General features: G+C 42.7%; 1 protein-coding gene across 1 annotated transcript; it reads right to left on the bottom strand.

The window, feature by feature from the left end:
- Window positions 1-20,575: 20,575 nt before the first annotated feature.
- LOC124545419 lies at window positions 20,576-57,534 on the bottom strand. Its single transcript, XM_047124337.1, has 7 exons — window positions 57,403-57,534; window positions 54,085-54,175; window positions 40,760-40,821; window positions 40,633-40,668; window positions 29,562-29,679; window positions 22,584-22,639; window positions 20,576-20,751 (listed from the first exon to the last, which is right to left on the bottom strand). The coding sequence occupies exons 1-7, from the start codon at window positions 57,463-57,465 to the stop codon at window positions 20,722-20,724; spliced, it is 456 nt and encodes a 151-aa protein (XP_046980293.1). The 5' UTR covers window positions 57,466-57,534; the 3' UTR covers window positions 20,576-20,721.
- Between the last annotated feature and the right edge of the window lie 14,555 nt (window positions 57,535-72,089).

The raw sequence follows: 72,089 nt of genomic DNA, 5'->3' as shown, positions 1-72,089 counted from the left end.
TTTGCGCTGCGAGTTCGAAATCCGGTTTTTCCATTTTTCCCCGCCTCGCTCTCTGATTTATCTACGAATGTTTATTCCACTTTATGTTGAAACACTGTTGTCGTTATTCGTCAGTTAATTTACTGTGTAAAGAAATAAGTTAAAAAGGGAACACATAGTGCGTAGTGGGGCGATCACTCTGTTGTAGAAATAGCCGGCCGGGGTGGCCGAGAGGCTCTACGCTCTACAGTCTGGAACCGCGTGACCGCTACGGTCGCAGATTCGAATCCTGCCTCGGACACGGATGTGTGTTACGTCCTTAGGTTAGTTATGTTTAAGTAGTTTTAAGTTCTAGGGCACTGATGACCTCAGAAGTTAAGTGCTCAGAGCCATTTGAACCATTTCTACTTTTTTTTTTTTTTTTTTTTTTTGTAGAAATAATTCAGAAGCCAAGATCGCTTAAATACTGTTTATTGGATTACCGGTTTCAACACACCAAAGGTTCCATCGTCGGATCTAATTGTAGATTAACATTTAAAAACCATTTGGATATAACGATACATGAGGCAGATCAGATGATTTTAGATCAGCTTGTCTCATTCGTTTATTATTTTTTTAATTCATTAATTACACATGAAGTTAATTTGCGAATAATGACAACATTATTTCAACATATATTAGAAAAAAAACATTCATAGATAATTCTGATAGAGAGGCAGGAAAATATAATAATAAAAAAACCCAATATGGTCTCGAAGACAGGAATCAAAGTTAAGAAGGAACGACGGTAGCCACTGAGCCACGGCTTCAATGGCGTTCTCGGCTGCAGAAGGTATCTACACTATAGCAACAGCACATTCATAACTTTGACCGTCCTTTTCTCGGAAACGGTCGAGTGTCTGCAGATAAGTCGAAACACATGTTTATCAGGATAAGACATGACAAGTGTGGAACAGTCCCTTCTGACAAGGGAATGGTCAGACTTCTCATGTCGAAACCTGTGTTGCTTTTTTTACCACTGTTAGTTAACATTGCAAGAAGCCTGTATGCAGAATTTTAGCTGCTGACATGACCTGGAAGTCTGTAAACAATTTTATGAAGTAAGACATTATTATCACATGGTTTCCGCGCTTATAACTGCGTCTCGTACAACCCTGACCTCTCTCGCTACGTTATTCCAACGCCATCTAGGGACAAGGTGGCGTTAGCTACGCGCCGCTCTCTCGCCACAGCAGTGAGGGAGCTGATCCCCCCAGTGAAAGCGATCGTATGGTAATGAAACATTCGTTGACAAATATGGCTGATATGTTATCTACAACATTCTTTCCAAATAGCTATGAAATAGACACAAATAAATATACGGTTTAGAACACGTCCAAAGTTTATTTCTTGTAATTACCGCAAAAATGCGAAATATTGATACAATGTTCAAAACATAGGTTTTTTGTGCATCAAGAACATACAAGCAAAGACTAAATATGGCAGCCCTGCGAATCACAGACGTTGTTAGATGTCCGTAGACAAAACTGGGCTGGTATTAGGAATGAATCAGGCCTAGTATCAGTATATTTCGACGAGTGCCACATATACTTAATCAAATTCTGAAACCGTGTGGAGGAAAATTGATAATGTACTACTGACTGCAGCTTGAGAATATTGTCACGGTGATAGTTTTCTGCAAAATGCCTTCCACTGACGGAAAAATTCTCTGTCTAAAGGTTGAATTACGTTCGTCGTGCCGGGTGGAATCTGAAGTATCTCTACTTCTTTGTCAGGGTGGGCTCGAAATACAGCTTTTAATGAATCAGTCCTTTTATGACCTGACCACGAATCTAGAAGAAGAGATTTGTTCCCGCAGAACGGAAGAAAAGCATGACGCATAAAAAGTGTAACATTTTCATTTCCCATTTTTCCAGACTTCGATGCATCAACCACAAGATTGTTTGCGTAGAACATTGTTCTTTTGACACGTGGTCCAAAACGTCCAGTTGGTTCTTGAAGACACACATATAGTTTACTCATCAATGAACCATCCAGACTAATTATGGGCATTGTAGTATATGAATGGGTGAGTGCAGTCGTGGACTGCGCAATCGCCTCAATATGTTTTTCCCCTTTGAATGGCAGTGTTCTTTCCGCACGCATTTCTTTTTGAAAAGCTGACTGACCTGCATTGTACATGTACGATTCACTAAAACTAGCGATCTCATTTTTTGCATTCGTAAGGAAAGCTCGATACAAATTTTGTTATTTCTCTTGCCACAATTTTATGTGATCTTTTGAAGCGACTAATCAACTTCGAAAAGCTGTAAATTCTTTAGCACCTATCGCGTTGGCAATCTCTAACGCCCAATCACGCAAAGTTGTATCGCTGACACTAAATGACTGTTGTCTGGCATCGGTAAATAGCTCAAAAAGTCGCGCATTTATCTCCGTCGCAATTTCCAGTCGACTCTTACGTCGTTCAGCGACTTCCTTTTTCCATCTATACAATTCACGTTCAGAACGGACAAAGCGATACTTATTTTGAACAGTACTGACACGTAGGCGTTTCTAACCACTTTCGTTCAACCAATACGTCACCGCTTTTTCTTTGTCTGATAAGGTAATTGTAGTTGTTGGTGTTACTTTCGGAGATAACTGATGATGGTACGAGGCACTATCACTCGAAGAGTCTTAATGAGTGCAACTTTCGTCGGTGTCTTCGCCGTCTGTAGATTCACAGTCTGCAATATCGAGTGTTTCAATTGTTTATAGCCACATGTCTGCGCCATTTACATGCTCGTCTAGAAGTTTAACAACAATGTCGCACAACACATAGTCTTCACGCGTGTTTTCTGTTGATTGCTTAATTTGGCGTCTGTTGTATATCTCCATGGCAAGCAGCAAAACATTTACAGGGTTCGCCATCACCTGTGAGGGGAGATTGAATGTTCATCGTAAAGTGGCTTGCGGAGTATAGATGAACATGTACAGAACATCTTTCACATCTCTAACCAGTTTCAGGACGGTATGTTTCGAAATACGTACCAGAAATTAAAAGGACGTGCATGCCACAGAAACGAACATTCGTTTCCCCTTTCCACCAAAACCGTGCAGCGATATTCCTTTTTAATGAACGCCGCGATAAGACGGCCGCACGTCCCGACCATGCGCACAACGCTCGCGACTCGCCATTTCCAGGGGTGGCCAGCTGTCACTGCAAGCGCCAAGCAGAAAACACAGCCATGTTCGTGATTTTTTTTAGGTGACTTCCAGTTCATGTCAGCAGCTACAATTTTGCATACGGACCTTTTGCACAGTTAAATAACAGTGCTAAAAAAAGCAATACACGTTTTGGCATGACAAGTCTGACCATTCCTTGTGAGAAAAATTACAGATTCTAAGTTGCTCCACTCTGTAATGACACGGGTACGGGCTTGCGATCTCTGGTTTATGCCATCGATTTCCGTGTTACACATACTTGGCCACTGCGTTGTGGCTGCCATCGTGGAGGAGGCAGTCTGTTTCCTGATAGCGCTGTTTCCGCAGTCGATATTAACCGCGACGAATCATTCAGTCAACGCTAATTGGCCCATCTTGCTGAGGCAGACAAGGGCGCTATAATAGCACTCCATGCAGAGGGATCTTCAAATGGCTATATAGCAAGAACTATGGGTCTTCACAAGTCGACGGTAGCCAGGTGGATCAGACGAAAGGAAGACGGCTGGCTCTGAGCACTATGCGACTTAACTTTTGAGGTCATCAGTCGCCTACAACTTAGAACTAATTAAACCTAATTAACCTAAGGACATCACACACATCCATGCCCGAGGCAGGATTCGAACCTGCGACCGTAGCGGTCACGCGGTTCCAGACTGAAGCGCCTTTAACCGCACGGCCACACCGGCCGGCGAAAGGAAGAGAGTGGTAACCTGAATGGGAGGCCTCATGGCCGTCGCCGCAAAACAACAGCAGCTCAGGATCAGCAGATACGCCGTTTCAGCGAGAACCACCCATTTGTCAACGCACGACAAATTCAGAAAACTTTGGGTGTCAATGTTAGCAGTAAGACCGTCACTCGTCGTCTGTGGACTGACAGCAAGAAGCGCTGCTGTGAAAGAGACATTGACTGTTTCCCACAGAGAAGCTCGCCATGCTTTTGCTGCTGAAAATGTCGACAAACCTCTCCAGTTTTGGAGGCGAGTGATTTTCACGGACGAAAAAGTTTTCTCTACGGCATCAACCGGAAAAGTACCTGTTTACTGGCCTAAAGGTGCTAGGTATAACCGAAATTCTATTTACAGTTGCCGAAGGAGTGGCAGGGAGTCGGTAACGGTATGGGCATGGACATCGGCCGAAGGGTGTGGGCTCCTGTGGGAAGTGGAAGGAAGATTCGATGCGCGCTATTACATATCAATTCTGGAGAACGTGATGTTGCCTTCTGTGACAGCAAGACTTGGCGATGATCAGATCATGTTCCAACAAGATCGCTCGCCTATTCATATGGCACGTGTGGTTAAGAGGTGGTTCGATGACCATAGTAATATTACTGTAATGGAATGGCCACCTAAAGGAGCTGACATGAATCCCATTGAGGATATTTGGGCAGAAATGGTGAGAGTAATACGAGAAAAGGGGCAGTCACCGTCGACTCGCCGACAGCTTTCTGATGTGATTCATGACGCTTGGAATGAGTTACTTGAATCTCCTAGTTATGTGGCTCGAATTGTGGGCTCAATGCCCAACAGACTTCGAGCTGTTGTGGAAGCCGAAGGAGGCTATACGCAGTACCAAGCAGCATCAGCAGAGGTGTTTTTTTCCCAGCCCTTCACCAATCAGCTACACCAGCTGTTTCAAGTTTTTTTTTCGCAGACGTATTATATTTTATATAATTTCAAGAAAACGCAGTAAGTGGAATGTGGACAAACAAATTAATTCACAGCAAGATATGTAATATTTAATTTAATATGAGAAGAAATACTCACCTTATATATTCATGCAGTCTCTAAGAAATACATGACACACGTGTATATGCAAGAAAGGTACAAAACAATTCAGCACAAATGAAAAATATTGAGGAGAAGCTCGCCGATGAAGGCGTAATACGAGAACAAAGGTTGGGCTAGAAGGAGAGGTAAGGAGGCCCGAAAAAGCAGAGAAAAATCAAATACCCAATAGACTTTGAGTCGTTGTCGCAACACAGGGCGGTTGGTATATATTCGGGCCAACAGTGGAAGAATAGTGTTATTTACTGATTTTTGAGGCTTTATTTTGTGACGGCTAAACAGTGCTGCATCATGAGACCCACTATTTGTCCACATGTGGCTAAACATCAGAGGTGTAAAAAATTTTGAGAGGTGCCGAAGTTCTCTGAAAGAGTAACGTGTTTCAGACAAGAAGATGATTTTCAGTTCATTTCATTTTCACCATTCACATTATGCTTTGACATTCGAATCTTTGATTTCATTTTATTATTATGTATCTTTTCTTCAGTGAAAGTCAACGGTAGTAAGTTTCTAGATATGAAGAATAACGGGAAGTTTTTAATTTGTGGAATAGCATATTTAACAGTTAATATTTTCAACAAATCTGTTATTACAGGACATATTAAGAAGCAAGTCAAAAATGGCATTTTGGAAAGATAAGGTTGGTCTCTAAAGGGTAACGACGGTAAAATAGCAAATACGAAACTATGGGTAACAACTATTGTTGATGGTTAGGAGCCATAATCGATATGCCACTATCAGTAATTGTATTTCTGAAGTTCATCGTCAATCCTAGGACTGAAACCGATACTCTGTTTTACGTAAAGAATATAACCTTCAAAATTTATTTAGCAGCGCAGAATATTAAATCATAGTTTATAAATCAGGAACCTAATCCAACTGCCTTTAATTTTATTCTCACGGATGACATTGAGACAGTAAATAACAAGAGAAATAATAAAACTCTCAGAATCAATATACAGAATCCAAGTGTCCAGTAGATTCAAAAGTTTGCTATAATAGCGAATAGTTGCTTTTACTGACTCCTTCAATCCTACGTTTTCTGTCAGACAATGTTTGAAACTAGGATTATCACGGTAAACAGTTTTTTCACAAATTGTCAAATTGGAAGTCGGCGAGCCGGTTACATAAATTACGTTGACAACAAACGTTTCTCAAGTAAACTGATCACAGGAGGCATCGAACGCATTTATTGTGTGTAACATGCACAGTATGTAAAGTGGCAACGCCACCAACACACAATACCACTAACAAGGGAACATCCCCATCGCACCCCCCTCAGATTTAGTTATAAGTTGGCACAGTGGATAGGCCTTGAAAAACTGAACACTTATCAATCGAGAAAGCAGGAAGAAGTTGTGTGGAACTATGAAAAAATAAGCAAAATATACAAACTGAGTAGTCCATGCGCAAGATAGGCAACATCAAGGATACTGTGAGCTTAGGAGCGCCGTGATCCCGTGGTTAGCGTGAGCAGCTGCGCAACAAGAGGTCCTTAATTTTTTATTTTCAGACAATTATTATCTGTCCGTCCGTCCGTCCGATGCGAGGTAACTGCGCTGTAGTATGACGACGCTACACCTAAACAAACATCGAAACACATGGCGTCAGTCGACTACAGCGCACGGAAGAGAGAGTATCCCTGCTAACGAGGCTCCCTGGCTGGCAGTTGACGAGAGTGCATTAAATACGTGAGATGCATTCCGTGGGCAATACGAATCCAGCAAATATAGCTCGCTACTTCAATAACAATGTCAATGAATATTTTCCGAACTGTAAGGCAAAGGAAAGTTCCTTAAGGGATCGAATGATTGTCGAACATTTGTATGATTATTTCCTACATTTGTTGATAAACAGTACGTGTGGTGATGAATGTCTGAAATTAAAAAATTGAACTACTCACTCGAGGGAAGACTTGAACCAGGTGCCTCTCATTTCGCAGCTGCTCACGCTAACCAAGCGATCACGGCACTCCGCAGCTCACGCTATCCTTGATGTTGCTTATCTTGCGCATGGACTACTCTGTTTGTATATTTTGCTTATTTTTTTCATAGTTACACACGACTTCTTCATGTTTTATCGATTGATCTGTGTTCAGTTTTTCAAGGCCTATCCACTGTGCCAACTTATAACTAAATCTAAGGAGGGTGTGATGGGGAGGATCCCTTGCTAGCTGTGAAACAACTGTAGCCAAACCGAGCCCCCTCGTTATCCATGTGATGGATAAGACGACTAATTCGCAACACAAATGTCTATGTAAGCATGAAATTCTGTTGGAACGTGCTTCCTGGACAAAATAATATACATTTCCTACCTCTTCAATGCGAATCACGTAGCAAATGTAATTTAAAGGACATAAAAATATCGAGTGAACTTACTAACATAATTATGATCCACTCACGAACATGAATCGATGGTCACATAGTTGTCAAAAGTATTCTACAGTATTGCCATTGTCCATTAGACTAGCAGTAGGAAGAAAACGTTCGTTCAGCTGTGCTGAGATATCTTCCACCGACGAAGCTCGCACTCCGAAGACGCCACAGCATCGTCTGCCACCATTTCATGGGAAATGTAATATCTCAAGTGTACGGTCTTAGACATAAAAACTGACCGCCGGCCGGCCACCACAGAGACTAAGTCCGAGTCGTTCACTTAAGGTGGCCAATAAAACTGACCGCCCCTGACAACACCAAGTCCGGCCATCTGCACAATCTGGCAACACTGTTAGATGCGGAAGTGTTTGGAGGAATTGTTGTTTACTTCCGAGATGTTCTCGGATTGTGTGAGCCCGTGTTCTAGTGGTAATCTTCGTGCATTTTTCTTTTTTTTTTTTTACACATTTCGGTCTAAAGTTTGAGTCTCATTGAGCATCGAAGGTAATTCGCTTAACATTCTACCCACGAGCAATAACAAGTATTCCAGAAACAACTCCGCAGGACAGCTCGTGGCTGCGTCGCGATCATAACAGCTTACGCTCGAGCGTTTCCTCACGCTGCAGCGGCTACCGGCCACCGGCCAGACGCCACCCGCCGCCTGAAATCCGGCGCCGCCCATGTGAACGCGGCGAGACTCTGTCAGTGTATGTATTAACTGTCATTTTCGAATTTGAAGTTCTAGTTATCGGCTTGTGGTTAAGCATTGGATTTTGCATACTTGAAAATCATGAACTACAGTTAAGCATTGTAAAATTGAGTCGCAAGTGGAAAAAGGTGTAACATCTGCAACACAACGTTTACTTTTGGTATAACAAAGGGGTGAATACAGAGGAGGCAGCTAGAAAGATTTGAACTGGGTTTGGAGCGAGTGCTTTTGGGAAAAATGCGCCAGAAAAAGATATTCGTGTTTCAACAAAGATCGTTCTGGCATGAATGATTTTCCACATTAAGGAAGTCTCAACTACTGATATACGTGATAGATTACCATTTTACCATCATGCGACATTTGCATTCAACAGGCAAAGTTCAGAAGTCTGGTGCAGGAGTACTGCATGCTCTAATTCGAAACAACAAAAAGCAACGGAGTGACTATTATTGAACATCATTAGGTCACTCATCGAGCATTCCTATGCAGTACTGTTACTGGTGACTTGTTATGATGCCTTTATCGTCAACTTCCTAAGAAGGGACACTGTTGCTCCTAGGGTATCGGCGAGGACCATTCGCAACCGTCTCCATGAAGCTGGGCTACGGTCCTGCACACCGTTAGGCCGTCTTCCACTCACGCCCCAACATCGTGCAGCCCGCCTCCAGTGGTGTCGCGACAGGCGTGAATGGAGGGACGAATGGAGACGTGTCGTCTTCAGCGATGAGAGCCGCTTCTGCCTTGGTGCCAATGATGGTCGTATGCGTGTTTGACGCCGTGCAGGTGAGCGCCACAATCAGGACTGCATACGACCGAGGCACACAGGGCCAACACCCGGCATCATGGTGTGGGGAGCGATCTCCTACACTGGCCGTACACCACTGGTGATCGTCGAGGGGACACTGAATAGTGCACGGTACATCCAAACCGTCATCGAACCCATCGTTCTACCATTCCTAGACCGGCAAGGGAACTTGCTGTTCCAACAGGACAATGCACGTCCGCATGTATCCCGTGCTCTAGAAGGTGTAAGTCAACTACCCTGGCCAGCAAGATCTCCGGATCTGTCCCCCATTGAGCATGTTTGGGACTGGATGAAGCGTCGTCTCACGCGGTCTGCACGACCAGCACGAACGCTGGTCCAACTGAGGCGCCAGGTGGAAATGGCATGGCAAGCCGTTCTACAGGACTACATCCAGCATCTCTACGATCGTCTCCATGGGAGAATAGCAGCCTGCATTGCTGCGAAAGGTGGATATACACTGTACTAGTGCCGACATTGTGCATGCTCTGTTGCCTGTGTCTATGTGCCTGTGGTTCTGTCAGTGTGATCATGTGATGTATCTGACCCCAGGAATGTGTCAATAAAGTTTCCCCTTCCTGGGACAATGAATTCACGGTGTTCTTATTTCAATTTCCAGGAGTGTATTTTACATCTGATAAATCCAAAAGTGTGTTTTGGGCTACGAATTCTGCCCTGAGGGTGTGTGCCACACAGCTGGAATTGATTGCCAACAACTGGGACACCTTTCGGTCGCAGTGTAAGAAAATCGAGCAACAAAACTACATCACCTGTGCTACTGCATGATAACGCACTATGTTGATTTGAGAGACAAAACAATCCAGGAGATTGATAGGAAAGTCGTCTCTCAGGCACTTTTATTAATAGGGAAGTCCTCACTCAAGCACTTGTCCCTCTCGTCATATAATTGCAAAATTTTACCTTTCCCGCTCTTGATCGATCATCCGTCAAGGCAATCCATTTCTAGATGAAAATACTCTCGAAACTACTCTAGTTTAATGACATCGTTAGAACCAGTAGGTTTCTACAGGCGTAGAATTTGCAAAGAACTTTAGCATTGTCAGATCGTTTTAGATATCGTGAAAGAAAATTTTTCTGCTGCTTAATTTCTCTTTGATAATTACTGTTGCGTTTAGTAAACTAATGGAAAATGCAATTAAAATATTCATGCACTAATACAAATCAAAATCAGCTTACAACAGAAACATCACGACGGCAGTCTATCTTAGTAAAGCATTAAGTGTCTGCGACACGATTGAGCCTATTTTAACACGATTTAGTAGCATATTACCGATTTTTGACTTCTAAAAGATCTGTATTTATTTCATTTCCTGTGCCATTCGTACGTATTATGAAAATGTAACATTTCATTGATAAAATTATGTATTCACAACAACAAAAAGTATCCAGGATGAGATTTTCACTCTGCAGCGGAGTGTGCGCTGATATGAAACTTCCTGGCAGATTAAAACTGTGTGCACGACCGATACTCGAACTCGGGACCTTTGCCTTTCGCGGGCAAGTGCTCTACCATCTGAGCTAGCGAAGCCCGACCCACACGTGGTACTCACAGCTTTACTTCTGCCAGTATCTCGTCTCCTACCTTCCAAACTTTAGATGGTAGAGCACTTGACAGCGAAAGGCAAAGGTCCCAAGTTCGAGTCTCGGTAGGGCACAGAGTTTTAATCCGCCAGGAAGTTTCATATCAGCGCACACTCCGCTGCAGAGTGAAAATCTCATTCTGGAAACATCCCCCAGACTGTGGCTAAGACATGTCTCCGCAATGTCCTTTCTTTCATGAGTGCTAGTTCTGCAAGGTTCGCAGGAGAGCTTCTGTAAAGTTTGGAAGGTAGGAGACGAGATACTGGCAGAAGTAAATATGTGAGTACCGGGCCTGAGTCGTGCTTCGGTAGCTCAGATGGTAGAGCACTTGCCCGCGAAAGGCAAAGGTCTCGAGTTCGAGTGTCGATCGGGCACACAGTTTTAATCTGCCAGGAAATTTCAACAAAAAGTATATCGGCAGAAAACAAAAGTGGCATTATGAATTTGGCAGGTTTTCGCCCTGACACTAAGAGTTACTGAAAGTAGCAAGACGAATTTTGCTCGAGCGTTGTCTTAGATTCCCTTATTGAGTTTTTATCTGCCTGCTTGCAGTTGTGCTACAAAAGAATTGAAAATCTGGCTTTCAGCGAGTCTCGAAAGGCGAACGAAAGCAGCTTGCACCTGGTAGCTAAGCATATTACCTGGGAACTGGTTTTTCCTAATGTGGTAAGACATATTTTTGTGGTTGACTTGTTGGCAAATGTCAGTCAGACGTGTGCCGTTGGTCTAAGCGTTTCGGTGCGTTGAATTTGTACCAATGATTTTTCTACAGGTTTTTTTCTGTCCCAAATAGAGAGTTGAGGACTCCCATTAGTATTTTCACATCATCTTGGTGAATTTTGCTCATAGTATTTTCGAGTGTTTATCAACAAATGTAGGAAATAATCATACAAATGTTCGACAATCATTCGATCCCTTAAGGAACTTTCCTTTGCCTTACAGTTCGGAAAATATTCATTGACATTGTTATTGAAGTAGCGAGCTATATTTGCTGGATTCGTATTGCCCACGGAATGCATCTCACGTTTTTAATGCACCCTCGTCAACTGCCAGCCACGGATACTCTCTCTTCCGTGCGCTGTAGTCGACTGACGTCATGTGTTTCGATGTTTGTTTAGGTGTAGCGTCGCATCGGACGGACGGACGGACAGATAATAATTGTCTGAAAATAAAAAATTAAACTTTCCACTCGAGGGAAGGCTTGAACCAAGGACCTCTTGTTGCGCAGCTGCTCACGCTAACCACGGGATCACGGCGCTCCTGAGCTCACAGTATCCTTGATGTTGCCTATCTTGCGCATGGACTACTCAGTTTGTATATTTTGCTTATTTTTTTCATAGTTCCACACAACTTCTTCCTGCTTTCTCGATTGATCAGTGTTCAGTTTTTCAAGGCCTATCCACTGTGCCAACTTATAACTAAATCTGAGGGGGGTGCGATGGGGATGTTCCCTTGTTAGTGGTATTGTGTGTTGGTGGCGTTGCCACTTTACATACTGTGCATGTTACACACAATAAATGCGTTCGATGCCTCCTGTGATCAGTTTACTTGAGAAACGTTTGTTGTCAACGTAATTTATGTAACCGGCTCGCCGACTTCCAATTTGACAATTTGTGAAAAAACTGTTTACTGTGTTAATCCTAGTTTCAAACATTGTCTGACAGAAAACGTAGGATTGAAGGAGTCAGTAAAAGCAACTATTCGCTATTATAGCAAACTTTTGAATCTACTGGACACTTGGATTCTGTATATTGATTCTGAGAGTTTTATTATTTCTCTTGTTATTTACTGTCTCAATGTCATCCGTGAGAATAAAATTAAAGGCAGTTGGATTAGGTTCCTGATTTATAAACTATGATTTAATATTCTGCGCTGCTAAATAAATTTTGAAGGTTATATTCTTTACGTAAAACAGAGTATCGGTTTCAGTCCTAGGATTGACGATGAACTTCAGAAATACAATTACTGATAGTGGCATATCGATTATGGCTCCTAACCATCAACAATAGTTGTTACCCATAGTTTCGTATTTGCTATTTTACCGTCGTTACCCTTTAGAGACCAACCTTATCTTTCCAAAATGCCATTTTTGACTTGCTTCTTAATATGTCCTGTAATAACAGATTTGTTGAAAATATTAACTGTTAAATATGCTATTCCACAAATTAAAAACTTCCCGTTATTCTTCATATCTAGAAACTTACTACCGTTGACTTTCACTGAAGAAAAGATACATAATAATAAAATGAAATCAAAGATTCGAATGTCAAAGCATAATGTGAATGGTGAAAATGAAATGAACTGAAAATCATCTTCTTGTCTGAAACACGTTACTCTTTCAGAGAACTTCGGCACCTCTCAAAATTTTTTACACCTCTGATGTTTAGCCACATGTGGACAAATAGTGGGTCTCATGATGCAGCACTGTTTAGCCGTCACAAAATAAAGCCTCAAAAATCAGTAAATAACACTATTCTTCCACTGTTGGCCCGAATATATACCAACCGCCCTGTGTTGCGACAACGGCTCAAAGTCTATTGGGTATTTGATTTTTCTCTGCTTTTTCGGGCCTCCTTACCTCTCCTTCTAGCCCAACCTTTGTTCTCGTATTACGCCTTCATCGGCGAGCTTCTCCTCAATATTTTTCATTTGTGCTGAATTGTTTTGTACCTTTCTTGCATATACACGTGTGTCATGTATTTCTTAGAGACTGCATGAATATATAAGGTGAGTATTTCTTCTCATATTAAATTAAATATTACATATCTTGCTGTGAATTAATTTGTTTGTCCACATTCCACTTACTGCGTTTTCTTGAAATTATATAAAATATAATACGTCTGCGAAAAAAAAACTTGAAACAGCTGGTGTAGCTGATTGGTGAAGGGCTGGGAAAAAAACACCTCTGCTGATGCTGCTTAGTACTGCGTATAGCCTCCTTCGGCTTCCACAACAGCTCGAAGTCTGTTGGGCATTGAGCCCACAATTCGAGCCACATAACTAGGAGATTCAAGTAACTCATTCCAAGCGTCATGAATCACATCAGAAAGCTGTCGGCGAGTCGACGGTGACTGCCCCTTTTCTCGTATTACTCTGACCATTTCTGCCCAAATATCCTCAATGGGATTCATGTCAGCTCCTTTAGGTGGCCATTCCATTACAGTAATGTTACTATGGTCATCGAACCACCTCTTAACCACACGTGCCATATGAATAGGCGAGCGATCTTGTTGGAACATGATCTGATCATCGCCAAGTCTTGCTGTCACAGAAGGCAACATCACGTCTCCAGAATTGAGATGTAATTGCGCGCATCGAATCTTCCTTCCACTTCCCACAGGAGCCCACACCCTTCGGCCGATGTCCATGCCCATACCGTTACCGACTCCCTGCCACTCCTTCGGCAACTGTAAATAGAATTTCGATTATACCTAGCACCTTTAGGCCAGTAAACAGGTACTTTTCCTGTTGATGCCGTAGAGAAAACTTTTTCGTCCGTGAAAATCACTCGCCTCCAAAACTGGGGAGGTTTGTCGACATTTTCAGCAGCAAAAGCATGGCGAGCTTCTCTGTGGGAAACAGTCAATGTCTCTTTCACAGCAGCGCTTCTTGCTGTCAGTCCACAGACGACGAGTGACGGTCTTACTGCTAACATTGACACCCAAAGTTTTCTGAATTTGTCGTGCGTTGACAAATGGGTGGTTCTCACTGAAACGGCGTATCTGCTGATCCTGAGCTGCTGTTGTTTTGCGGCGACGGCCATGAGGCCTCCCATTCAGGTTACCACTCTCTTCCTTTCGCCGGCCGGTGTGGCCGTGCGGTTAAAGGCGCTTCAGTCTGGAACCGCGTGACCGCTACGGTCGCAGGTTCGAGTCCTGCCTCGGGCATGGACGTGTGTGATGTCCTTAGGTTAATTAGGTTTAATTAGTTCTAAGTTGTAGGCGACTGATGACCTCAAAAGTTAAGTCGCGTAGTGCTCAGAGCCAGCCGTCTTCCTTTCGTCTGATCCACCTGGCTACCGTCGACTTGTGAAGACCCATAGTTTTTGCTATATAGCCATTTGAAGATCCCTCTGCATGGAGTGATATTATAGCGCCCTTGTCTGCCTCAGCAAGATGGGCCAATTAGCGTTGACTGAATGATTCGTCGCGGTTAATATCGACTGCGGAAACAGCGCTAGCAGGAAACAGACTGCCTCCTCCACGATGGCAGCCACAACGCAGTGGCCAAGTATGTGTAACACGGAAATCGATGGCATAAACCAGAGATCGCAAGCCCGTACCCGTGTCATTACAGAGTGGAGCAACTTAGAATCTGTAATTTTTCTCACAGAAAACTAACAGAAAATTATTGTGTGCAGATCATTGCAATTTCCTGTCTATCACCGTGACAATATTCTCAAGCTGCAGTCAGTAGTACATTATCAATTTTCCTCCACACGGTTTCAGAATTTGATTAAGTATATGTGGCACTCGTCGAAATATACTGATACTAGGCCTGATTCATTCCTAATACCAGCCCAGTTTTGTCTACGGACATCTAACAAAGTCTGTGATTCGCAGGGCTGCCATATTTAGTCTTTGCTTGTATGTTCTTGATGCACAAAAAGACCTATGTTTTGAACATTGTATCAATATTTCGCATTTTTGCGGTAATTACAAGAAATAATATTTGGACGTGTTCTAAACCGTATATTTATTTGTGTCTATTTCATAGCTATTTGGAAAGAATGTTGTAGATAACATATCAGCCATATTTGTCAACGAATGTTTCATTATCATACGATCGCTTTCACTGGGGGGATCAGCTCTCTCACTGCTGTGGCGAGAGAGCGGCGCGTAGCTAACGCCACCTTGTCCCTAGATAGCGTTGGAATAACGTAGGAAGAGAGGTCAGGGTTGTACGAGACGCAGTTAGAAGAGCGGAAACCATGTGATAATAATGTCTTACTTCATAAAATTGTTTACAGACTTCCAGGTCATGTCAGCAGCTAAAATTCTGCATACAGGCTTCTAGCAATGTTAACTAACAGTGGTAAAAAAAGCAACAAAGGTTTCGACATGACAAGTCTGACCATTCCCTTGTCAGAAGGGACTGTTCCACTCTTGTCATGTCTTATCCTGATAAATATGACATGAAATGAAATGTTTACGTTTTGCATATGCGGCAGGCTTAACGCAAGAAACATTTCTGAAATATCTCAGGCAACCTGAAGAACACTTCGTGAATTTTAGCTGTAGAAGGTTACCTTATAAGAAGGAAAACGTGTTTATCCCCGCTCGCCGTGTTTCCAAGTGGCGCAGTGTACTCTGAGGCAAACATAATTCTCGCCGGGCGTAAGAAGCGACTCGACTAACGAGGGGAACTCGCCAGGTGTCATAGGCTGATTGTAAGGAAACTCTGCTCAGCGAAGGAGAGGACAAAATAAGCGAACATGTGTTTCGACTTATCTGCAGACACTCGACCGTTTCCGAGAAAACGACGGTCAAAGTTATGAATGTGCTGTTGCTATAGTGTAGATACATTCTGCAGCCGAGAACGCCATTGGCCACCGTCGTTCCTTCTTAACTTTGATTCCTGTCTTCGAGACCATATTGGTTTTTTTTATTATTATATTTTCCTGCCTCTCTATCAGAATTATCTATGAATGTTTTTTTCTAATGTAAGTTGAAATAATGTTGTCATTATTTGCAAATTAACTTAATGTGTAATTAATCATCTGGTCTGCCTCATGTATCGTTATATCCAAATGGTTTATAAATGTTAATCTACAATTTGATCCGACGATGGAACCTTTGGTGTGTTGAAACCGGTAATCCAATAAACAGTATTTAAGCGATCTTGGCTTCTGAATTATTTCTACAAAAAAAAAAAAAAAAGTAGAAATGGTTCAAATGGCTCTGAGCACTATGGGACTTAACTTCTGAGGTCATCAGTGCCCTAGAACTTAAAACTACTTAAACATAACTAACCTAAGGACGTCACACACATCCGTGTCCGAGGCAGGATTCGAACCTGCGACCGTAGCGGTCACGCGGTTCCAGACTGTAGAGCGTAGAGCCTCTCGGCCACCCCGGCCGGCTATTTCTACAACAGAGTGATCGCCCCACTACGCACTATGTGTTCCCTTTTTAACTTATTTCTTTACACAGTAAATTAACTGACGAATAACGACAACAGTGTTTCAACATAAATTGGAATAAACATTCGTAGATAATTCAGAGAGGGGGGGGGGGGGGGGGGGGACGGGGAAAGGAAAAACCGGGTTTCGAACTCGCAGCGCAAAGTTCCGAAGTCGCTATGGTAGCCGCAGAGCCACCGCTTCAGTTGAATCCTTACCCGCTAAGAGGTATCTACAGTATAGCAACAGCGCATTGAAAGCTTTTACCGTCGTTTTCTCAGAAGCGGTAGAGTGTAAGCAGATAAGCCGAGACACGTGTTCGCTTTTTGTCCCCTCTTTCACTGAGCGAAGATTCAGCAAGATCGGGGTATGACACTTGGCGTGTCCCCTCGTAAGTGGCGTGCGTTGGGATTCAGTAGGCAGAATGCGTCCACTTTCCTCGACTACTCATTGACATGTTTGGAAACTTTCTTTCTTGTAGTGGCACTTTGCATTATGAGGGCTGGTTTTCCTGATAACGATCTACTAATGGACTTTGCTCCTAATTTACGTTACTGTATAGTAAACCTACTGCAACTACTTAAACAGGAAATGTTTGTTTATTTGGATACTCCACTTCTTAGTTGCTACATTTCGCTACAACATTTTCCTTTGTTTCAAAACGGCAAGTTAAGATGGCCACTGCAACTTGATAACATCAGTAACCATTTAATACTTTGAAACAGTTATGTGTGGTGTACGAGGAGTGTACTCTGTTGAATGAGGAACACATTAAACACGAAAGCTGGGTCCAATAACAATAATTAACTTTCGGTTACATGACAAAAGTTCGAAGCACTGTCAGTTCATCTCAGTACCCAGTAAAACTTAAACTGGAACGATCGAAAACAAACTTTTGTGGGGAAGGCAAACGAATGACTGCGTTTTATTGGCCGCACACTAAGAATACGCAACAGGCCAACTGAAAACTCTGCCTACACTACGTTTGTCCGTCCACTACTATAATATCCTTGACAGACGTGATTGACTGTGCACGCAAAAACGTCCAAGGAACGGTAGCACGATTTGTAATGTCACGAAATAGGGGAGAGAGGGTCCCAGATTTGATAATCGAGTTGGGGTAACATTCATGAAAACAAAAGCATTTTTCGTTGCCGCGAGATCTTTTCACGAAATTTCAATCATCAACATCTGTTCTGAATGCCAAAACATTATTTTCTCGGGAACTTACACAGGAAGAAACCATAGTAATAATGTAATTCAAGGCTCACAAGAAAAGATTTAAGCGGTCCTTTTTCCCGCACGCTGTTAATGTGTGGGACGGTAGAGAAATAGTCCGAACCTCTCATGTAGATGTAACAACGAAATTATGTTGCAATTGCGACATGTGACTTTCATTTGATTTGAACGTCGAAGTTGTTTGCCGTTTATTTACTTTTTGTTCATTAGTTTCAGCCATATACGAACACCAAGTCGCTTTAGATTGATACTGAAGTAAAGTGTCATGCCTGGACCAATAACAATAGATTCTTACCTACTTGTTATGGTACTGCACTATCTGCCAGCGTCTTCAGAAGTGGATATCTCATACGACGTTCCTAGGGTGTTTATAAATGGATATTGCAGACGACTTCGAACGAAGTTTGAATGTAGCTTCGTAAAAGTTCCGTGATCAAACGATCTGAGTTGCTGGCGAATACAGTTTATCCTCACTTGACAGTACATATTATCATTATACATGAGGTTAATAGGGTTTCGCCGGGTGCGGTGGCTTCAGTCACGAACCGCACGGCTGCTTCAGCCACAGGTTGGAATCCTACCTCGGGCATAGATGTCGTCCTTAGGCTAGCTAGGTTTAAGTAGTTCTAGGTCTATGGGCTGATGACCTAAGCAGGTTGGTCGCATAGTTCTTGAAGCCATTTTTTGACTTTTCGCGTAAATTTTCTTTACATAAACGGCCCTATCTTTAGATTGCGTCGACATAGAAGCTCACTTTTTTACACCACCAAGGGACCGGTTTCCGCATGTTATGTCCACTCGTTCTGGAGGTAAACGCATTTTAAGGGTTGGGTAGACCGATAGACGGTCAGAATGTGAGACTAGTAGGGTTCCGTTTTTACCGGTTATTTCGATAAATATCCCGAATGATTGTCACATAAGCGGTGACATAAAGGTAGAGAATTCGTGTTTTTTAGTCCAGAAAGCTCTATGCAACAGAAACTGCAGATCATTTTCCCATTTTCATTGCGAAATTGCCGGCTTATTCATGTCTGGGGTAATAATAGAGGGCTGTTTGCCTGGGTTGTCTGCTAGCGTAGTGAAAGGAAGGTCTGATTAGTTTTCGGTTCTAATCTCGATGGAGGCAGGTAGAATATCAGTAAAGCAATTTTAAGACATTCTCGCGCCCCAAATACGTTTTATCGCTACCTTTATTCTGTACTGGCGCCCTGTGGATGTCAATATGACACTCTTGTAGAATTTCATACATGTTACTGCCTACTTTTTCCGCTTCTGTCAATAATGGAATTGACTTAAGTGTGGCACTGAATGATTTTTAACTGAATTTCGTTATGAATCTTCACGTATTGCTAAATTTGCACACTTTCATGGTAGGTCAGCAACGGTAATCCAGTATGACTGGTCTGAATGTTGACACAGACCGTTTCGCGGCCGAATGCGGATAATATTTTGCTAATTCGTAACGATCTGGGATTCTTTGTCTTACTAAAACAGTTATGTTATCTCAACAAGTTGAAATTCATTTTTTTTTTTTTTTTGTACTGTCATACCAATTAGCGTTTCTTCTTTCAGTTCTGTCTTATATTTTCGTGCTGTATTTAACACACTAATCAGCATTAATATAGTCATACAAATTATTGAAAACAGCCTAAAAAAGTTCAGATAGTTTGTCAATTTCACGGCTGTGCATAGTATGTTGGTAGCACTTCGTCGCCTTGCCTGTTATGCTGTGTAGCAGACTTTAAAGCCGTGCGGATCAGCATAACGAAAAGGCGAGGGGTCTCGCTCGTTTTGTCCACGACTGTACATGAACCAGATCGTCGGACCTAGTTCCATATTCTAGTGCCCCACTGAAATTAGCTGTTAATTAACAAGGACAGAATATTAATCGTATGCTGTAGTCAATGTGATCCCTGGAATTACGGAATACATATTTTTCAGACAGGTCAGCACCTTCAGTGTTCGTCACAAAGGAAATAAAAATGAGATTTTTACAACCCAAAACGGCCGGCCGCTGTGGGCGAGCGGTTCTACGCGCTTCAGTCCGGAACCGCGCTGCTGCTACTACGGTGGCAGGTTCGAATCCTGCCTCGGGCATGGCTGTGTGTGATGTCCTTAGGTTAGTTACGTTTAAATAAGTTATAAGTCCAGGGGACTGATGACATCAGATGTTAAGTCCTATAGTGCTTAGAGCCATTTGAACAACCTACAACGAACACAAAGGAAATGATGCAGCAGGAGCTGCAGGGCAGGGCAGCGGGCATAAAACCAGCCATACATTTATCAAACGGTTCTCAACGAAACGAAGGACAATCTAAACAATGATTTAAATTTGTTTCTCACTACTGTGAGTCCAGCGGCTTGCTCAGTATACCATAACGCCTATGGCAGTTCCTGCTATGAAAGCTTTCTTTGCTGGAAACGTCTGATAAGTACTCTCGTTGAAACCTTGACAGGTAGGTGAGAAGCAGTGCATTATGGTCACTTACCTTTTTCACTAGTGTAAAATTCGTGCCCTCTAATCTTGAGTAACGTAAGGGATTACTGATCATGTACATCATTACATTTCGATCACAGTGCATTCTACTGTACACAATATTAAACACGTCAAGTGAAGCAGAAATTTGTAGCATGTCGTCTGATATCCTCCTGGCTTTGAGCAATGCGTCTGGCTGCTCTCCTTAGATACCATTCGTCTTTCCTCCTTCTCGACAGTGACTGAAGGATATTTGTGTGCGAGGACGAGAAAATTACTTTTAGTACATTTAACATCTCTTTATTTCGTTGTTGGTAAATACAGTTGCCGTGCAGCAGTGAGTGTCAGAATGGTTTGCGTGGTCCGCTGGTGGTGGCGGAGTTCCACGCGTGCTGTGATGGGCTGCGCTGATGGTTGCCTCAGTGTGGTGTCAGTGAGAGCTTCCTAGCCTCGCCAGTTTCTGAAGCACAAGTCACAAATTCATTTCAACAGAGTTTTTTAGAGTAGAGAATCATTGCAAAGCTTGAAAAACTAGTATGATCATTCATGCCATCAAGCTGAGCAGGCTGAACTAAAAACTACAAAATGCGCAACAATAAAGTTTATGACTAAACAGCACACCGTGAGCTCGGAATTGGCAGTAACAAAGTACACCGTATTAGAAAATATAAATACATTCGCGAATGGATCACTGAAAATTTTAACAATTAGGAAGCCTGAGAACTTGTAATTATGAAAATAGAAAACTAATTTCACTTTAAAAAAATTATGACAAAATTACATTTCCTGTAACTGCAAAATCCGACGTTATAGAATAGTGATCAAACTAGAAAGACTCTTCTTGTCAGAGACGCATGCTTTTCGACACAAAATGTCAACAAGTGAATTGGAAGTAAAAGAACTAAGAAATGAGAAAAATTTAAGGACCGAAATAAGTGATGGAATATGTCATCCAAAACCCTATGCAGAAACCTACAGTTCAAACACTAAATCAGAGTTACAATGCGTATCCTAACGGCTCAGCTAAATGGAAGCACAGAGAAAATGGATCCAAACGGTATAACCCATCGGAATCACACATTTTTGAAAAATAAGTTTGCTAGATCGAATTGATAAGAAACTAGGATCGCCAAATTTAAAGGACCGAGATTCAATCAGGAAAGTCAAACACGTGATTTGGAGGAAGAACAGAGGAGGAGCAAAAAAGACACATGGGTGCAGAAACGGGGACACACTCACTTGTTGACGTCAAAGAATATTGGTCTAAAACCACCGCCAACAGGTATCGATTTCGCGTGACCTGGACGACTCATTCGCTAACAATGAAGAATAAACAAATAGTACAGTAGTAGTATTGCTACAAAAGAAACTAGATTGCCCGCGTTTGCTATCTCTTTCTGGTTCTTCCAAGACTTCTTTTTCTATGTGGCGCATATTTCATTGTTTGTAGTGGTAATCGCCTCTCCAACATTCTTTTCACGAGATCCATTTACTTTTATATTCATACGTTGTTCAATTGGTTCAACGTTTATCTCTTTGCCAATATCTTAGTTTTTATTTTATATAAAATTGTCCATCTTGTCATAGTTCTTAGGAACGTTGTTACAGACGCTTGAGTCTTAGTTCTCTAACGTTTATTAATGGCCCAAGCACAATTGCCGTAGAATAGCACAGGAACTGTCATAATTTTATAAAATTGATTATCATTTCTTTTTCCAGCTTATTTTTTAAAGTATGGTTCACTGTACCACATACCCAAATATTAGATTTTACAACTTTTATCAACAACTCGATCTTATAGATACTTGAAACTTAGTGCTTGCTCTATTATCTTGTCATGAATGACAATTTTTAATCTTACATGTTCGACTATTTGGTCTATTATCTTGTCATACATCACAATTTTTGGCCTTACATGTTCGACTCCCCTAAATGTTGTCACTTTTGTCTTGTCGCTAGAGACCTTCATATTATATTCCCGGCACAGTAAGCTTAGTTCGTGGACAGTGGTTTACCGTTCATCTTCTTCATCAAATGTAATTAACTGGTTATCAGCAAATAGACTATGTGTGTTCCGTATGATATTTTTAAAGTAGTTTGAACTAAAAATTACTACTTTCTCAAGAGATCGTGAATTTATATATGTGCAGGATGTCCCAGGAGGAATGGTCAATATTTAGGTGTATGACAGGAACTCTCATTTGCAGCGAAAAACTTCATATTGACATATGTACAATTCCGAATGCATTCGCGTAGAAAAGTGATCCACTCATCGGAGTCATATGAACTTACCTCTTTAACTAAACAGCTGACGAGACCGTACGCTCTTTCACAGAAATCAGTTTCACCTGAAACAGAAATGAGACAGTCGAATTACATAGAAGTTGCCATGATTTATAAGAAACGTTTTATTTGTGCTCAGAAACTGACGAAAACAGAGATCCATTTGAAATGGTAATGCACCAAATGAAAATATAAATGAAAATAAAAGATGCACACTACTAGAATATTTATTCAAAAAGTAAAGGATATTTCCGGAAGCGAACATGGCTATTCCCTGAAGCGAAGAGTTACCACAGTTTTTTTTTTTTTTTTTTTTTTTTTTTTTTTTTTTTTTATATGGTTCAAATGGCTCTGAGCACTATGGGACTCAACTGCTGTGGTCATAAGTCCCCTAGAACTTAGAACTACTTAAACCTAACTAACCTAAGGACAGCACACAACACCCAGCCATCACGAGGCAGAGAAAATCCCTGACCCCGCCGAGAATCGAACCCGGGAACCCGGGCGTGGGAAGCGAGAACGCTACCGCACGACCACGAGATGCGGGCTTTTTTCTTTAAATAACATACCTAGGGATCTAGAATATTTCTCCACTTAGACATTCCGAACATTTTGAATTTGTCTTGTCTCCACATATGCTTAATTAAGCCCTCCACATTTCATGGCGTAACCTAATGATTCAACTGGTCCATAATACCGTCCCTGAGTGTTTATTAATAAAATGTTCTTTGAGTTTTGGAACGAGCTGATCGTCCGCACAGGCTAGATCTGGGCTGCAGGGAACGTGGTTAAATATTTCACAATCGAGTCGGTTCTTAGCAGAATAATTTATACATTATGAATGAAACACACACAACACTGGTATAACATTCTACAATATTTATTATTAGTTACACGAACCTGTAGCACATACTATGCTGGGTGGACCATTGATCGAGACCGGGCCAAATATCTCACGAAAAAAGCGCCAAACGAAACTTTTCTAGCTTGAAGGGGGAAACCAGATGGCGCTATGGTTGGCCCGCTAAATGGCGCTGCCATAGGTCAAACGGATATCAACTGCTTTTTTAAAGTAGGAACCCCCATTTTTATTACATTTTCGTGTAGTACGTAAAGATATATGAGTGTTTTAGTTGGACCACTTTTTTCGCTTTGTGATAGATGGCGCTGTAATAGTCACAAACATATGGCTCAGTATTTTAGACGAACGGTTGGTAACAGGTAGGTTTTTAAAATTAAAATACAGAACGTAGGTACGTTTGAACATTTTATTTCGGTTGTTCCAATGTGGTACCTGTATCTTTGTGAACTTATCGCTTCTGAGAACGCATGCTGTTACAGCGTGATTACCTGTAAATACCACATTAATGCAATAAATGCTCAAAATGATGTCCGTCAACCTCAGTGCATTTGGCAATACGTGTAACGACATTCCTCTCAACAGCAAGTAGTTCGTCTTCCGTAATGTTCGCACATGCATTGACAAGGCGCTGACGCATGTTGTCAGGTGTTGTCGGTGGATCACGATAGCAAATATACTTCACCTTTCCCCACAGAAAGAAATCCGGGGATGTCAGATCCTGTGATCGTGTGGGTCATGGTATGGTGCTTCGACGACAAATCCACCTGTAATGAAATATGCTATTTAATACCGGTTCAACCGCACGCGAGCTATGTGCCGGACATCCATCATGTTGGAAGTATATCGCCATTCTGTCATGCAGTGAAACATCTTGTAGTAACATCAGTAGAACATTACGTAGGAAATCAGAATACATTGCAGCATGTAGATTGCCATCGGTAAAATGGGGGCCAATTATCCTTCCTCCCATAATGCCGCACCATACATTAACCCGGCAAGGTCGCTGATGTTCCACTTGTCGCAGCCATCGTGGATTTTCCGTTGCCCAATGGTGAATATTTACGTTATTGCTGTTGTGCATAGAAATATGGTACGGATGAAATCGATGTGATGTAGCATTCTCAACACCGACGTTTTTGAGATTCCTGATTCTCGCACAGTTTGTCTGCTACTGATGTGCGGATTAGCCGCGCAGCAGCTAAAACACCTACTTGGGCATCATCATTTGTTGCAGGTCGTCGTTGACATTTCACATGTGGCTGAACGCTTCCTGTTTCCTTAATAACGTAACTATCCGGCGAACGGTCCTGACACTTGGATGATGTCGTCCAGGATACCGAGCAGCATACATAGCACATGCCCGTTGGGCATTTTGATCGCAATAGCCACAGATCAACTCGATATCGACCATTTCCGCAATTGATCCATTTTAACACGGGTAATGTATCACGAAGCAAATACCGTCCTCACTGACGTTATGTTACGTTATACCACGTACTTACACGTTTTTGACTATTACCGCGCCATCTGTCACAAAGCGAAAAAAGTGGTCCAACTAAAACATTCATATTTATTTACGTGCTGCACGAATATGTAATAAAAATGGGGGTTCCTATTTAAAAAACGCAGTTGATATCCGTTCGACCTATGGCAATGCCATCTAGCGGGCCAACCATAGCGCCATCTGGTTTCCCCCTTCAAGCTAGACGAGTTTCGTTCTCTGTAGTTTTTTTGTTTGATGCTTATTTCGTGAGATATTTGGCCCGGTCACTATCAATGGACCACCCTGTATACGACAGTCTGACAGGGCGATACGTATCCGCTTGAAGGAACACCACAGAAATTGAAAACTAAAAAAAAGGAGACTAGTTTTGCAGACCACATGCTTAAGGAAGACTATAGTTACAAAGTGAAACATGAAGTACTACATCGCATCCGTAAAGGAATGAAGATGAACTATCTCGAAACAAAGGAAATTAATAAACACTTGTCCATCAACACAAGCTTAGTACTGAATGACCAGAGACAGTTCCCTTACTCGCCAGATACTACTCGTAACCCCATCCAAGCCATGTTGTAAATTATCCCTCTTAATTATGTACCCCGTTTCCTTTATTTCAGTTACTACAATTTCTCTCGTTGTGTTCAAAAAATTTTACTTTGTATAATCACAGCTACTTCACTCAGCTGTTTAATATCACCATTATATCCTATGTGTTTTAATTTATGGTGTATTAAAGACACGATTATTTTCTTCAGCCATACCTTTGGAACATGTCACGAAAGTCTATGGCTGAAATATTTTCTCTACGTACAACTGTTGTTATTTGTCTACAGTTCATTAGTTAATGTGTCACCACTATTTTATCTTAGTTAAATAATTTTACATCGTATTTGGACTGAAATAAGTCCGCTTCTTTTTTCCTAATTCTAACATTAAAATTTTTCCTCTCTGTAAATGGAGATACTCTGTACATGCTGTAGTTTAAAATGTTTGATTCAACAAAATTTCACAGCACACATATTTATCTTTGTACCTGAAGATGGCTTCACAGCCAAAAACCGGTTCGTCTAAGAAATACGGTTTATTGTAGAACATTACACCAGTGTTGTGAGTGTATCATTTATAGCTTGCTGCTCTGTTAAACAGAAGTCGTAGAATGTCAGCAAACAGTGCTGGAATTAGGGAAACACTGAGCAGATACGAGCAGGTGAAAATTTTCTATCCTTTGTCAAAAAGAATTTGATACTTGAAAATTTAGTTAGAATGATGTGCCTGAGAGGTCATGGAAGTTCTGGTGATTTATAGAACAAGAGCAAAGTCGTAGTTACCGAAATTATTTACATAGTGGGTAGATTTTATTACATCGTACGTATGTAGGTTGGAACAAAAATATACTGACATTTCGAGGGGTTGTAGTGTTTTCGAGCACAAGTAGAGGCCAGGAAACCACCGCCACAAAAGCTATCCAACTATGCATTTTTTGATGCGGCCTAACAAAAATTCCCCTCCTGAACCAACCTCTTCATCTCAGAGCAACACTTGCACCCTACGTCCTCAATTATTTGTTGGATGTATTCCAATCTATGGTTCTTTATTCCACGATTCTGCGGAGTACCTCATCATTTCTCATCTTGTCAGTCCACCTAATGTTCGACATCCTTCTGTAACACCACATCCCAAATGCTTTGATTCTTTTCTTTTCCGTTTTTCCCACTGTCCATGATACACTGGCATTCAATACTTGGATCCAAACTTATAGTGTCGGATATTTCTTCTTCGAATAAAGGGCTATGTTTGTAACTAGTAGTCTTCTCTTGACGAAGAATGCTCTCTTTGCCTGTACTAATATGCTTTTTAAGTCCTACTTTCATCGACCATCATAAGTTATTTTACATCCAAGCTCGCAGAATTCCTGAACTTTGTCTACATCGTGGTCACCAGTTTTGATGTTTTCTGTTACTTCAGATTAATTTCATCTTTTTTCGCTTTACTCTCAATCCAAATTCTGAAAACATTAGACTTCATGCCACTCAAGAAATCCTGTAATTTTTCTTCACTTTCACTATTTTAAGAATGTCAGCGAATCTTATCGTTGATACCCTTTCACCTTGAATTTTAACTATACTCTTGAATCTTTCTTTTTTTATTAGTCGCATTGTTTCTTTGACGTATAAAGTGAACTGTTGAGATGAAAAACCACATTCCTGTTATACACACTTCTTAATCCGTTCATTTCGTTGTTGATATTTCAGTCTTATTATTCCCTATAAGTTCTTGTACGTACAGTATATTACCCGTCTTTCCCTAGTTCTTACTCCTACTTTCCTCAGGTTCCTTGCAACGTTTTACATTGTCCAGCGCTCTTCCTGCGTCGAAAAATCCTATTTTGATTACAGATTCCATTATCAGGCACAGGATCAGAACTGAGTCTCTAGTGCCTTTACTTCCCCTAAAACCAAAGTGAACGCCATCTAACAGGCCCTCAGTTTTGTTTTCCCCCTTTTCAGCTACAGCTGCTTCTGTAGTGATTCAAGGACAGTTTACGCGCTCCAGAATGAGATTTCCACTCTACAGCGGAGTGTGCGCTGATATGAAACCTCCTGGCAGATTAAAACTGTGTGCCGGACCGAGACTCGAACTCGGGACCTTTGCCTTCCGTGGGCAAGTGCGCTACCAACTGAGCTACCCAAGCACTACTCAGGGCTCGTCCTCAGAGCTTTACTTCTGCCAGTACCTCTTCTGCGTAGGAGAGCTTCTGTAAAGTTTGGAAGGTAGGAGACGAGGTACTGGCGGAAGTAAAGCTGTGAGGATTAAGTCGTGATTGGGTAGTTCAGTTGGTAGAGCACTTGCCCGCGAAAGGCAAAGGTCCCGAGTTCGAGTCTCGGTCCGGCACACAGTTTTAATCTGCCAGGAAGTTTCAGTTTACGTGCTATTATTGGCTGAAATTTAATCAGAAATTAGTGTTTTCCCTCTTTCCTTCTAACGACGCCATACTCTGCTATAGCTCTGTTTTCTTTTCCTTCTGCAACTACCACGTTCCAGTCCCCCATTATTATTAGCTAGTTAACCACTTTTGTGTTCCACAGATCATTTGATCGAGCTCTTTTATCGACATAATGTCGAACGACTCAGTTTACAGGACATGTATCCAAGATTAGTGCTAATATTAATATTCATTATTTTTTAGTGCTACTCATGCAACTACACTTAAAAACAAAGTCCTTTTCTTACTTTTTAACTTGTTTTGCTACCTGCTAGACATTTTATGTGGTTAAGCAAATTTTTGTTGCTGATAATTGAACTCCTTTCTGAACCACTGATAGCTTTAATGATGGACAATAATGGTCATTAGATTTTCATTTCCTTGAATTGCCCGTTCAATAGCCTCATATACTCTTTCTTTTTAACATTTGAGTGACGTCCGCACGTATATGCATACCTCAACTGTAGTTGATGACTTCGTTTTACTGTTTATTCTGATAAGAACAACCTTCTTTATGAATTTGTTCACAGTAACTCACTCTCAGCCCCATCTTCCTATACATAAAGAATCCTACTGCCGGCGTCGGTGGCAGAGGGGTTCTAGGCGCTTCAGTCCGGAACCGCGCTGCTGCTACGGTCGCATGGTCGAATCCTGCCTCGGGCATGGATGTGTGTGATGTCCTTAGGTTAGTTAGGTTTAAGTAGTTCTAAGTTCTGGAGACTGATGACCTCAGATATTAAGTCCCATAGTGCTCAGAGCCATTTGAACCATTTTTGAATCCTACTCCCGTTTTACCATTTTCTGCTGCTGTTGACGTTACCCTTCATTCGTCTTGCTAGAAACACTGTATGTAGACTGAGTCTCTGCATTTTTCTTTTCAGATTTTGTGGCTTCCCTACCATGTTCAAACTTCCGACATTCCACGCTCCTACTTTCGTTAGTTACTCCACCTTTTTCTCATGATTACTCTCTCTGAGATCCGAATGGGGAACTAATCCGGAATCTTTTGCGAGTGGAAAGCTTATCGTGACACTTATTGAATTACAGGACACGTGTGAAAACACATTATGTGTCTCTGAAGCGGTGATTTCCGCAGCGTTCTGCATCCTCATGCCGTTGATCACTGCTGATTCTTCCTCTTTTTGCGGCAGTCCTCTACTCCAAAAGGAAGATACTGCCCTGAAATTCTGTCCACTAAAGTGCGTTTAAGCTGCAGAGGAAAAAGCACCTGTTAGGCCATCGCTTTTCAGGAAAACTTTAGTTGTACCGCTGACAGCCGTCATTGTGGTTAGTGGAATGATATTCACATAGGAGTGGATGCAATAGACGCAACCTTCTGAACACATTAAGGTTCATTGGGAGGAGTCCCCCTCCGATCTGTCAAGGATGATTAACGTTTGCTGCCGGAGTGGTGTCTTATTTGCGGGGGTACACCTATAACTTCCTTTCAGAACATTGGTCACTACTCTCAGTGAGTCAATCAAGACAACCCGTAGATACCGATGAAGTTTGGTGATGTATTTTTGCTATCTCATCGCCTCTCTCCCTTCCGCCCCCCTCCCCCCTCTCTCACTCTTTGTCTGTAGAAACATGTTTGAAGAGATTGTAAAGGAGAACGTGAAGTGATCGGTATCTCACCTCTGCCAGCGACGCAGTTGTCGACCATTTCACTGAGGCCCTCGATGTTAGTCTCGTTAGGGAAACGGCGAGTCATCACTTTGATCAGGTCGACATCGAAATCACCTTCCGAATCGATCTGTAAAAAGACAAAAAGGTTGTACAATATGAAACTAGAAAAACGTAAGGTTTACAAGATGAATGATTTGAATTGGTTGTATGTGAAATGTCACTCCTTCGCGTCGTTCTCTACGTTCCTGCAAATCGATCTTGTCGTAACTTTGAAAGGCAGTAAAATACAAATATTCATATAAAAGTCTTTGTTTGAATCTGTTTACCAGAGACATGTAGCCTGTTCTCTAAGTGTGCTCAGCTCATCGGGTGAGAAAACAATCGTTAAAAGATTGCACCGATTTAATGATCCTTTTCCCTCTAACTCCAAGGACCGATGACTTTGTAGTTTAGTCCACTTAAACTCCATGTATCACCACAATCCAATCCGAGGTGGTAGTGCGTATCCAATGGCAACGTTCTCGACGAGGCTTAAACTCTAATCTTCCTTCTTTTTGCTGTAGGTTGTGAATTAAATCGGATTCCAATCCTGTACATAAGTTTTCTCTGTGCGAGCCTCTAAAGGGTAGAATAATCGTTACATAGGGAGTATTTAGTCCATGACACATTCATCTGGCGCATGTCAAATTTCTGTCTTGGTGTATCAATTAACGGAATGAACAACTCAACAATTCACACTGCTAAGGTTCAAGCCTGGAACACCGACAAAGTATAATTGATAGGGGATTAACTTACACCGTGGACTCTTAAGGCTACAAGCAATCGAAGAAGAAATGAAAGATTAAGGTTTAACATCTCGATGATGTGGTGATTAGACACATATCTCAAGTTCGCGTTGCACTGTGGCGAGAAGGAAATCGGTCGTAAGTTTTAATGGAACCATCCGGCGGATTTCTTAAGTGATTTAAAGAAACTGTGTGGAATATAAACGTGGGAAGCTAGGAAGAAAATTCTACCCAGTCATCCAGAATAGCAGTATCTCATAACTCTGCCACCTAGCTCGCTCATTCAGATCACAATCTGTAGGACTCATATACGGGATCTGTACTAAAGAGGTTTTACGTGTGATTCTGAGGCATTTCGTGACGTGCTGTTTCGATCTACGGCTGAAGGGCCGGATTACAATTGAGGATATATGCTCAATCGAGGAGATGCAAGACGATCGAGCAGCCAAAGGAAGAAAATTACTGCTATGACAAGATTACGTTGTAATATCAAGTGGTTGTGTTGTATATGCAGAAGTGTGCTGAGGAATGGGTGTTGGTATGGCTTATAATACACTCCTGGAAATGGAAAAAAGAACACATTGACACCGGTGTGTCAGACCCACCATACTTGCTCCGGACACTGCGAGAGGGCTGTACAAGCAATGATCACACGCACGGCACAGCGGACACACCAGGAACCGCGGTGTTGGCCGTCGAATGGCGCTAGCTGCGCAGCATTTGTGCACCGCCGCCGTCAGTGTCAGCCAGTTTGCCGTGGCATACGGAGCTCCATCGCAGTCTTTAACACTGGTAGCATGCCGCGACAGCGTGGACGTGAACCGTATGTGCAGTTGACGGACTTTGAGCGAGGGCGTATAGTGGGCATGCGGGAGGCCGGGTGGACCTACCGCCGAATTGCTCAACACGTGGGGCGTGAGGTCTCCACAGTACATCGATGTTGTCGCCAGTGGTCGGTGGAAGGTGCACGTGCCCGTCGACCTGGGACCGGACCGCAGCGACGCACGGATGCACGCCAAGACCGTAGGATCCTACGCAGTGCCGTAGGGGACCGCACCGCCACTTCCCAGCAAATTAGGGACACTGTTGCTCCTGGGGTATCGGCGAGGACCATTCGCAACCGTCTCCATGAAGCTGGGCTACGGTCCCGCACACCGTTAGGCCGTCTTCCGCTCACGCCCCAACATCGTGCAGCCCGCCCCCAGTGGTGTCGCGACAGGCGTGAATGGAGGGACGAATGGAGACGTGTCGTCTTCAGCGATGAGAGTCGCTTCTGCCTTGGTGCCAATGATGGTCGTATGCGTGTTTGGCGCCGTGCAGGTGAGCGCCACAATCAGGACTGCATACGACCGAGGCACACAGGGCCAACACCCGGCATCATGGTGTGGGGAGCGATCTCCTACACTGGCCGTACACCACTGGTGATCGTCGAGGGGACACTGAATAGTGCACGGTACATCCAAACCGTCATCGAACCCATCGTTCTACCATTCCTAGACCGGCAAGGGAACTTGCTGTTCCAACAGGACAATGCACGTCCGCATGTATCCCGTGCCACCCAACGTGCTCTAGAAGGTGTAAGTCAACTACCCTGGCCAGCAAGATCTCCGGATCTGTCCCCCATTGAGCATGTTTGGGACTGGATGAAGCGTCGTCTCACGCGGTCTGCACGTCCAGCACGAACGCTGGTCCAACTGAGGCGCCAGGTGGAAATGGCATGGCAAGCCGTTCCACAGGACTACATCCAGCATCTCTAGGATCGTGTCCATGGGAGAAAAGCAGCCTGCATTGCTGCGAAAGGTGGATATACACTGTACTAGTGCCGACATTGTGCATGGTCTGTTGCCTGTGTCTATGTTCCTGTGGGTCTGACAGTGTGATCATGTGATGTATCTGACCCCACGAATGTGTCAATAAAGTTTCCCCTTCCTGGGACAATGAATTCACGGTGTTCTTATTTCAATTTCCAGGAGTGTATTATAATAATATTATAATATATAATATACATATTAGTGTAGGGTTGTCAGCAATGTATAATACCTGTTGTTCGGTCGTATACAACACTCGTATACCCTTGGTTAAAAGTTGTCATGAAACGCTGATGTCTTTAGTTACAGTGATTAATGTTTGCAGCTACCAACACTCCTGTTGATGGGTGATCTCATTGCCACACCAAATTACATCCACCGGAAACAGGAAACATGCCGCAATTGTAATGAGAGGCAATGCAGTCTATCAAAGCATGTTGAGTAGTTTAGTCAAAGCATGTTGAGTAGCCTGTCGGGGTGACCGAGCGGTTCAAGGCGCTACAGACTGGAAGCGCGCGACCGCTACGGTCGCAGGTTCGAATCCTGCCTCGGGCATGGATGTGTGTCATGTCCTTAGGTTAGTTAGGTTTAAGTAGTTCTAAGTTCCAGGGGACTGATGACCTCAGTAGTTGAGTCCCATAGTACTCAGAGCCATTTGAACCATGTTGAGTAGTTTGTCTGTCAGTACACCCCTGACAGAAACGGTGAATCATCCAGAATACATGGTCGGATGTCACTGTAACTTCGAACATATAAACACTATCTGTGGCTATGTAATTAATTAAAGTTGCGTTTCTCTCTGGATGGCTGAGCCCCCATCAGAGTGCATTTGGGTTGTTCGTGTTCAGCGTTCAGTCGAGTCGGCCCTAGATGACTCCTGACAGGTTCGAATCCTGCCACGGGCATGGATGTGTGTGATGTCCTTAGGTTAGTTAGATTTAATTAGTTCTAAGTTCTAGGGGACTGATGACCTTAGCAGTTAAGTCCCATAGTGCTCAGAGCCATTTTGACTCCTGACAGCTCGCAGCGCTGTTGCCAGCTTTCATCTGCGATGTGCTAACGGCTGCAGGCTAAAACAGTAGCCGTCTACTGTGACGACAATGAGCCATCACCACAGAGGCATTTACACAATCGCATTACGTTATTGGTTGAGGTAGGCCCGCGAAGCTACCGCACCCAACCCTGCCGCAACTGACAGGATCTAACTTACGACGAAACATCTACAGGGCTGGTAGTGAATATAAAGGGCGCGAAGCTCCGATGATGAGTGATCACGTTAAGGGCATGTGTAGCCATGTGAGACAGCTTTATCAGCAGTTTGAAAGAGGCCTCACTATGTGTCTCCATTTGGCCCACTGGTAGAATATCCACGTCTGGGGGGCATTCAGATGTGACAATGACTCGATGTTGGACTGCACTGGAATGTGAGAATAGGCAATGTTCCAGTTGACAACGTCTGACCACCGCAAGCGGAAATGCTGTGCACCAAGCATATCATAACTCCATCATATCTGTGTCTGCCATCCGAAAACATGTAATGAACCCTCTATAACATTCAGTGTCATTCCAAACCATTAATGGGCGACTAGCGTCAGCCATACTAGGGAATTACAGGCCTACCCTTAAAACCACAACAAAAACGGCTGCTTTTGGAGTGGTTCCTTGACTGGGAACCATGGACTGCTTATGCAAGACGTCGTATTTTGTTCAGCGGGAATCGCCGTTCTGCTGTACCACGGATCTTCGGCGGTTTTGACGGCGATCTGCAGAGAGGTCCCCTTCTTCCAATGTTATGGGGAGATACAGCGGCATTACTCCTGGAGTCTGGCGTACGGAGCCATCGGCTATGGCTTTAAGTCACGGCTGTTAGTGAGGGAACTCTCGACGGGAGCAATAGTACGTCACGGTCATCCTACGCCCTCAAGTATTGCCTCTCGTGCGACAGTATTGTGTTGCCATTTTTCACCAGGGTAGCTACAAAATCTAAAAAGGGAAATGCAAAGTCTCAATCTGGATATAGTAGGGGTCAGTGATGTGAAATGGAAAGAAGACAAGGATTTCTGGCCAGATGAGTATAGGGTAATATCAACAGCAGCAGAAAATGGTATAACTGTGGAGGATTCGTTATGAATAGGAAGGTACAGCAGACACTGTGTGTCACTGTGAACAATTCAGTGATAGGGTTGTTCCTAAAAGAATCGACAACAGACCAACATTGTCAACGATAGGTTAGGTATGCATGCGGACGTCGCGAGCTGAAGATGAAGAGATAGAGAAAGTATATGAGGATATGGAAAGGATAATACAGTACGTAAAGGAAGATGAAAATCTAATAGTAATGGGGGATTGGAATGTAGTTGTAGGGGGAGACGCAGGAAAAGAGGTTAGAGAAGAATATGGGATTGGTAGTAGGAATGAGAGAGGAGAAAGACTATTTCAGTTCTGTAATAGCGAATATGCTGTTCATAGATAAAAAAAGGTAACTGCGAAGAAACCATGGGTAAAAGGACTGACTCATATAAGAAAGTCAAAATAACCTTCGGTGAAATTAAAAGCAAGGATGGTAAAATTTAGAGTCCAACGGGAATTCCACTGTTAAATACAGAGGAGAGAGCGGAAAGAATACATTGAAAGCCTATATGAGGGAGAAGATTTGTCTCATGTGATAAAAGAAGAAGCAGGAGTCGATGTAGAAGAGATACGGTATCCAGTATTAGAATCAGAATTAAAGTGCGATTTGGAGGACTTAACATCAAATACGGCAGAAGAGATGGATAACATTCCATCAGAATTTCTAAAATCATTGGGGCAGGGGCAACCGAACGACTATTCGCGTTGGTGTGTGGAATGTGTGTGTCTGGCGACATATCATTTGATTTGCGGACAAAATATCATCCACACAATTCCGAAGACTGCAAGAGCTGGCAAGTGCGAGAATTATCAGACAATCAGCTTAACAGCTCATGTATGCAAGTTGCTGACAAGAATAATAAACAGAAGAATGGAAAAGAAAAATGAGAATGTGTTAGATGACGATCAGTTTGAATTTAGAAAAGGTAAAGGCACGAGTGAAGCAATTGTGAGATTGCGGTTGAAAATAGAAGCAAGACTAAAAAAAAATTAAGACACGTTCATTGGATCTGTTGACTGGAAAAAGCATTCGACAGTGTATATTGGTGCAAAATGTTCGTAATTTTGCGAAAAGTAGGTGTATGATACAAGGAGAGACGTGTAATATACAACATGTACAAGAGCCAAGAGGAAATAATAAGAGTGGACGACCAAGAACGGATTAAAAAGGGTGTAGCCTTGCGCCCCTAATGTTCAATCTGTACATGGAAGAAGTAATGATGGAAATAAAAGAAAGGTTCAGGAGTAGAATTAAAATTCAAGGTGAAAGGATGTCAAAGATAAGATTCGCTGATGACGTTGAAGAAGAATTATATAATATATAATGGACTGAACAATCTAATGAGAACAAAATATGGGTTTGTTCAAACAAATTTCGGGCTTGCAGCCGGTCGTCGTTCAATACTTCGCACGATATTTCAACTGGGCACCTGCCAGTCATCTTCAGGTGAGCCGTCGCAGACTGGCGATAAAGTTTTTTTTTTTTTTTTTTCATTTATTGAATTTCAACTCCCCCCGAAGGGGGCGGGCTGGCAGCAGCTTAGTATGCCGCTCTTCAGCCGACAGATTTTGTGACAAAGATCAAGAGAACAAATAATAAAAAAAACAGGCGATAAAATCGGAGACTTAGAGAGTAACAAGGCGAAAAGAAATCGTGGAACTTAAAACAACAACAGAGGGATGATGATGCTAAGAAAAATACATACGAAGCAGACAGGGAAAACAAGATACAATTAAAAAAAACACGGCGACAGTCTGGATTCTGTTCGCAAAGGACATAAAATTCACACCTAGCGACAGCATGGTTTCTGTTCGCAACACGAGAAAGACAAACAACACTGAATAGTCACTGGAACACTGCACTAAAAAGTGGGCAAATGTGACACCACAGTCGAGAGCAGGTGGGGGGAAACTGGACAGAAGAGGGGAAAACAAAAAAGGGGGGAAAGGAGAGGAAAAGCGAAGGGAGGAGCCGGGAAAGGAGCTGAAGGAGGATGAGGACCCATAAGAGGGGTGGGGGGCAGGCGCGACAGGGAGTGGGGTAGGCAGAGGAGGGGAATACAAAAGGACTGGGGGGGGAGAAGGGAGGTAGGGAGAGGTTGAGTGGGGAGAAAACAGGACGGAAGGGAGGGGGGAAGAGGGAGCCCAGGGAAAGGACAGAGGAAAGGAGGGGGATTGAGGATCAGAGTTGATAGGAAGGATAAATGGAGGGAGAGAGGGCATCATCCGGGAGGGGGAGTTGACGGAAGCCACCTTGGGAAAGGAGATGGAGGGTGGAGAGATGGAGGGTAGGGGGGACACAACAGTGAAGACGTGGCAGGGGGCGGGGATGGGAGAGGAGAGGAGCAACCAGGGGGTGAGGGGGTTCGAGACGGCGGGAGGTGTAGAGGATGCGGATATGTTCGAGGAATAGGAGCAGATGGGGGAAAGGAATGAGATCAGAGAGGATCCGCGTGCGGGACGGGAGGCGGATACGGAAGGCGAGGCGGAGTGCATGACGCTCAAGGATCTGGAGGGACTGATAGAATTTGGGGGGGGGGCAGATATCCAGGCAGGGCTGGCATAACAGAGGAGGCGATAAAGTTCTCCGCTCCGCAATATATAGCGTACTGTAATTATTCTGCGCATGCGTCGAAAACTTGATAGTTGAACCAACACTGCCCGCCGGCAGCACCCTCGCTGGTGGAATAGCGGAACTCAGTCGCCCTCTGCGTTGCTGTTTGCCACGGCCGTCGACGCACTCTGTCGTCTTCGATTTGAGCAAATCGTGGAGATGATGGGATTCCATGCACTGTCCAGCTAGTAGCCGCTGTCACGGTTTAACAGATTTTCCGCCAGTCGTATTTCTACGGATTCTTTAATAATGGAGTCCCAGAAAGACGTTGCTGTAGACAAAATCATTGTTTTCTCATACTCCATACTTGTTCATAGAGCTCATACTGTCTCAGATCTAGATAGCTTATCTCAAGAACTCGCCCATCTAAAGACAGTATTCAGCGAAAATGGGTATTCCATCCGGCAGGTTAACAGGGCACTAACAGTTAAAACTAAGAAGCAGGAAGTGAATAAAGAGGAGAACATGCCGGAACAATCTTTAGCTTTTCTTCCTTTCGTTGGCAACACTTCGTTTAAAATAGCGAGAATCCTCCGAAAATTTCAGGTAAAAGTGGTTTTCCGCCCACCATCGAAGATTGCGGACCTTGTGCGATCAGTTAAGGACAATCTGTTACTACGAAAGGCCGGAATTTACAAGATACCGTGCCAATGTGGTATGGCTTACATAGGTCAAACCACACGCACCGTGAAAGAACGCTGCACTGAACATCAACGTTACACCCGCCTTTTGCAGCCAAGCAAGTCCGCTATTGCTGAACATTGTATTTCTACTGGACATTCAATGGAGTATGAGAAAACAATGATTTTGTCTACAGCAACGTCTTTCTGGGACTCCATTATTAAAGAATCCGTAGAAATACGACTGGCGGAAAATCTGTTAAACCGTGACAGCGGCTACCAGCTGGACAGTGCATGGAATCCCATCATCTCCACGATTTGCTCAAATCGAAGACGACAGAGTGCGTCGACGGCCGTGGCAAACAGCAACGCAGAGGGCGACTGAGTTCCGCTATTCCACCAGCGAGGGCGCTGCCGGCGGGCAGTGTTGGTTCAACTATCAAGTTTTCGACGCATGCGCAGAATAGTTACAGTACGCTATATATTGCGGAGCGGAGAACTTTATCGCCAGTCTGCGACGGCTCACCTGAAGATGACTGGCTGGTGCCCAGTTGAAATATCGTGCGAAGTATTGAACGACGACCGGCTGCAAGCCCGAAATTTGTTTGAACAGTCAATTCGCCGGGAAAATTTTAAAATTCTCAAAATATGGGTTGAGAGTAAATCGAAGAAAGACGAAAGCAATGGGAAGTAGCGGAAATGAGAACAGCAAGAAACTTAACATCAGGAGCGATGGTCACGAAGTAGATGAAGTTAAGGAATTCTGCTACCTAGCAGCAAAATAACCAATGACGGACGGAGCAAGAAGGACATCAAAAGCAGACTAGTACTGCCAGAAAGGGCGTTCCTGCCCATGAGAAGCCTACTAATACCAATGATAGACCTTAATTTGAGGAAGAAATTACTGAGTATTTATGTTTGGAACAAAACATTGTCCGGTAGTGAAACATGGATTGTGGGAAAACCAGAATAGAAGAAAGTCGAAGCATCTGAGATGTGGTGCTACAGACGACTGTTGAAAATTAGGTGGACTGATAAGGTAAGGAATGAGGATGAGGATGTCCTGAGAAGAATCGTAGAGGAAAGGAATATGTAGAAAACACTGATAAGGGGAAGGGACAGGACTAAAGGACGTCTGTTAAGACATCGGGGAATTACTTCCATGGTACTAGAGGGAGCTGCGCTAAGTTCTTTGTTCATTTTGTAGGATAGACTGTTATAGGGCGCCCATGTACGTAACTTGTCTGTGGTAATTCACCACTGAACGGTCACCGATGAGAGACATGCTAGTATGTCTTAGAGTGCAATATCAGACGTACCATGCCTAATAAGGCACTGTGGTGCTGACATCAACTTTAGGGTACACTTCTTTACCAGACGAATTTCACGTGTAAAATTGGAATTACTGATGAAGGGCGGGAGTATTTAAAGGCAGCTTTCATAAGAAGGAGTAGTCACAGCAGAAAGAGATATCATCTTTCGTCATAGTCCTAAGCTGATAAGCTGATATTCGGTTTACATTTCAGCATAGTTGTATCTCTTCATTTACGCCCCAAAGTTTCAAATTTTTCTGCAGTTCATAGGCACTTCAATTAAACTGGCTTCTCACGTAACACTGACCTGATAGTAATGAATGAGAGAAAGAGACTGACGAAGTGTTTTGTCAACTGGAGAGGAATGGGGAGAAAGTTGCACATATGCTTGGGTAAGGAACTATCGCAGTATCCCTTAGAAGCCGTTTATGGAAACCAGGGAAAAGTTTCATAAAGATTGTAATGGAAGTAATAGTGTGCAAGCATGAATTTCCTTTATTTCATTAGAGCACAATCAGTTTCACCTTCTTGGTCGATGTCAAGAGCCTTAAAACGTAAAGACATAAGTGATTACAAAAGTTCGTTTTAGCTGGGTGGGGATCTGATCCCATAAAATTTAACGTCGAAATGGACACTATCTCATGAAGACACAAGACGCCTTTCTAATTAGAGGTTTTGACGTAATTAGCAGCGTGACAGTATACATAATCTTTATAGTGCGATTATACGTGTATTTGTGACGCAATGCTTCACTATTTTCTCTATCGGGCTATTGAAGATTACAGTCGAGTCGGAACACGCATAGCCGTAGCAATACTTGGACCGGTTTTGATCGTAATGAACTTTAACAACCTATATAACGTAATTAAATCCTGTATTCAGAAAATACCCGATGTTTTATTAATGAACTACTATTTGTTTAAAATTTTAATCGCATGTTTTAACACAGTAATGATGTTCAGTAAGTATTTAGGTTTTGTAGCGTTTTCCTTTACTCTTTCTGATGTTTTATCCATTAGTGCAGATACTGGTATGATAAAAAGAACATTACTTGTAGTAGCTGCAGCCGTTCGCATTTTCATTTGAGTAAAATAACAGCGGATAGTCAATCAATTGCATCACGTTTCATTTATTCAAGTCCTGTTCCACCAACCTCCTGTCAGTATCTGCGGGGATACACATTGCTAAATTGTTCCGTGTGTATTCAGATCTGTTTTCTGTTGACTGTTCGGGACTAAGTAGCATAAATATTTATTATTCCATAATTTTAGCTGGTAAAGATGATTTTATTATTCGTGCCGATTGCTCTCTGATGTTCTCGCTGGGTCTGTAATGATTTCATAAACTTCCAGGTAAAAAGATTATATTTATTTTTCCATATTTCTTTATTTCTGTATGTGACATATCCTGAATTGAAAGCCCCTGTTAACCTTCCGTATGCACACTTTTTGAACTTGAATATACCTACGCATGTTAAGAAGCGTCTGTATTTCCCGAATCAGGAAATAATGTCCACCCTGAGACGTGTACTACAAACATGAAAGACATGTATGATGGTGTAAGACGATGAAACTACCCGAAGAAGAAACGTCTTTAAAGAAATACTTCCAAGCACGGCACAAGCGATGTCGTCTGAGAATACTGCGCTACAAACGACAACAATGGTGTGCGTCTTTTAGACTTCATATTGCAAATAGATATCTAAATGCAGTAATAATCTTGGAAATGGGAGCCTTCCGTACATGAATAAAATGAACCACTTTAGTTTGAAGAAGAATGAAGGATTTAATGAGAACGGCAAAACACTTACCTCTCCGGATCTGTCAGTCAGGCAGTGTATGTAGCACTGAAACAAAGCATGCCGTTATGATTCTTCGTTAATTATAAAAATAAAACAATGTATTTATGGATTCAAGGAAAACCAAAAATTAGCTCACCTTAGCCACATAGTCGTTCTCGTTTTGCAGTCTGCCGTGGGAGAAAAAGTAGTTCAGAGTAACTGAAAAAGCGGGAAAATTGTTAATTGGTTTCAAGTATGTCACACTACACAGACAGATAAAAGATGGATACTGAATCAGAATTTTAAACTGTACGTCAAATATTTTGAGTTCGACGTTAGTCAAAAAAACGACGTCCCGTGGTAGTGAAGTTGGAGTTAGTAAAAGAAAAAATTGTCCCTGGATATTTAAGTTTACCCCTCCCTGCCGTAAATACGAATGCTTGCGTAAGGTATGTGTGCAACATTCGTTCGTATGATCACAGCAGTCCTTCCTAAAGTCAGATATGATGCGACCGGATAGACGACGTGATTTTCGTACGATTTGTGTACTTCATCTGTTTCTTAGTCACTGGCCTCCTCAGTACTTCTGCTCACGCATCAAATACATATCTTCATTCCGCAACTGCACTCATATTCATAAATTAAGGATAATGCTGATGCATGGTGAAACAATGCTCTGGTGGGCGGTTTCCGGGTTTAAATCACCTCGGGGTGTGACCACACGGTGCATTTGACCTGCGGTCGTTGTACGGTGGCTCTGGCAGCAGTCCACATACGCAGAGGTGTGTTAGTGCATGTCAGAGTACGGTGCAGCGAGTAAGTGGGCACACGTTTTCAGACGTGCTAATGGTGACTGTGGGTTGAAAATGGCTCAAAGAATACATACTGATGTCGTTATGAGGGCTAGAATACTATGGCGACTGGAGGCTGGTCAAAGAGCAAGTCGTAGCACGGGCCCTCCATGTGCTGCAAAGTGTGATCTCACGATTATGGCAACGATTCCAGCAGACAGGAAACGTGTCCAGGCGCTACAGTACGGGACGTCCACAGTGTACAACACCACAAGAAGATCGGTATCTCACCATCAGTGCCCGCAAACGGCCGCGGAGTACTGCAGGTAGCCTTGCTCGGGACCTTACCACAGCCACTGGGTCTCCAGACACACAGTCTACAGACGACTGAACAGACATGGTTTATTCGCCCGGAGACCTGCAAGGTGCATTCCACTGACCCCTGGTCACAGGAGACCCCGTAAGGCCTGATGTCAAGAACACAGTACATGGTCATTGGAACAGTGGTCCCCGGTTATGTTCACGGACGAGTCCAGGTATAGTCTGAACAGTGATTCTCGCCGGGTTTTCACCTGCCGTGAACCAGGAACCAGATACCAACCCCTTAATGTCCTTGAAAGGGAACTGTATGGAGGTCGTGGTTTGATGGTATGGGGTGAGATTATGGTTGGTGCACGTACACCCCTGCATGTCTTTGACAGAGGAACTGTAACAGGTCAGGTGTATCAGGACGTCGTTTTGCACCAGTATGTCTGCCTTTTCAGCGGTGCAGTGCGTCCGACTTTCCTCCTGATGGATGATAACTCACGGCCTCGTGAGTTGCCATCTTGGAGGAGTACCTTCAGACAGAAAATATCAGGCGAATTGGGTGGCCTGCCTGTTATCCAGACCTAAACCCCATCGAGCACGTCTAGGATGCTCTCAGTCGACGTATTGCTGCACGTCTTCAAACCCCTATGACACTTCAGGAGCTCCGACAGGCACTGGTGCAAGAATGGGAAGCTATACCCCAGCAGCTGCTCGACCACCTGATCCAGAGCATGCCAACCCGTTGTGCGGCCTGTGTACATGTGCATGGTGATCATATCCCATATTGGCGTCGGGGTACATGCGGAGGAAACCGAGGCGTTTTGTAGCACATGTGATTTGGGACGGTTTTCTCAACTTATCACCAATACCGTGGACTTACAGATCTGTGTCTTGTGTGTTCCCTATGTGCCTATGCTATTAGTGCAAGTTTTGTGTAGTGCCACATTGTGTGGCACAACATTCTGCATTTATCCTTAATTTATGAGCATGAGTGTAAGTATTAACGAAAGTATGAATGGCGACCATGCAAATGTGGGCGTGGAAGGACTCAATGTTTACAAAAAATGTGAGCCTAGGCTTCAGTTTAGAATGGCACTTCCGCTCCAACACTCAGCATTTCTCCTACAGTGCCTGCCCGTAACCCCCACCACTACCGCTCTCTCCACGCACTTCCAGCCAATTGCGCCGGCCGCGTTATACTGCGCGGACTGTACGACATGCAGACAGCTTCGTCCGTCGCTGGGGCAGTAGCGGGGTATTCAGACATTTCGATGGCGCTTGGTGGCTCTAGTAAGTGACCTCAACTGCAACTGCCCTGGCATGTTTTAAAGCTACCCATGCGCCCATACTAGGCTTGTCGAACCAGTCGGACTTTGAATCGGTATGCGCTGTATGCCGTATGCCTACCTACGTTTTTCCTGCTGCAGGCCGCCGCTGAATGGTACGAGCATTGAACCAATACTCTCGTAATCACCGAGACGCAGGACGCCAGCTATCTCCCGACGCTCGCTTCTACTGGGCGAAATACAGCCACGTCACCAACAGCGTAACAACATTCGGCCCCTGTATGTGACGCCGATTCTTGCCAACGTGAGCCGCCAGAAAGCCACCTGAGCAGGCCCAGGAAATGATTTCTAAGCGGCGACCTACACTACAAATAACTGAAGACGTACATGACTGTGTAAGGCGGTGAAACTACCTGTAAAAGAAACATCTTTAGGAAAGTACTTCCAAGCAAGCGACAACATAGACTTCATTCATCGGCACTAGCTCGCAGCAACGGACGCGGGTTCACGCCTGTAACTACTATAGCTTGCTGGAGTAATAGAGTTTGCATCTACGCCATTTTTCTCGCTGCAGCCACTTTCAACTCTGACTGACTGCCGTTGCGTTTGCAAAACCCAATGAAGCCAGAGTGTCCACGTGGAAGTGCCATCGCCGTCCTCATAGAAGAACGGTTCTTCCCTGCCTCCTACCCCCCCCCCCCCCCCCCCCTCGCCACAGTCCCTGTAGCGGTCATTGCACTCCCTGATTCCTGACCCTCTAATTTTTTTCCCCCACCACACCGCTACAATAGACAATAGAACATATGATCCTTTTGCGTCTAACAACTGTGGAATAAATTACCCTGAAAAGTATCTTATCCAAAAATTACACTGCACCTAAGAGAAGACACCTGCGATGGTGTACTCAACGACAAGGCTGGGTGCACGAATGGCAAAATGTCATTTTTTCGGATGAATCCAGGTTCTGTTTACAGCATCATGATGGTCGCATCCGTGTTTGACGACATCGCGGTAAACGCACATTGGAAGCGTGTATTCGTCATCGCCATACTGGTGTATCACCCGGCGTGATGGTATGAGGTGGCATTGGTTACACGTCTCGGTCAGCTCTTGTTCGCATTGATGGCACTTTGAACAGTGGACGTTACATTTCAGATGTGTTACGACCCGAGGCTCTACCCTTCATTCGATCCCTGCGAATCCCTACATTTCAGCAGGATAATGCACGACCGCTTGTTGCATGTCCTGTACGGGCGTTTCTGGATGCAGAAAATGTTCGACTGCTGCCCTGGCCAGCACATTCTCCAGATCTCTCACCAATTGTAAACGTCTAGTCAATGGTGACCGAGCAACTGGCTCGTCACAATACGTCAGTCACTACTCTTGATGAACTGTGGTATCGTGTTGAAGCTGCATGGGCAGCTGTACCTCTACACGCCATCCAAGCTCTGTTTGACTCAATGCCCAGGCGTATGAAGGCCGTTATTATGGCCAGAGTTGGTTGTTCTGGGTACTGATTTCTCAGGAGCTATCCACCCAAATTGCGTGAAAATTTAATCGCATGTCAGTTCTAGTATGATATATTTGTCCCATGGATACCTGTTTATCATCTGCATTTCTTCTTGGTGTAGCAATTTTAAAGGCCAGTGGTGTATATTGTCTGTGACGTGTCATAAATCACTTTTTGCCGCGCGGAGTGGCCGCGTGGTTAGAAGTGTCATGTCCCTGATTTTGTGGCCATTCCCGCCGGAGGTTCGAGTTCTCCCTCGGGCATGGGTGTCTGTGATGTTCTTAGTATAAGTCAGTTTAAGTAGTGAGCAAGTCTAGGGACCGACGACCTCAGCAGTTTGGTCCCTTGGGAATTCACACACATTTATTTTAAATCACATTTTGGTCTAATAAACTAGTTTTTCGCGCAGGTGAATCCAAATATACTGTTTTTGTAAAATACGCATCATTAGATATTTGTCTGTCTTCGTGGGGGCGAGCTGGAGATGAAAACAAGTGAAGTGAAAGCAAATAATTCCGTTAAGTTGTAGCACCAGAACGCTTGAGTGAAGAATCGTGTTCTTAATATATATACTCTAATTTATACTTTAATTTATTAGAAAATACCAATAATTCATACGAATGTCCGACCTCAACATTGTTTTGTGTGATTATATTTCTATTTTACTGCGATGTGGATTTTTAATGAACTGCTAGTACTCTGAAGCTTTTATTTTAATAGCAGTCCCCGAGGGTTTTATGCACCACGAAATGAATGCAAATGGACATTTCAAAGCTCACGTACCATCTTCGAAGAGAGCCTTTCACAGTTTCAAATTCCCCGTAATAAACAAAATGATCTAACAGAATTCAAATGCAGAATAACGGAGACATGAAAAAATGAGAGGTACGACGACAGCCAGTATAGAGGCCTAACTACTATGCAAGGGGTATCGGGGGCCAACAAAACCTCCCGTCTACCAGAACTGACACATTCGGTCGTTGGCGTCAGGTTACGGACACAAGGAAAAGATGTGAAAGACCGAAGTGTAAAGGACTGACAGTCTTCATCGTTAGCAAGAGTAACATTAATCTGTTTCTGAGAATTTCACGAATATGGTTATATTTTTTAATTAACAAATATACAACCAAGTATTTTTAAATTTTAATCATGTAAATCCTATCTATGTATCGTCAAAATGCTAAATAAATATCTTTTGCTGAATGAGTTATTATTGCTGTCCAATTACTCAAATACTTTTTATCGCAAATATGTGACATATCCATGACAGGTATAACATTTTTTATCTTATCTTGTGTACTCTGTAACGCTTCCTTGCTGGTTACAAGCAGAAACTTATTCAGGTATTAAGGGATTACATCGCCCTAGCTTCCCTCTCGGCATATCCCAACCGTTTTTCTTTTTCTTTTTCTGTCCAACAGGGACCAATATTTCAGTCACACAGTAAACTATGTGTGCTTTTCTCATCCCTCTGTATTTCTGTTTTCTTCCCTTTATGTCATTTGATAATCATATCCCATTATTTCTCCCTGCCTGTTTGACCAGTCAACTTAATATCATACTTTCATTCCTTCTGTTCTGTTCACCCATGTTTCTACCGGAAGTCATTATAACTTTGAACACGAACATTATGAGAAAATTGCTTAGTAATGTTAGTACGAGTGACATGTGTTATAAACTGTAGTGTTAAATCACTAATGATGCCTGGTTAAATGTGAGAAAGAGCCTCAAGGCCCCTATCTTACGAAGTGAAAGAAATGCATAAATAAATAAGCGCTCATTACAAGCATTAGACAAGAAAACAAATCCTAACAAAAAATATATCACAGTCAAAACTCAACTGGACATTGCTGCTGTTATGCCAGTTTCGATTGGACTGTCTTCTTCAGTAACCCTAAGATGACATTTATGAAGCGTTGCATTACAAGTACACGTAAGTTTTTGCTGTACTGATAAAGACACAAATACTTTGCTAACCTACATGAAATGTAAAACATTATTCCACGGAGTGAATCTTGATACTTGATCTAATGCTGCAAAGTGTGTCGTGCGTCATCATTCACACGAGGATCCTACAAGAAAACTGATTGGAGGTAGTCGTTAACAAATCATCAAATGGACAGATGTAGCTGTTGGAGCGCTTACAATATGGCTTCCATGCACGACTACTCGTGCAAGTATAATTGCACTATTGTTATTTTTAGTCACGACATAGCTTATGGTTTCATTCCGTTTTTGTCAGGTGTTCTGTCGCATTTACATCAATGAGATATAAGTGATGGACATACATCCCCACATGAATATACGTGAATAAGGTAACCAAATGAATTACCATACACAGTAAGTTTCAATTGCAATAAATAACATCTGGAAAAACTGTTGTGGGTATGTTTAAGCTATGGTTTTCATTCACATTTCAATTACTGCATTTTAGTTTTTCCCCTTTCTCGCTTCCCCATCGGTTTATTTTGAAACATAGTGAGATTAGGGAGTAACTACCCCTTTCCAGCAGTTCTAATTTTTGTTTTTCATAATTTCATTGTTTGAATCAGTTTAAGCCAATAGCCCTCTACAGTTCATTAATCGCTCCTACGTGTTTAAAGAACTTTTCTATATTCTCTGTCTTCATTATGACATAAAATATACTAAACTCCCTCCATTCATTTGCCATCCTGCCATTATCGCTTATTTTCATTTTCACTCCCCAACGTTTTCAATAGATCCTTGGCATGGACCCTCATTCTCGGGGTTACCCATTGGTATAGCACATTGATCTCGCCCAAAGCCAAGAAGCGATTCTTTTTGGTGGTGTAGCTCTCAGAGGCACTCTGGGTTGTTCTCTGTGTGAGACACCTCTGCGCATCTCTGTGAGTCGCGGCTCATATGAAAGGGGGGAGGGGGCGATAGGGGAGTTTGATGGGGCCGGCGCGATGCCTCCTTGATCACGGAGGCTAAAATGGTTCAAATGGCTCTGAGTACTACGGGACTTAACAGCTGTGGTCATTAGTCCCCTAGAACTTAGAACTACTTAAACCTAAATAACCTAAGGACATCACGCACATCCATGCCCGAGGCAGGATTCGAACCTGCGACCGTAGCAGTCGCGCGGTTCCGGACTGAGCGCGTAGAACCGCTAGACCACCGCGGCCGGCGATCACGGAGGCATTTGGGAATCGCAGTATGAACATACTCAACGCTGGGAAATCAGCGATTGATACGTATATCTGTTCCTCTGTTGCTTGCGCATTGTCATATGTGGGCGATGTCAACGTCCTACCTTTCTTCCTGACGAGTATCACCCACGTCTGTGTGGCCTTGATCAAACTGTTGGCACAATTCCACTACGGCTGGACACATTAGTCCATACACCACCAGAATGTCAGGGTGGTTGTGTGTACAATTTAGACCTACATCTGCATTTACATCTAGATGAATACTCCGCAAATCACGCTTAAGTGCCTGTCAGATCGTTCGTCCAACCACCTTCACAATAATTCCCTATTATTTCATTCTCGAAGAGCACGAGGAACAGAGGAACACCTATATCTATCCGTGCGAGCTCTGATTTCCCTTATTTTATTAAGACAAACGTTTCTCTCTATGTACGCCTGCGTCAACAAAATATTTTCGTATTCGGAGGAGAACGTCCATGACTGAAATTGCGTGAAAAGATTCCGCCGCAACGAGTAACCTCATTGTGTTAGTGATGTCCACCCCTAATCCTGTATCACGTCCGTGACAGTCTCTTCCCCACTTTTGATAAAACTGAACGTGCTGCCTTTCTTTGCGCTTTCTCTGTGTACTCCCGTAATCCTATCTGGCAACGATCCCACATCGCGCAGCAGTACACCTAAGACGACAGACAAGCATAGTGGAGGCAGTCTCTTTAGTAGATCTGTTACTTTCTAAGTGTTCTGCTAATAAAACGGAATCTACGGTTTGCCTCCCCGCTGTATTTTCTGTGTGTTCTTCCCCTATTTAAGTTGTTCGTAATTGTTGTTCCTTGGAATTTAGACGAATTTTCGGCCTTTAGATTCGAATGATTTATTGTATAACCAAATTCTAACCGATTCCTTTTAACATTCATGTCGATGGCCCCACACTTTTCATCATTGAGGGCCAATTGTCAATTTTCGCACCCTTCTGATATCTTTTCTAAATTGTACTGCAATTTCTTTTACTCTTATGACGACTTTTCTAGACGATAAACGACAGCATCATCCGAACAAGTGAAGACGGTTGATGACCCACGAAAACGGTACTCTGCTACGTACTTCAACTTAAGATTATGTTTCCAGTTGTCGCGCCATTTCACCCGCACACTGCGATGCACCTGCTATCTGTAACGCAGCAAACCTGTGGATACAGGAAGCCAAGAGCGTGTACCTCTAGGGGAGAATACTCCACTCTTCTTGCATAATGGACTTAGGGTAAGACGACATGTTAACTTACTTTTTGAAGTCCTCTTGTATGTTAGAATCTTTAAACATGCGGATTGTTATAATCTAAAAATAGTTATCGAAAAAATTTGTATGTTACTATCAACTGAACGTTGCCTGCAGATTTCTTACTCACTATCTACGAAAAGACCTATGACTGTGGGGAAAAAAGCTAGGTCTGAATAATACTCAGCAGTTAGTTTTCTTCGTGTTGCAACGTGTTTTACACTGAAGAGCCAAAGAAAGTGGTAAAACTGACCAATATCGTGTAGGGGCCTCGCGAGCACGCAAAAGTGCCGTAACACGACGTGGTACGGACTCGACTAATGTCTGAAATAGTGCTGGAGGGAATTAGCACTATTAATCCTGAAGGACTGTCCGTAAATCTGTAAGAGTAAGGGGTGAAGGGGGGGGGGGAGGGTGGAGATCTCTTCTGAACAGCTCGTTGCTAGACGTCCCTGATATGCGCAATAATGTTTATGTCTGGGGAGCTTGGTAGCCAGCGGAAGTGTTTCAACTCAGAAGAGTGTTCCCGGAGCTACTCTGAAGCGATTCTGGATGTGTGGGGTGTCGCATTGCCCTTATCGAATTGCCCAAGTCTGTCGGAGTGCACAATGGACATGAATGGATGCGGGTGATCAGACAGAATGATTACGTATGTGTCACCTGTCAAAGAGGTGTCGAAACGTATCATGGGTTCCATGTCGCTCCAACTGCACACACCCCACACCCTGTTTGAACAGTCCCCTACTGACATGCAGGGTCCATGGCTCCATGTCGCTCATGTCGGCACCAATGACTCCTGCCGTCTGGGTTCAGAGGTCATCCTCAGTTCGTACAGGCGGTTGGCGGAATTGGTGAAGGCGGAAAGCCTAGCTCGCGGGGTGGAATCAGAGCTAACTATTTATAGTATCGTTCCCAGAACCGATCGCGGTCCTCTGGTTTGGAGTCGAGTGGAAGGCTTAAACCAGAGGCTCAGACGATTCTGCGGAGATCTGGGGTGCAAATTTCTCGACCTCCGCTATCAGGTGGAGAAATGTAGGGTCCCCCTGAATAGGTCAAGCGTGCACTACACGCCGGAAGCGGCTACAAGGGTAGCGGAGTACGTGTGGAGTGCAAATGGGGGTTTTTTAGGTTAGAGAATTCCCTCCCTAGGCCCGACAAGACGTCTCCTGAGACACGGCGAGGTAGGAGTAGGCAAAATGCAACAGGGAATAACAATATTAATGTGCTAATGGTAAACTGCAGGAGCGTCTATAGAAAGGTCCCAGAACTGATCTCATTAATAAACGGTCACAGCGCCCATATGGTACTAGGGACAGAAAGTTGGCTGAAACCAGAAGTAAACAGTAATGAAATCCTAAACTCAGATTCTAATGTATACCGCAGAGACAGGCTGGACAGTGAAGGGGGAGGCGTGTTTATAGCGATAAGAAGTGCAATAGTATCGAAGGGAATCGACGGAGATCCGAAATGTGAAATGATTTGGGTGAAGGTCACGGTTAAAGCAGGCTCAGACATGGTAATTGGATGTCTCTATAGGCCCCCTGGCTCAGCAACTGTTGTGGCTGAGCACCTGAAGGATAATTTGGAAAATATTTCGAGTAGATTTCCCCACCATGTTATAGTTCTGGGTGGAGATTTTAATTTGCCGGATATAGAGTGGGAGACTCAAACGTTCATAACGGGTGGCAGGGACAAGAGAATCGAGTGAAATTTTTTTTAAGTGCTTTATCTGAAAATTACCTTGAGCAGTTAAACAGAGAACCGACTCGTGGCGATAACATATTAGACCTTCTGGTGATAAACAGACCCCAACTATTTGAAACAGTTAACGCAGAACAGGGAATCAGCGATCATAAAGCGGTTACGGCATCGATGATTTCAGCCGTAACTAGAAATATTAAAAAAGGTAGGAAGATTTTTCTGTTTAGCAAAAGTGACAAAAAGCATGTTACAGAGTACTTGACGGTTCAACACAAAAGTTTTGTCTCAAGTACAGATAGTGTTGAGGATCAGTGGACAAAGTGCAAAGCCATCGTACAATATGCATTAGATGAGTATGTGCCAAGCATGCGCGGCCCGCTTCTGCTGCAGAGCGCGCCAAATTAGATAGGGGGCGCAGTATTAGCCTTCTCCACTGCGCAGGCGCCGCCGCGCCAATTTTCGGTATGTATAGAACGACGCGCACCAGTAATCTTCAGTCTCGTACTCACCTGAAGATGGCTGCATGTTTGTTAGCCGAAATATCGTGCCAAGATGTCAGCGTGATCCAGCTGCAAGCCCGAAATATGATGGACCAAGATCGTAAGATGGAAAAGAGTCACTGTGGTACAACAACAGAGTTAGAAAACTGCTGCGGAAGCAAAGGGAACTTCACAGCAAGCATAAACATAGCCAAAGCCTTGCAGACAAACAAAAATTACGCGAAGCGAAATGTAATGTGAGGAGAGCTATGCGAGAGGCGTTCAGTGAATTCGAAAGTAAAGTTCTATGTACTGACATGGCAGAAAATCCTAAGAAATTTTGGTCTTATGTCAAAGCGGTAGGTGGATCAAAACAAAATGTCCAGACACTCTGTGACCAAAATGGTACTCAAACAGAGGATGACAAACTAAAGGCCGAAATACTAAATGTCTTTTTCCAAAGCTGTTTCACAGAGGGAGACTGCACTGTAGTTCCTTCCCTAGATTGTCGTACAGGTGACAAAATGGTAGATATCGAAATAGACGACAGAGCGATAGAGAAACAATTAAAATCGCTCAAAAGAGGAAAGGCCGCTGGACCTGATTGGATACCAGTTCGATTTTACACCGAGAACGCGAAGGAACTTGCCCCCCTTCCTGCAGAGATGTTCCGTAGGTCTCTAGAAGAGCGTAGCGTTCCAAAGGATTGAAAAAGGGCACAGGTCATCCCCGTTTTCAAGAAGGGACGTCGAACAGATGTGCAGAACTATAGACCTATATCTCTAACGTCGATCAGTTGTAGAATTTTGGAACACGTATTATGTTCGAGTATAATGACTTTTCGGGAGACTAGAAATCTACTCTGTAGGAATCAGCATGGGTTTCGAAAAAGACAGTCGTGTGAAACCCAGCTCGCGCTATTCGTCCACGAGACTCAGAGGGCTATAGACACGGGTTCCCAGGTAGATGCCGTGTTTCTTGATTTCCGCAAGGCGTTCGATACAGTTCCCCACAGTCGTTTAATGAAGTAAGAGCATATGGACTATCAGACCAATTGTGTGATTGGATCGATTAGTACCTAGATAACAGAACGCAGCATGTTATTCTCAATGGAGAGAAGTCTTCCGAAGTAAGAGTGATTTCAGGTGTGCCGCAGGGGAGTGTCATAGGACCGTTGCTATTCACAATATACATAAATGACCTGGTGGATGTCATCGGAAGTTCAGTGAGGCTTTTTGCAGATGATGCTGTGGTGTATCGAGAGGTTTTAACAATGGAAAATTGTACTGAAATGCAGGAGGATCTGCGGCGAATTGACGCATGGTGCAGGGAATGGCAATTCAATCTCAATGTAGACAAGTGTAATGTGCTGCGAATACATAGAAAGATAGATCCCTTATCATTTAGCTACAAAATAGCAGGTCAGCAACTGGAAGCAGTTAATTCCATAAATTATCTGGGAGTACGCATTAGGAGTGGTTTAAAATGGAATGATCATATAAAGTTGGTCGTAGGTAAAGCAGATGCCAGACTGAGATTCATTGGAAGAATCATAAGGAAATGCAATCCGGAAACAAAGGAAGTAGGTTACAGTACGCTTGTTCGCCCACTGCTTGAATACTACTCAGCAGTGTGGGATCCGTACCACATAGGATTGATAGAAGAGGTAGAGAAGATCAAACGGAGAGCAGCGCGCTTCGTTACAGGATCATTTAGTAATCGCGAAAGCGTTACGGAGATGATAGATAAACTCCAGTGGAAGACTGCAGGAGAGACGCTCAGTAGCTCGGTACGGGCTTTTGTTAAAGTTTCGAGAACATACCTTCACCGAAGAGTCAAGCAGTATATTGCTCCCTCCTACGTATATCTCGCGAAGAGACCATGAGGATAAAATCAGAGAAATTAGAGCCACACAGGAGCATACCGACAATCCTTCTTTCTGCGAACGATACGAGACTGGAATAGAAGGGAGAACCGATAGAGGTACTCAGGGTACCCTCCGCCACACACCGTCAGGTGGCTTGCGGAGTATGGATGTAGATGTAGATGTAGATGTAGATACCCGTACACGTCCATGTGCTCGATACAATTTGAAACGAGGCTCGTCCGACCAGGCAACATGTTTCCAGTCATCAACAGTCCAATGACGGTGTAGACGGGCCCAGGCGAGGCGTAAAGCTTTGTGTCGTGAAGTCATCAAGGGTACACGACTGGACCTTCGTCTCCGAAAACCCATATCGATGGTGTTTTGGTGAATCGTTCGCACGCTGACACTTGTTGATGGCCCAGCATTGAAATCTGGCGCAATTTGCGGAAGGGCTACACTTCTGTAACGTCTAACGGTTCTCTTCAGTCGTCCGTCGTTAGACCCGTTCTTGCAGGATCTTTTTTCGGCCGCAGCGATGTCGGAGATTTGATGTTTTACCGGATTCCTGATATTCACGGTACACTCATGAAATGGCCGTACGGGAAAATCCCAACTTCATCACTACCTCGGACATGCTGTGTCCCATCGCTCATGAGCTGAGTATAACACCACGTTCATACTCACTTAAATCCTGATAACCTGCCATTGTAACAGCAATAACTGATCTAACAGCCGCGCCAGACACTTTTTGTGTGACATAGGCACTGCCGACCATACCGCCGTATTCTGCCTCTTTAGATGTCTTTGTATATGGATACGCTTGCCTATTCCAAATTCTTTGGCACTTCAGTGTAAATCGGCGATACGAAATGGTGAATAAAACAGTTTTTAGGCCAGCGGAAGCGACTAGCAATAAGTAAGAATGAGACGTACTCATTTTATGGTTGGAAAAGTCGTGTGATATAATTGATGGGCTAGTGAAAGTTGTTGTAGAAACGTAGATGAAACACAGTACCTGACGGAATGACCAATGGCCAGATTGCTTTCACGTATTCGAAAATCGACAATTTGTCTTGAAAAGTGACTGTATTTACCCTTAGGAATGGGGAAAGTCTCGTTGCATTCCTCGAATAGCTCAGGAAGGTTAATCTTCGCAGCTGCCTCCTCAGCCCGAGACATTGACTCCTGAAAGAATAAAAGTTAGTAAGAAAAAATGCCGGCGAGCATCACTGCAGAAAAAAACAGGATATAAAATAGAGAAATCATATGCGATAGAATGCAGATAGAACTACTTTTCCAAGACAGGAACTAAGTCGAAAGAAAGAACAAATGAAATTTTGCAAAGACGTACAATTAAATTGTGGGCCATTCTTACGGTTTATGTAGCATACCGACACTTCTTGCAAATACAGTTTATTTCTATCATTTCTAACCTTAGTGTTCTCGCAGGTATATCTTGTGGTTGTGGTATATTATGTTAAGGTTTTAAGAATATTCTGAATATTATAATGACTACAAATTTTTAAACACCTCCATATTTTCTGTTATTTATTAACATCGAATGCAAAAACTATTTAACTATTGATAATGTCTTTCAAAGTGTTGTCTTACCAGTAAGCTGTAGTCAGGCTTCGTTTCGCGTACCAGGCTAGTGAATGTATCTCTTATGCTCAGATTTACATTTTAATTATCCCCCTCTACAAATTATAAAACACCTTCATGTTTTCTGTTTTCTATTAACATCGAATGCAATAACTATTTATCCATTGACAATGTCTTTCAAGGTGTTGTCTTAGCTATAGCCTGCAGTCAGGTTCCATTTCGGGTACCGGACTAGTGAATATATCTTGTATGTGCAGATTTACATTTTAATTATCCCTCTTTGTATTTTCTGTACCACTCCTGTATTATTTAATTTCTACACACATTTCTCCTGTTGAGTCTTTTAATTATCTTGCACCATCTTGGAGAACTGTAACAATGTGTAAAAAATTATGCTGATATGTTACCCCCTTATTCAGGACAATGTCTCCACGTTAATGTCAAGTCTTCCTTCAACAGATAACTCTCAAAAACACAGAATAAAACCCACACACACACCTACATTTTGATAACCCACGTTTATTCTTGTATTGGTTTATAACCATTCTTCCAAGTTTTGTAGTTCCTGTAAACGCTACATAGAAGCAAATATTTCATTCATGAAAAGCAGCTGGTGTATGGTGACGCTGTCGAAAAGGAAATGAATGTCGTGTAGTGGCCGAAAACCACTTCCAAGGTGTCAGCAAGTTAGAATTCTCATCCAGTGTGGGATATACTCCGTTACTGCAAAACCATCAGCTAACAAACTGTGGGGTTTGGTGGTCATTTAGAAAGATGATAACTTGGTATGCACATGGTCTGTGTTCGATCTCCATTTGGGGTGATGAACTTTAATATGTACGAAGAGACCATCTTCACCTCTGATATTGCCAAATGAATAAAATAGGGTAGCGCTGTGGTTCAAAATACACATTACACGTGATTTTCCTTCACTACCGACAGAAGCAGGGTCGGTCTAGTTTGGGCCATAGTAGATGCGGAATAGCAACAAATAGAAGCAATGCCACCAATAAACTTTCAAACACTGGAAAATTTAATTTTAATTGGTTAATGAATCATCATGTAATGTCGCTGGGCATTTTTTCCTGAGATGTTGATAATTTTGGTACTAGAGTGCCCTTTGAACTCGAATGTCTTTTTCAGTGGTATTTAACCCCTTTTCGGGACTATACAACTTCACTACTTCATTGTTTCTCCATGACTGCAAACTCGTCAAGGTCTCCACGTAAACATGTTTTTGAGCTCGAATCCTGGCCTGCCACAAAACATTTTTCTTGTAATTTCTAACGTGTACACACCTAACTGCTCCAGAAAAATAATTTATGAGCGCAAAGACTGGTGATCAAGAATTTTACATTATCACCTCTCCTTCTCTTACCGGCAAAATAGTAGCAGTGAAAATTTCATCCAGCACCAGGATTCGAACCCGAGGCGGGTAAAAGTCCCATTAATGTTCGATCACGTTATTGGTGATAAATCTTGGGAAACAGTAATAACCGTAAGACAGGAATAACAAGCCGGAGGGACCTAAGTGTAAAGACCACATAAAACTAACTGTAGGAGAAAAAGATACCTATGTGAGATTCACTGAAGGAAGCTTACGGAAATGTAATTTATCCGCCAAAGAAGTGGACAACAAAGCACCTGCAAGACCGGTTCTTGAGTTTAAGGGTTGGCTACTGTGGATGTTAAGATTGTCAATAAAATTCATCAGGGTATGTGACCGTATTGTCAGTACGTGAAAATTATCCGTTTCAGCCACTGCAGCAAATGGCTTCCCTCAAGGTGTTGTACTGACTGCTAAATGGAAAAACTTAGTTTCTTATATACTAGTGGAAAAGAGTATTTTCGTATTCTGGTAGGATACTGAGGATGGGGAAGAGGGGTGTTAGACATCCTTTATTGGTGTTGCGTTATTTCTTGTCAGTGATGAAAACAGACAAGAAATAAACCCACCCCTCCTCTTAATCCTTAATACCCTATCAGATTACGAAAACAACCTCTTCCACTAGTATATAGGAACTTTAGTTTCTTTCTCATTCAGCACAACTGCCTGAAGAGGCCATTTCCAACAGTCATCGAAACGTTAGAGAATTTTACATATTGTCCTGTCACATAGCTTGAAGAATTTTGTTAATGATTCCTGAGTATTTGGTCATCTGGCTAAGATTCATGCAAGGCTGAATTAGAAGAATAGAGAATCTCCGACTTACAACTACACGTTTCGTCACTGGATCGTTGGATGGTGAGAGAGCGTTACGGAGATGCTCAAAAAACTCCAGTGACACAAGAGTGTCGTCCTGATTCACGGAGAGGTTTAGAATTGAAATGTTGAGAGCATGCGTTGCAAGAAGAGTCATACGTCTCCGGTATTACTCGCAACAACATAATGAGAGAAATCAATGCACATGTGGATGTTTATCGATAGTCGTTTCATCCCGAGCACTAACCAGGAATGAAACATGGAAGGCGCAGAATCTAGTGGTATTAGAAGTAGCCTCGGCAACACGCCGTTAAGCTGACTTGGGGAGTATAGATACTGGTGTGGAATTCTCACATCATTTTGATGTGCTCAATGCATCAAGTGGGATGAGAGGAAATAAAACACTGGTAAAACGTGCTTAAAACGTGCTTACATTCAAGTTGTGAAATACATATACTGAATAAAATTTTTTTCGAAATAATCTGAGACTTGTCTAGATCGCTAGAAGAACTAGACAGATGAATCCCAACTGATTTTATACAAAAGATGTCATAACAATACGCTGGTGTTTACTACCAAAACTGATTGAGAGGTCGTGCAGACTTACTGATATCTCGGCCGCCACCAGAAAGCCTAATCCAGCGACACAAACCACCAGGAGAGTTTTCATGGCGGACTCCCTGCACAGCCGGTTGACACTCCAGCGTCCTAAGCGTTGCAGAAACCACAGTGGCACATTCTGGGCCCTAGTTATGTTCGTCGGAATAAGGTGTCCGTTTTTTTCCGAGCCGTCACCTTGCTTCACGGGCAATTTGCGATCCGCCCATTATGGCCACGTGACCTATTTGGACTTCTCCCCTGTTGCTGTAATCGCGCACAGACTGTTGGACATGGACAATAAGGGGCAGTTTGCGGCACGCGCTGCGGATGTACGTGGGCGCTCTTTCGGGAGAAATGGAGGGTAATTTCAGCCAGTTACAAATTTAGTACACTGAGGCTGAAAGACTGGGCAGATCGTAGAATGTTACAGATTGCAGACTGGCCGGAACCCAGAGCCCTTTCGGGAATGGCTCAGGGTTTTAAATTGTGCATCATTTCCTAGTGGCTGATCACATGCTGAATACACGTTTCGTTTCTTGCCATAATTCGTCTGCATCCGTTCCGTCATTAGTGCCTGAAAAGGAAAACTGTTAAGTATTGTTTCCGGCGAGGAATATGTTGGATGATACATAAACTTTTATCTCAACAAACAGGATGCTTATAACTTAATCGTAATATTTACTTCCGAACTTAAAATGACTTGAGAATAAAGCTGTTTTATTTGTACTAGTGCTGGCTGTGTGTGGTAATGTTATGTTAAAAAATATTAGATTGCTGCACAAATTCTTAGCATTTTTATTTTGCTTTTAGGTATTTCAATTGCTACGGTCTTATTTATGGATTGTCATTTTTTATTTGTTGTTCACTGCTGCTGTTTGAGTTTACATATTGTCGTTTTGCCATTTGAAGATTGTGAGTGGACTGTGGACGCCATAAGATTGAGTGCCAAGTGGAGAAATCGGAACATTCCCAATATATTCTTTTGTTTGAATTCAATAGAGGGATGATAGCAGTGGAAGTTGAGAGACTTGCACCGTTTGTGGGGATAATGCCACTGGACGGAGCAAGACAAGAAAATGGTTTTCTCATTTTAAGGAGGTAATTTTGAGTAGTGAGTACGATACGAAAATGATGCTGCTGGTCATAGGAATTACGCAATCTGATGCTAATCTCGCAGCAAGAGTAGGGCCTATAATGCCATCATGAAATATCTATCTACGAGGAATTCATCAAAGCGGATAATGTATTGCTGAATCAGTCTGTTGCTGTGTATGCAGAATAACTTTCCTGGAAAAACAGATTTATATCCTTCAAAAGAGACCAATTTCAAAACGACAGTGTTAGTTTCATTAAGTATTTTATTCACGTTATAAACCATGTATCAAAGCATAAGTGTAAAAAAGTAATAAAAAAACGGAAGTGTACCCGCCTAGTCTCTATGGATTACCCAAGGTGCACAAACCAAAGATTCCTTTGAGGCCTACTGCGAGAGTAGCAGAGTCTCCCTCCCAGGAATTAGCTAGACACCTCGCCTCATTACTGCAGCCTCAAGTTGGAGGAACTGACAGTCATATGCGTATCATTTCCTTGACAAATTAAAAGAAATGCACGTGGGCCAAGGTAATATCCTTGTTAGTTTTGATGTAGTTATTTATCATGATTCCAGTGAACGAAGCTACCTCATGTACAGTGGATATTTTTTCAGCAGATGTTGTGGTGTTATTCAGACAGTTTGACTGGGTGCATGGGCAATCCTCTTAATTCGGTTGTGGCCAATTTTTTTATGGAGAACTTTGAACAACGGGCGTTGCAGGCTCCTAATAAAAGACCAGTGATATCGATGACACTATCGTAAAATGGACCAAGGTGCAGAGAAACTGGGCGCCTTCCCGATACATCTCAACAGCACCAGTCCAAAAATACGATTTACTGTGGAGACGGAGAGTAAGGGCCAACTTAATTTCCTGGATGTGTCGGTTACCAAGCGGAGGGACGGGACGTTGGGATATAGGGTATACAGAAAAGTCACGTACACTGACCTTTACCTGCACAAAGATTCTAACCACCACCCTAGGCAGAAACATTGGTGGATAGGGTGCGGAAAACTTTCGAACCGACTTTTTTAAAAGATGACCTAGAACATCATCGGTCGACGTTCGAGAAGAATAGTTATTGGATCAAGGAGACAGATCTAGGGAGAGAATCAGGATCGACAAGGAACGATGGCCGCCCATATGGAAAGTTTTCCTTCCGTTCATCAGTACGATTAGGGATCGCATAGGAAAAATGTTGCAAGTATGGTGTGAAAACTACCTTCAGACCAACCATGAAGACAAAAGAATGTCTAAGATCGGCAGATGATTGACGACGTCCTTTGGCTGCACGGGGTCTACATAAAGTTCTTTGTAATCGGGGTTATAGGTACCACAAAAAGAAGTCTGGTTGAACGCGAGAGGAATTGCCTCCTGGGACATACGTATAAATCAGCTGTAGTGGAACATCATCACCAAAAGGGTTATCATGAAATAAAATTCACTGAGGAGTATCATATCGAAAACATCGCATTATCATCCACATATGTATAGAGAGGCTATTGAGATTTATAAACAATAATTGTAACAGAGAAGAGAAAAGTGTTAAATTAGATAAAATTTGGAAGTCAACATTGCAACGTAAGATTGACGATCGATTACTTTCAGTCCAGAATGTTGGTACTACTTAATATAATCTCGTAGCCGACGCCATGTGATGAACTGTGGTGCCTTCTACACTGCCCATATATTCCTCGCCCCCTCGAGTTCTGGTTACAATTCGCCATTTCATCTCTGAAGATGTCTTCCGCAGTCGGAGAGGAAACGGTATCAGAAAGTCTTATACATCGAGCACTGCCTATTAGACCCGAAGTTTAAAGTGATGTCAATACCAGCCGTGAAAGCTTACACAGTTTGATAAAAACATTGTTATCCTGGTGTCCAGATTGTAGTTCTCAGAAATTTTTTCCGAGTAAACAATTCTGGATGTTGCGTCTTGCAAGGCTGCTTTTTGTTGTCTGCCTCAAGAAACACTCTGTGTCTTACAAACAAGGGAAATATAGGAAGGAAACGTGACAGAACTTCGACCAACATCCCACTTCGTTCGCGGGTGTGATCGAAAGTTTTTAATCGTGTAACATATATGGAATATTTTCTCCCTGTATCTCAACCTACAGCGCAAAGATGCTTACTATATGGAGCAATATGCTACACAGCAAAATAATGGCACAATCAAGAAACGGGTAAATGACCTGTCTAGGAAGGCAATGCAATCCTAACTAACAAAGCAGAAGAGTTCTGCCAGTTGGGAAACAGGACACGCGTTGTGACAAACATCCACAAGATCTTTGCAAATAAACAGCAAGCAAATGGTCGATGTATGTAAATGATTTTCTTAACTAAAGAAGCAAGCAAATGGTTGTGGTACTTGAATTATTTTCTTAATGAAAGCAATGAATCATATAAAAATTGGAACAAAAATGGCGAAAAGAAACGCCACAATCTGAATACGACCGTCTGCTGTAATTATGGAGAGATTATCACTGAGAAATCCACTGGCAGTGTTGTCAGAGTTGTCCGCAGGTTAATATGTAGAGGGGGAAGCAGCATCAAAGAGAAAGGGAAAAAACTGCAAGGAAAAGCTGGATACAAGTATTAAAACAACTTATTTAATAAGTCTGGAAAACAACACTTACAAAATTTGCAGGAAGGGATAAGATTAAAATAATACTCGATCTTTAATCATATCTGAAAATAGCTATAAGTACGTGAATATTTTTGAAGTTTTCCGAAACAGCTGTAATCCTAAGAATGCTGAAAGTGAAAAAGTGTGGCGCGTGCGATTAGCCGAGCGGTCGCCGGCACGGTAGCTCAGCGTGTTCGGTCAGAGAGCTGCGTGCTCTCTGTAACAAAAAAACTGAGTCAAGGCATCAACGATCAACTTGAACGGATGTCTTGTGACGTCCGCCCAGGCCAAACGCAACGAACAATACCGAACAAAATGAAAAAAAAGTGGTTTAAGGCGCTGCAGTCATGGACTGTGCGGCTGGTGCCGGCGGAGGTTCGAGTCCTCCCTCGGGCATGGATGTGTGTGTTTGTCCTTAGGATAATTTAGGTCAAGTAGTGTGCAAACTTAGGGAGTGATGACCTTAGCAGTCAAGTCCCATAAGATTTCACACACATTTGAACAATTCTTTTTTTGGAGAAGTATCAGGCCAATTTTATGTGTGATCAAAACGTCTGCTATAAATACTTAAATGGTGACTACAGGGAAAAGAATTTAAAGAGAAATGGATGAAGAACAGTTCGAATATAGAAATGGCAATGACGCAAAGAACGTGACTGGTTTATGAACGATGTTTTATGAAAGATATCTTGCTGAAGACAAGTGCACGTAGGATTCCATTTTTCGAAGTACTTTCTAAGATTGAGGAGGATAAAACTTATGGAGACGATAGTTGACATTAAAATCAATTGCTCACAGATTATTAGGTCTTTTCTAAATCGTATACGTACAGTACATGAAGATCTTCATCTTCATTATCACATGGAAAAAAAATGAGAAAAGAAGAGCACGACAATATTTATTCAGTACTTGCGATGTAGTCACAAGAGAAATAAAAAAGAACAAAAAATAAGAACAACAATGGCTTCAAGGTTAAGCAACTTGGGAAATAGTTGAATGAACCTTTCATGTGGATAAAAGTGTAATACCCATACTGCTGAAACACGGACACCACAAAGATGTGATAACATCATCAGAACGTTTGAGAAGTGAGTCTGGATGAAGCTAGAAGTAGTTGACTGGAAAGAATAGCGAATGAAACAGTATTAGAAAGTGTATTGAGGTGAGGCAAATACTAAGAACGATTAAGCGTAGGAAAAGAAATTAGTTCAGTCAGTTAATCAGAACAGGCAGTTTGTTAAAGAAGTATGGTTAAGAAGAAACAGTGAATGGGGTAAAAAATGAAAAAAACTCCGTGTAAGTTGAGTAGGACTCGCCCACCGAGGGTTCCGTGCAATCTTTTTACATATATAGATAGTTCAACCATCGCGGGAACTGAGAGTGTTGGTATCGATACCGGCAAGATATACGTCTACCCATTCCTGAGAAAAAGAGGTCTTAAGGACAGTTAGATAATAAATGAGAAAAAATTATTTTTTCGTGTGGTATGGTTAAAAATGATAGATTTTAGAATATTTTGCCTTGCTTTTACTGTGAAACTTTGCTTTTACTGTGAAATTTTGCTTTTACTGTGAATCTTTGCTTCTACTGTGAAACTTTGCTTCCTGCCAAATTTCATGATTCTAGGTCAACGGGAAGTATCCTACAGTTTTTGAAGGATTGAGTTTACGAGTATCAAAATTTTTGACATACAAATAGTCGTAGCTTTTGATTGCATTGACTTAGAATTTTAATTAATCACACCGCTAAGGGTCGATAGAACTAATATGCTACGTAAATTTCAGTTTGATACGTTCATGAGAAAAGGGGTCTTAACAGTGTGACCCATACATAGACAGTTGGATAACAAATGATCAAAAAAATTTCTTATAATTTCCTATAATTTCAAATCAACTATTTTAGGATTTTTTCCTTTAGTTGTTCTGTAAAATGTCGCTTCTTGAGAAATACCCTATAGGTGTCGATGAGTGAGTTTGCATGTATAAAAATGTGTGACATAAATGGCCGTACCCTTTCACTGTTTAGACTTAGAAGCTAACATTAATTACACCGCCAAGGGACCAAAGACCTTAGTAGGCGATATAAATTTTAACTTCAAACGTCTTCCCGTTCTTGAGAAAGGAAAGGTCCTTAACAGAGAGACGGACACACAGACAGGTGCATAACAAATGACCAAACATTTTTGTGTGTGTTATATTTACAAACTAACAATTTTCGTATTTTTTCCTTTAGATGTACTGTGAAACCGCGCTTGTTGCCAAATTTCACGATTCTTGGCCAACGGGAAGTATCCCATAGGTTAAGATGAGTTTACGAGCCTCAAAATACTCGTATGGCTGTATCTTTTGAATGTATGAAGATAGAAACTACAATTCTTTTCCACTGCCAAGGGAAAGCTGACCTTTGTGTGTGGCACAAATTTCAATTACATACGGTTACATATTCCTGAGGATAAAGGTTTTTTTACGCTCTGCCGGACTGATAGATGGACAACAAAGTGATTCTATAAGGGTTTCGTTTCCACCGAATGAAGTGCGGAACACTGAAGAGTGTGAGAAAGGAGACCGTATTGACTGACATTAAGATAAATTATTTAATACTGTGAAACAGAAAAGGAAAAATGAAGAACACCTAAAAACGGCTTACCTCGTGGTGAAATACTTGTCGTAAGGAAATTACGTCCATAAGTAGCAAAGATAAACTACTACCTACTGCAAAGTGTACGCCAACAATGTAATGACTGATGAGAGTTCCTCACTGAAAAATTTCTCACTTGTTTCCACACTTACGCAAAGAGCAAAAAAAGAATGGCCACACAGATGTTGCGAATTAAAGTAGGTTATTTTTAAAGATCAAACAATGAGAAACAAAAGTAGACTGATTCCATAGCTCATTGACAGAGGCCACTAGCCAAGGGAAAGCTGACCTTTGTGTGTGGCACAAATTTCAATTACATACGGTTACATATTCCTGACGATAAAGGTTTTTTACGCTCTGCCGGACAGATAGATGGTCTAGGGGTAGCGTCTTTGATTCATAATCAAAACGTCTACGGCCCCGGGTTCGATCCCCGCCACTGCCTAAATTTTGATAAATAATGAGCATTGGCGGCCGAAGCCTTCCGACATAAGAAGTCAGCCTCATTCTGCCAATGGCCTTGTCAAAGAGGGCGGAGGAGCGGATAGAGGTTCAGGGCACTCTCTTGTCCTAGGGGTGGGAAATTGCCCCTAAAGGCGGAAGAATCAGCAATGATCAACGACATGAGGATGCAGGAGGCAATGGAAACCACTGCATTAAAGACACGTAACGTGTATCCACAGGACACGTGGCCTGTAATTGAAGAAGTGTCATGATGATCTCTCCATTGGCAAAGATTCCGGAATAGTCCCCCATTCGGATCTCCGGGAGGGGACTGCCAAGGGGGAGGTTACCATGAGAAAAAGATTGAATAATCAACGAAAAGATAACGTTCTACGAGTCGGGGCGTGGAATGCCAGAAGCTTGAACGTGGTAGGGAAACCAGAAAATCTGAAAAGGGAAATGCAAAGGCTCAATCTAGATATAGTAGGGGTCAGTGAAGTGAAGTGGAAGGAAGACAAGGATTTCTGGTCAGATGAGTATCGGGTAATATCAACAGCAGAAAATGGTATAACAGGTGTAGGATTCGTTATGAATAGGAAGGTAGGGCAGAGGGTGTGTTACTGTGAACAGTTCAGTGACCGGGTTGTTCTAATCAGAATCGACAGCAGACCAACACCGACAACGATAGTTCAGGTATACAAGCCGACGTCGCAAGCTGAAGATTAACAGATAGAGAAACTGTATGAGGATATTGAAAGGGTAATGCAGTATGTAAAGGGGGACGAAAATCTAATAGTCATGGGCGACTGGAATACAGTTGTAGGGGAAGGAGTAGAAGAAAAAGTTACAGGAGAATATGGGCTTGGGACGAGGAATGAAAGAGGAGAAAGACCAATTGAGTTCTGTAACAAGTTTCAGCTAGTAATAGCGAATACCCTGTTCAAGAATCACAAGAGGAGGACGTATACTTGGAAAAGGCCGGGAGATACGGGAAGATTTCAATTAGATTACATCATGGTCAGACAGAGATTCCGAAATCAGATACTGGATTGTAAGGCGTACCCAGGAGCAGATATAGACTCAGATCACAATATAGTAGTGATGAAGAGTAGGGTGAAGTTCAAGCTATTAGTCAGGAAGAATCAATACGCAAAGAAGTGGGATACGGAAGTACTAAGGAATGACGAGATACGTTTGAAGTTCTCTAACGCTATAGATACAGCAATAAGGAATAGCGCAGTAGGCAGTACAGTTGAAGAGGAATGTACATCTCTAAAAAGGGCCATCGCAGAAGTTGGGAATGAAAACATAGGTACAAAGAAGGTAGCTGCGAAGAAACCATGGGTAACAGAAGAAATACTTCAGTTGATTGATGAAAGGAGGAAGTACAAACATGTTCCGGGAAAATCAGGAATACAGAAATACAAGTCGCTGAGGAATGAAATAAATAGGAAATGCAGGGAAGCTAAGACGAAATGGCTGCAGGAAAAATGTGAAGACATCGAAAAAGATATGATTGTCGGAAGGACAGACTCAGCATACAGGAAAGTCAAAACAACCTTTGGTGGTGACATTAAAAGCAACGTTAGTAACATTAAGAGTGCAACGGGAATTCCATTGTTAAATGCGGAGGAGAGAGCAGATAGGTGGAAAGAATACATTGAAAGCCTCTATGAGGGTGAAGATTTGTCTAATGTGATAGAAGAAGAAACAGGAGTCGATTTAGAAGAGATAGGGGATCCAGTATTAGAATCGGAATTTAAAAGAGCTTTGGAGGACTTACGGTCAAATAAGGCAGAAGGGATAGATAACATTCCATCAGAATTTCTAAAATCATTGGGGGAAGTGGCAACAAAACGACTATTCACGTTGGTGTGTAGAATATATGAGTCTGGCGACATACCATATGACTTTCGGAAAAGCATCATCCACACAATTCTGAGGACGGCAAGAGCTGACAAGTGCGAGAATTATCGCACCATCAGCTTAACAGCTCATGCATCGAAGCTGCTTACAAGAATAATATACAGAAGAATGGAAAAGAAAATTGAGAATGCGCTAGGTGACGATCAGTTTGGCTTTAGGAAAAGTAAAGGGACGAGAGAGGCAATTCTGACGTTACGGCTAATAATGGAAGCAAGGCTAAAGAAAAATCAAGACACTTTCATAGGATTTGTCGACCTGGAAAAAGCGTTCGACAATATAAAATGGTGCAAGCTGTTCGAGATTCTGAAAAAAGTAGGGGTAAGCTATAGGGAGAGACGGGTCATATACAACATGTACAACAACCAAGAGGGAATAATAAGAGTGGACGATCAAGAACGAAGTGCTCGTATTAAGAAGGGTGTAAGACAAGACCGTAACCTTTCGCCCCTACTCTTCAATCTGTACATCGAGGAAGCAATGATGGAAATAAAAGAAAGGTTCAGGAGTGGAATTAAAATACAAGGTGAAAGGATATCAATGATACGATTCGCTGATGACATTGCTATCCTGAGTGAAAGTGAAGAAGAATTAAATGATCTGCTGAACGGAATGAACAGTCTAATGAGTACACAGTATGGTTTGAGAGTAAATCGGAGAAAGACGAAGGTAATGAGAAGTAGTAGAAATGAGAACAGCGAGAAACTTAACATCATGATTGATGGTCACGAAGTCAATGAAGTTAAGGAATTCTGCTACCTAGGCAGTAAAATAACCAATGACGGACGGAGCAAGGAGGACATCAAAGCAGACTCGCTATGGCAAAAAAGACATTTCTGGCCAAGAGAAGTCTACTAATATCAAATACCGGCCTTAATTTGAGGAAGAAATTCCTGAGGATGTACGTCTGGAGTACAGCATTGTATGGTAGTGAAACATGGACTGTGGGAAAACCGGAACAGAAGAGAATCGAAGCATTTGAGATGTGGTGCTATAGACGAATGTTGATAATTAGGTGGACTGGTAAGGTAAGGAATGAGGAGGTTCTACGCACAATCGGAGAGGAAAGGAATATGTGGAAAACACTGATAAGGAGAAGGGACAGGATGATAGGACATCTGCTAAGGCATGAGGGAATGACTTCCATGGTACTAGAGGGAGCTGTAGAGGGCAAAAACTGTAGAGGAAGACAGAGATTGGAATACGTCAAGCAAATAATTGAGGACGTAGGTTACAAGTGCTACTCTGAGATGAAGAGGTTACCACAGGAAAGGAATTCGTGGCGGGCCGCATCAAACCAGTCAGTAGACTGATGACCAAAAAAGAAAAAAAAATAACCATATGTGATTGGCAGCAACTTTTACTAGGCACCTATTGTATCATAATGTCGGCGTAAGTGTTTTCTATGCGGAGGAACCGGTTTTGATTCCCGGTATTGCCAAGACTTTTCCTTGGTGGGAGGACTGGGAAGGGGTGCAGTTAGTTCCTTGATGGCAGCTGAGGAGTTACTTGGTTGGGAAGTAGCGTCTCCGCGGTCTGGAAAGTCGGCAAAACGACCAGGAGAGCGGTGTGCTGACCCAATACCCCTCGACACCACATCCACATAACGCCAAAGGCAGAAGAAGGCACGGCACGGCGGCCGGTCAACATTCCTTTAGCCTTCAAGGCCTGGACGAGGAGCTCGTTTTTATTACATGAGAGTATCCGTGACATTTTGGGAGATTTCAGCAACGATGTGTGATGTAGAATGATGTAGTGTTGAAAACGCTAGGGAGTTACAGAATAGCAATTTCTATGAGGAAAGACAAGAATGATGGAACATATCTCTTTGATGTACTGTGAAAATACTTCAGACAGGTACCTGAGTCGTGGCGGCTCGCTCAGAGACGATCTCCCACCGACAGCAGACTCTTTGGTCGGCTGCTGATGCGCAGGCAGCGAGGTCGGGTAGCTCGCAAGAACGAAATTAGGCGGAGGCCGGTGGAGTGGAGCCATAATCTGACGAGAGATTTTGTGAAGGTCTGTGTTGTTCTGGGTCTGGCAGTACATTGCTGCCATCATCATTCTTAAACTTGAACCGTGTATTTGTCGCATGCTGCCTTACATGCAAGATTCTATTTATTTCGGCCTTTCCTCTGGCCGATCTTTAAAGAAATGAAGATTATTATTTCGGAAACCAAGGTATTACATATCCCCGCCCTCTTTAATCTATTCCATGTGACCACCTTGTCCTGATCTTTCACCTCTTGTTGGTGCGAGAGCGAGATAGCCTCTGAATTACGATTGGAGCTTTGCTGCCTCGCCGAAACTGTAATATTTTTAAGCATGATGGGCTATTGTTCTCAAGATCGCATGTGAGTGGTTTTAATTTAAGCCTTAGAGCGCTCGTTTGCATGAGGAATTTATGTCTATTTGTCCACTGAGCCCGCTAACTCTCCGCCGTGTCCCACGTCACCATGCGGTTTTGCAGGTAGATGTCCAGTGCGTATTATTTACCTGTCTGCTTGCTGGAAAGAGAGACGCAAACTTTAAGCTAGTAGAGTTTCTCACTTCTCCCAGTTTCTAAATTTTGCTGAATGCAGGTCAATAGGTACTAAAGTGACTGAATTTGACCTTAGAAGGTTATTTATCTTCTTTACTGTTAGTTTTATGGAACAATGTAGGATGGCTTTAAATTTTTTTCTTATTTTCAGATATGGGTCACTTAAAAGTTTTAGTGAGTTCTTTCAGTTTTCTTATTAATCAGTTGCTCTTATTAATTGCTGGTAATTGTTATTTATGAAATAAGGACCTATTTGTATTTTTATCAAACGATGAATGTTGTTGAAGAGAAAGCCCCTGGAGTATGCATACACTCACGTCCGAGCTGCTTTTATTTATCCCACCCTATACTTTTTCATTTCGTTGTTACATTTCAAACTGTTCTACTATGCGTGTCTTGTCAGCAATGTTTGAATGATATATATTAATTGGTAGTTAAATCCAATAAGTCTTTAAATGAATGAATATTCTTCTCGTTGTGGAATGATGCACTGTCTTCATAAGGTGCTTATTGAATGGGATTGTTTAGTGATAATGCTGAATATACACATGTATATACAGGGTGTCCCATTTATCTTGACCACCAAAAATAACTGTTTGTCCAGATGAAAATTACAAAATGTTTCAAGCAAATGTTCTTTAGCCGCCAGGAAGACATCAATCAGAATGATTGCCTTCGTTGTAGCTTTGCTTTTTACAAAGATGAACAGTGGTAAGACTTTTTTAAATGCCACCCTGTATTTTTTATTCGGTAATTCATTTCCTCTCCTAAAGACCTATTCAAAAATGTATCACAGTGTACAATACAGTGAAACACAAATTTATTAATTAAATGACACAACACTGACTTTGAAGCCGGGATCACAAACTCGTCCACATCTACATCTACATCCATACTCCGCCACATACCTGACGGTGTGTGGCGGAGGGTACCCTGAGTACCTCTATCGGTTCTCCCTTCTATTCCAGTCTCGTATTGTTCGTGGAAAGAAGGATTGTCGATATGCTTCTGTGTGGGCTCTAATCTCTCTGATTTTATCGTCATGGTCTCTTCGCGAGATATACGTAGGAGGGAGCAATATACTGCTTGACTCTTCGGTGAAGGTATGTTCTCGAAACTTTAACAAAAGCCCGTACCGAGCTACTGAGCGTCTCTGCTGCAGAGTCTTCGACTGGAGTTTATCTATCATCTCCGTAACGCTTTGGCGATTACTAAATGATCCTGTAACGAAGCGCGCTGCTCTACGTTGGATCTTCTCTATCTCTTCTATCAACCCTATCTGGTACGGATCCCACACTGCTGAGCAGTATTCAAGCAGTGGGCGAACAAGCGTACTGTAACCTACTTCCTTTGTTTTCGGATTGCATTTTCTTAGGATTCTTCCAATGAAGCTCAGTCTGGCATCTGCTTTACCGACGATCAACTTTGTATGATCATTCCATTTTAAATCACTCCTAATGCGTACTCCCAGATAATTTATGGAATTAACTGCTTCTAGTTGCTGACCTGCTATTTTGTAGCTAAATGAGAAGGGATCTATCTTTCTATGTATTCGCAGCACATTACAATTGTCTACATTGAGATTGAATTGCCATTCCCTGCACCATGCGTCAATTCGTTGCAGATCCTCCTGCATTTCAGTACAATTTTCCATTGTTACAACCTCTCGATACACCACAGCATCATCTGAAAAGCCTCAGTGAACTTCCGATGTCATTCACCAGGTCATTTTTGTATATTGTGAATAACACGGTCCTATGACACTCCCCTACGGCACACCTGAAATCACTCTTACTTCGGAAGACTTTTCTCCATTGAGAATGACATGCTGAGTTCTGTTATCTAGGAACTCCTCAATCCAATCACACAATTGGTCTGATAGTCCATATGCTCTTACTTAGTTCATTAAACGACTGTGGGAAACTGTATCGAACGCCTTGCGGAAGTCAAGAAACACGGCATCTACCTGTGAACCCGTGTCTATGGTCCTCTGAGTCTCGTGGACGAATAGCGCGAGCTGGGTTTCACACGACCGTCTTTTTCGAAACCCATGCTAATTCCTACAGAGTAGATTTCTAGTCTCCAGAAAAGTCATTATACTCGAACATAATACGTGTTCCAAAATTCTACAACTGATCGACGTTAGAGATATAGGTCAACTTGATTGAGTTGTCAGAAAACAAAGGAAAACCAAGTAAAAACATAACACAAAACTGACTTTGACTCTCCTGTACCATTGCCCAGGAGTAGAACATTCAAAGGTGCTCAAAGTGATGACCTTGAACACCGATAAACTGGTGCACTCGTTGAATGTAAGAATTATATACTGCTTCCAGTATTCCGTGCTGTAGAGAATTACAAGTAAGCATGATACGTTCCTGCATGTCCTCTGGAGTTGTTGGAATATCGCGATAGACAACGTTTTTAACGCACCCCCGAAGATAAAAAGTCCAGAGGATTTAAATCAGGAGACCTAGCAGGTCAAGTAACTGTTCCTCCTCGATCAATTCATCTGGCAGGATACCTCCGTTTCAGAACATGACGCGTAAGCAAGGCATTATGTGCTGGACATCCATCGTGTTGATACCACATAAGCTTTCTGGTTGTTAGTGGCACTTCATCCAGAACAGGAGGAAGAATTCGTCTGAGGAAGTTGGCATACGCTGTGCCGTTTAGACTACCATTGATGAAATAGCAGCCAATAATTGTAGTACCAAGCATCCCACACCAGACATTATCTCTCAATTGACGCTGATGTTCCAACTGTCTAAGCCAGCGTGGGTTGTCGCTGGGCCAATAACGCATGTTCATTGTATTTACTTGTCCTTTGTTTGAGAAAGATCATTCATCGGTAAATAGAACATAGGAGAACAAGTTCGGGTTGGCGAGGATTTGCTGCTGTGCCCACTGACAGAACTGTACACGATTCTGAAAATCATTCCGATGCAATTCTTGATGTAGGTGTACATAGTAAGGATGGAACTGGTGACGTGTAAGAATACGTTGTACACTGGTTTTAGGAATGCAAATCTCGTGTTCAGTCTGTCGTGTGCTCACATGTGGATTCACAGCAACGGAAGCGAGAACAGTTAACTTCCACAGCTTTGTCTGTGCGAGTGCTACGACGATTGCGTTTTCGGTGGTTGAAACTTCTCGTTTCCTGAATTGTCACAACAAGACGAGGAAACATCCGACCGGAAGGTGGGTTCTCGTCAGGATATCGCTCTCTGTTCAGTTCCTCTCCCTGCGCAACATTTTGACTGCCTTCAACAACAACAACAATAAAAGAAACGTTATGTCGATGCAGTTTGTAGGAAGGACAGCCTTTACTGTATGCCTACTCTATACAACAGTATTTAAAAGGACTAAACCACTGTACTAAATGTACCCATACATAAGAAAACAGTATTGCAATTAATGTTCTGCTAACT

This window comes from Schistocerca americana, chromosome 8 (assembly GCF_021461395.2).
Source record: "Schistocerca americana isolate TAMUIC-IGC-003095 chromosome 8, iqSchAmer2.1, whole genome shotgun sequence".
Lineage (NCBI taxonomy): Eukaryota > Metazoa > Arthropoda > Insecta > Orthoptera > Acrididae > Schistocerca > Schistocerca americana.
The sequence above is the reverse complement of the archived record's forward strand: the minus strand, read 5'-3'. Positions and strand labels throughout refer to the sequence as shown.

What these genes read in the sequence shown, in the direction of transcription:
- LOC124545419 (XM_047124337.1), bottom strand. Translation starts at nt 57,465, where the DNA reads ATGAAAACTCTCCTGGTGGTTTGTGTCGCTGGATTAGGCTTTCTGGTG. An exon ending in TGGTGGCGGCCGAGATATCA is followed by an intron (nt 54,176 to 57,402) that starts GTAAGTCTGCAC and finishes TTATTCTTTCAG; the next exon opens with GAGTCAATGTCTCGGGCTGA. An exon ending in CAACTGCGTCGCTGGCAGAG is followed by an intron (nt 22,640 to 29,561) that starts GTGAGATACCGA and finishes TTTCTGTTTCAG; the next exon opens with GTGAAACTGATTTCTGTGAA.